Genomic DNA, 72,089 nt, shown 5'->3' with positions numbered 1-72,089 from the left:
TGGGAAGGGAACAGAGGGAACGGACCCTGCAAAAACTGGAAATGGTGTCCACTACAGTGCAGAGCTGGGGCCTGACAAGATGTTATAGAAAAGGCTGGAAGTGTAGACAGGTGACCTCTAGGATCTCTTCCAATTCTAGAATTGTATAGTCCTCTAAGAACATTAAGTTTGGTTCTTTCTGGAATTCATCATTCATTATTGTTGCTGTTGTTGTTTTTCAACTCCATAAACGATGTCATCACTATTTTCCATTCCACAAACGAGAAGTTGGGGTGCCTATCTTTAAGTTCTACCAAAATGTTCTCCCAAAATGTGTGTGTGTGTCTACGCACATGTGTGTGTGGTAAAGGGTCTTGTTTCTGCATGTTGGTTTTTAATATGTGGTATAACAAATTCAGTGATAGGAAAGGACAATTTTTTTTTTAATAATTTTATTTATTTATTTTTCCCCCAAAGCCCCAGTAGATAGTTGTATGTCATAGTTGCACATCCTTCTAGTTGCTGTATGTGGGACGCGGCCTCAGCATGGCCGGAGAAGCAGTGCGTCCGTGCGCGCCGGGGATCTGAACCCAGGCCGCCAGCAGCGGAGCGCGCGCACTTAACCTCTAAGCCATGGGGCCGCCCCGGAAAGGACAATTTTGAAGAGAGGAGATCCTATAATATCATTCCTTCATCCCTATCTTTAACGTTTTGAGTAACTTGAAACCTCACCTAAAAATATAAGCGCTGTTACTGTTTTCCTTATAGGGTGTGTAAAACATTTTGAAATCATCTGTCAATAATACTACTCCGATCGTTCTGTGCAACACAACTATATCTGGTGAGAAATGTTGTATAAAGAATCTTGGCTAGAGCTTCTGTAGCGGCAAATGTTTATCTTTTGGTATCTTAACTATATAGGTGCCCAATCAATAATCTCTCTCAAACTTACTTGATGCCTTTCACAGCGTCCTTTCAAATCACGGGTGAGAACTCAGGCCTCGCACTTCAGGATTTGGAGAAAATTTTGATTCAGCACTCCAAACCTACCTTCTAGACCTAGTTGCTCGCTTGAATTCTTCATCTCTTCCCAGTTACTACATTGAGTAGTTGGATCATGTGCTTGCCTTATTTCCAATTTCTTCTCTGGGCAGTGTATTATGAATTTCCCTTATCTTTGTCCTCTGTGCTTGGAGAATTCCAGACTCATCCGGTTGCGCAGTCCAGCTCCTGGAACCTCACCTAAGTCCAGCACTTTGAGCTTTAGCTCCTTTGTGACGAAGCTGTTCGAAGAGACAACGGAGCTACAGGGCAAAACAGCAAGGGAAAGAATTAACCTAGTATATTCACCCACCGAAGCAGAGCATTTACCGGGAGACCTGATCTTGCCACAGACCCTGGTAGAATAACATAGTTGACAAATACCCTTGTGAATGCTGCTTTAGTTGGAAGTATTCCAGACGGTGATTAATGTTTCATGCTGTATCAGGGAGGTACAGCAAAGTGACAGTAAATACAGCTTTGGCCATATTTGGAAAAATGACAACAACAGAAATCTTTGTCTATGATAATGAACATTCCGGGTGACTATTTATGGGTAGGCTGCTGCACTCATTCTAGAAGGACACCAGACAATGGAGAGATTACCAGAATTAAACCTCCAAATTGGAGAACAGTGTACAAATATGGCCACATTGGGGCAGGAAGAAGGGGAGCAGCTAGGTTTTTTGAATGAGATGGATCGCAGTTACTGAATATATGTCAGTTTAGCAAAAATAGACTTCATATTAACTCTAGAATGTGAAACTGGATCTGAAAGTTATTAAATGTCGACTATTCCCCACTACTACCTTAACCATGCAGAACCCTCTACCTTCTGTTGTAGAGACTTGATATAAACCAGAAGCAGTGGGTCACTTGTTTCCTGAATTAATCCTTATTTTCCCTTCTTTCTCTCTTGCCTTCAGTGATGGCTCCCATGACAACCTTGCTTTGTGTCCAGTTTCCCATCTGGCCTTGGCTTTGCTTTCAGTTAAAATTCTTCAGATCCAGAGCCTTGGCTTCTAGACTTGGTTCTTGGACATGTTGCTTGCTTGGCTCTGATGTTATTTTTGTCTTTGGGGTTTGGTCAGGAATGATGCACTGCTATCCTCAGTCCACCCTGAATTATAGCTAGGTTAGGCAAGTCTCTCCGTATTGTCCTTCATATTAGGAAGTGAAATGAGCCCTGTATCTAAGGCTGGAGGTGAGTCTACAGAGAAAGATCCAATGATCATCCCCCCTGCCCTGCTCCCACACCCTCTGTGCATGAAGAAAAGTAGAATGAACTGCAGGAGTGATAATAATAAACAACATTTATTGAGAGTTCACTTCATGCCAAATATCATCTTATTTAATCTTCACAATAATAAGGAGGAATATTATTCCACATTTTTGGAATTCTGGTTCTGCCAGATCTTTGGCGACGTATCCTCTGGAATTAAGGAGTTCATAGAATATGAAATGGAATAGGGAAGAAAGTTGCCTGGGAGATGGAATAGTAGTCTTAACATACATAGATATCCAAAATATGCTGGGAATTTTATACAGAGCAAGTCCTTGTTTCCCTATACATATACGTTTGCCTTCATAGCATCATTCATCCTTCTTATGTATTTGATATATAGATGAAATCATTTAAAAATGTTTAACCACTCATGTCACTCTCAGGAAGTTTTGAGTAGTAATAAGTGGATCATCTTTTGTTTGCTTAGAGCAAACAAAATCTTCATGTGTGTTATGATCAATAACATTCTCCAAGACTGTAGAACAAAGTGGATTTAGGGTATATAAATTTGGAATCAGAAGGTGAAAAGACCTAAATTATTTTGAAAAGGAAAGACAAAGACTTGAAATGTTGGGGCATGCACCATAGGTAGAGGTGGTCTGGTAGCTCACTGTGCAGCTGAGAAAAGAGCTTTGGAATGACTGTGCGTTAGGGAATTTTTGCCAAGTAAAATGTGTGCTGTATACACTCCTCCTCTCTCTTCTCTTTTAAGTCTTGACTAAATGATGCATTGTTCACAATTGCTTTAGTATGAGTGGATTCTCCACAATAAATAAAAATCCCTGTTTGGTTTTGCTTCAAGCGCTTCAAGATTCTACTAGCGGTGAATTCAAGATAGGGGTTTTGGTCCTCAAATGTTAGATTTCAGCAAGAGAGTAATAGTTGATGTCAGTGATAAACTTCCTTGATGAAAGGTGGTACAGAGAGGGCAGGAAAGAGGAGAGGTGAAGAAAAGTTTCCTAAATGGATACTGGTGCACACTTTGCAATAAAGAGTAAGAGAATCCTTTCTCATTATATTTTAACTATAACTATTTTGGTGTCAATATACAAATTAAACAGTGCCCAGAGCCTTCCTTTACTCTATTTTTAGCTCCATATATACCAAAATTATCTACATAATAAAATTTATTGCCCACTGTGATATTGTGATATAATGAGAAATATGTGTTTGGTCGTTGTCCCTGTTTTTTGGCACACAACTTCTAAGACCCTTGAAATCTTTGGAGTGATAAGAGTGTCTTTTTGAATGCTAATGAGATGACTCATGGCTGGGGTCCCTAGACAGCTTCAAGATTGAGGATGGTCGCCAGAAAGACAAAGGCATGATTTAGGGGTTGGAAGTTTCAGCCCCACCCACCAACCTCTGGGGAGGGGAGAAGGGCTGGAGATTGATGTCTTCACCAATTGCCAATGATTTAATCATGCTTGTGTAATGAAGCCTCCATAAAAACCCTAAACAGTGAGGTTTTGAGAGCTTCCGTGTTGGTGAATGCATCCATATGCTGGGGAGGTGATACACTTCAATTCCATGGGGACAGAAGCTCCTGTGCAAAGGACCTTTCCAGACCTCACCCACTGTACTCTTCATCTGGCTGTTCATTTGTATCCCTTGTAATATCATTTATAATAAATGGTATATGTCAGTAAATGTGTCCTTGATTTCTGAGAGCCATTAGAGCAAATTATCAAAACTGAGGAGGGGTGGCCAGCCCAATGGCTTAGCGGTTAAGTTCACGAGTTCTGCTTCAGCATCCTGGGGTTCGCCGGATAGGATCCTGGGTGCGGACCTACTCACCACTCATCAAGCCATGCTGAGGCGGCATCCCACATAGAAGAGCTACAAATCTACAACTATGACACACAACTATGTACTGGGGCTTTAAGGGGAAAAAAGAAAAAAAGAGGAAGATTGGCAACAGATGTTAGTGCAGAGCCAATCTTCCCTCCTCCCACAAAAACACAGAAAACTGAGGAGGGTGTTGTGGGGACCCTCAATTTATAGCAAGTTGGTCAGAAGTACAAGTGGCAACCTGGGACTTGTTATTGGCATGTAAAAGGAGGGGGCAGTCTTGTGGGACTGAAGCATAATCTGTCAGTCTGCAATAACTCTGGGAAGTGAGTGTCAGAATTGAATTATAGGACATCCGGTTGGTGTCCGGAGAGTTGGCGAATTTGTTGGTGTGAGAAAAAATCCCCACACGTATGATGACAGCAGTGTTGTGAGTAGATTAGTGAGTTTTCGTTTACCCTCCAATAGGCTTTCAATTATTTCCAACAAGGTGGGGAAAAGTTTTTCTACTCTAAATTCTTTAATAACATTCTTTCTAGTACGCTGTGAGACTCCCGGAAGGAATAAGTGCCTATCTTCTTGGTGTTTGGCCAGGCAAGAGGAATAATGTAAAGCAGCAATGAGGAGAGTGTTAAATATTCTACCAGTTTACTTTGAAAGTCTTTAAATGCACAGCAAGGGGATATGCGTGTATGTTTGTGTGTATCTGTGTGTGTGTGTGCGAAAGAGCGAGAAAGAACATGTGTGGATGAATGTGTAGGTGAGTGTGTCTTTGGAATTAAGCCTGTCAATAATATGTAAAATGTATACAATACGTGTGAGATACATATATAATAATATATATAGCAATATAATGTAAATACTGTCTGCCAAGCTATTGCTAAGTTCATAGAGTAATACACTATGAGGATGTGTCAGCCAACACTGTGTAGTTTAAAAACGGAGCTGTGGAACAAGGGTCCACATTTGTAATACCTTTGAGCTCTTCTGTTTACAGTATGGATGCTATTTCACAACAACAACAAAAACAACTCTGTGTGTATTGTCTAGACAAGACAAGCTTGGTAAAATCTGATCAAGATGCAGAGTTGTTTAAGGATTAACAGAATAATTTGTTGGCCTCACTATACTGGAACACGGAAGTGTCATCGTTAGGAGCAAGGTTCTAGAGCTGGACTGTGGATTTGAACCCTGGCTCTTCTACCTACTAGCTGAGTGAAGAGTTGCCTTGGGAAAGTTACTTGACTTGCTCTTCTTTAGTTTCTGAGCAGGTAGAATGAAGGTAATGTCTCACGCTCTACCTCACAGAGTTTGCAGAGAAGCTTATATGAGTTAACGTATGTAAAGCACTGAGCATGGTACCAGGTAACACTGTAAGTGTACAGTAAATGTTGTCTGCTATTATCTTCTCTCCTGGGTAATGAGATCTGGAAGCACCAGCTGTTGCTCTGAGGCTCTGCTTTGGAACTCTCTCAGCTCTATCTTCTTCAGTGCCAGAGATGGCAGAAATAAGCCTCATATCTGAAGCTATAAGATGCATCCTCCAACCTAACCTTGAGGCCACTGTAATCCTGCCCTGTTGAACAGTATGGCATTACGTAGCTAAGGAATGTGAGTGTGGTGCCGGGCATACATATATGTAGGGCTGGAGACGTAGATTGTTTCACTTTAGACAATTACTTAAATCCATGAGCCTACATTGGGTTATCTCTAGGTTTCTTTCTATCGCAAAAAACTATTTACTTCTATTTCTATACCAGAAAAATGGAATGGATGACCATTATGTTCAAAGACTTTATCTGGCTAAGTGCATCATGAACTATAATGAATATTCCAAACCGACAGGATCATAATGATCATAGAGTTGGATCCCTCCCCTGCACATGTGTGAAGACTAAGGTAATAAGAGACCTGACCCTTTGCCCCTATAGCTAGTCAGTGGCAGAACAGTGTGAGAGCTAGATCTCCTGACTACTGGTTCAGTGGGTTTCTGATAGCCCAGGGAGCAGACATAGTTACTATTCTCAGGTGTTTACAATCTAATTGAATAAATAAGTGTTAAGGATATATTTTTATAAGGTAAAATCATGACTGATACAAATATAAAACAAACATGTCAAAGACTGTATTTAACTCATTAATTAATGAGGGACCCATTAAGATGTAAAAGAGAATTAGGGACTATCACATACAGACAATCAAGAATGCTGAAAGATCTTCCCATTTGATACAAAACAGGCCTCTTTACATGGGGGATGTAATCAGTTATAGCTTCAAAAGACAAAATTGCATTTCTATGAATAGGAACCAATCGCTTCATCACCAGTCCTCTATAAGTTAACCTCTATCTGGGGTCATCAAAGACAAAGAAAGAGGCAGGCCCCCATAGAATCAGATAACCCCAGAAGGTTTCTCTAGAAAATGTTCAGCTGCCAGTGAAAGGACACTGTTATGGGTTGAATTATGTCACCCCTAAAACTCATATGTTGAATTCCTAACCCCCAGTACCTCACAATGTGACCTTATTTGGAAATAGGGTCTTTGCAGAGGTGATTAAGTTAAAATGAGGTCATGAGGGTGGCCCCTAATCCAATAAGACTGGTGTCCTTATAAGAAGAGAAAATTTGGACACAAACACAGAAGAAAGACAATGTGAAGACACAGGGAGAGGACAGCTATCTACAAGCCAAGGAGAGAGGTCTGGAACAGATCCTTCCCCCACAGCCCTCAGAAGGAATCAATCCTGCCAACACCTTCCTCTCTCAGACGTTAGCCTCCAGATCTGTGAGACACTAAGTTTGTTTGTTTAAGCCATCCAAGTTTCGGTATTTGTTATGACAGCCCTAGCAAACGAATACAGACACTCAGTAATCTTTCTTGTCCCTGTCAAAGTCTTAAATAAGAAATAATTAGAAATAACAATAATATAAGGCAGAGAGTGGTAAATGCTGTAAGACATATGCAAAGGGCTTGGGAGTCAAAAGAGAGATAGTAAAAAAATTAGCACTGTGCCAAATTTGCTTGTGTATGGAGCTATAATAGATAGTACATATAGTGTTACTAAGAATATTGCTGAAAATGATTCAAAACTGTTATTACTATTGTCTATTTCTAGTTTACTTTGATAATATTTATTTATCTAATAATTGTTAAGCATTTTTCTAGAGACTTTCACATATTTTACTTCATCATATCCTCATCCCTGAGAGGTAGAAAAGATTATCGAGAGTTTCCAAAAGGGTGTCTGAAGCTTAGGAAAGTTAAATAGCTTTTGCCAAGTAAAAAACCTAGTACTTGGTAAAGGCAAATTGTAACTTTAACATGTCAACTTTAAGTTCTACCACTTGGCCTTATGTTGAAATCAGCACAAGCAAGATGGACAATATTTGCTTAAATGTATACGGGGTCTGTGTTCTTAATCCAGCTTTTTACTGCATCACATCTAAATTAGAAGCATCTGAGTATCTCACAAATTTCTTTCACTGAGTCTTAGAGTTTTGTTCTTGGTACTAGTCACAGGTGAAGATAATCTCACATTTTCAGGGTAATAATGCTTTAAAATTGTTCTGAATTTTCGGTTTGTTACCTCCGGGTTTTAGATACCAATTTGCCCATTCTTTCAGGTAATAATGTGGAGATCTTCATCATGAATAATCCTTAAATGTTAGAGGAGAGTTGCATGCATGGTGGGGGCAGGCTCTGGAACAAGTCCAGAGAGGAACCAGGTTGTGATACTTTGCATCAACTATCTATTGTGCTATATATTGAGAAATATTTTGAACACCATCAAAGGCAGCGACTGCAATCCAAGAAAACATTGAGATTCAGAATGGCTCTGCAGGGTCTAGTCCTACAGATCATAATTGGAAAACTCGGCTGTCCTGAACAGGAAGTGTGGCGAAAGGACCATTCCAGACTGGTTCTTTTCAAGCTTCGTTGTTATTACCACTGGTAGATCCCAAATTGAGAATTTAGCTTTGTAAACACCCTTTGTAAATCTTAAACCTGCTCCCGTGGCTTGTTAGAAAATTCAATTCTTGTTATATATCCTCTCACTTTCTTAATGGTAAGAACTGAGTGAAATATATGGAGGTATGAAATTTTACCTTGTGAATATCAGTCTCGTTTTGCTTAATTCTATTTTTTGCTGCTTTGCTTTCTTTCTAGGCCCTGTAAATCGTTCCATCCACTCTTGCCTAGCTGCTTGTGGTAGTGAATACCAATTTTGGTCACTTACATCAACAAGAATGCATTATATAATTTTTGAAGTCTAGGAGAAGCCGGTTCTAGGGAAATCAGAACAAGTCGAAAGCGTCAGGGCAGGTCTTTGGAGATCAAGCAGAAATGATAAGGCCAAGTGAAATTATGGGAACAACTTGTTAAATTATGATAAAAATGCAAAGAAAGTGTTCTTAAGTGACCTCGAGGCAAGAGGCTTGGATGGTTTGTAAGCTGGTGGAATGGAGGACATGGCACCGGGGATGTGGCAAAGCTGAACTGGATTCCTTGAACAGGGCTCAATGATTCCCTCCATGCCTCAAGTTGAGTCCTGGTGGTATAAAAATAGAAATAGTGTGGGGAAAACAGACAAATAGCCTCCGCAGATGCGAGGGGCTTGAAAAGTATCCAACACAACTCAAATGACATGTTGGAGTAGAAAGAAAATGAGATTTAGAGTCAAAACACTCAGCTTAACATTCCAGCTCTGCCTCTTACTAGCTGTATTCCTAAAAGCCAGTTTCCATCTCTGAGATACAGTTTTGTCATTTTGATAAAATGGAGATTTTATGCCAAGTAGTTTATCTAATAAGCTCATAGGCTATTTTAAGAATAGAATGAGTTAATTTAAAGAAAAATAATTTGTAAAGTGGCTTGCACGTTTAGTTTTTATTATGAATCATAATAATTTAGATATATGACATCAAAATACTTGGCAATGTATCTTTTTAGGTGCTAAATAAATTTTAAGTTGGTTAGTAGTAATAATAAAATCATTAATAAAACTAGCTCCCATCTCCTTTCTTATTCCAAATCTAAAACACAGAAACTGAACGTTAAAAACAGAATAGTGTGACCTGATTCACTGAGTTTTCTGATTATCTCAGAATTTACTTTTATCAAGAAAATGCATATACTCATTTATGCCTTGTATTGAGTTTAGTGATTGAAAATGAAGCTAATATATATTGAAAGCCAACTATGTTTGGCTCTGTTCTAGCACCTTACTGTCTATATATCTAATCCTACCATTGACCCTATAACATACTTCTCGTCCTTTTATTTCCAGTGCAGTTGCTAAGACTGGGAATGCTTAAATAACTGGCCCAAAAGGACCCAGCCTCAAGACACAATGAACGTGATCTAAATAGAATAAGAATGGAGAGGTTGAGAAAAAGGAAGATTAACAAAAATCGAAGAGGCAATATCACATTTCCAAAAACTGCATCAGTGGTCTTGAGATCAAACTTGAATAACTGCCAGAAGTGCATAATAATAACAAAAATATGCAAAGAATGTAAGAGAAGATGACAGAATATAGATGACTATATTATTGAATCAATCAACAATTTATTATTGAATCACATATTGTTAAAGGAAAATGTTGTGTCTAACCAATGTATTGTTGCTAGAAATCAAGGGAAAATCTATATATCCTCCAAAAGATAAACAATAAAAAGAGTGATTTCTCCCAGGTACATTAGTTTGAAAGAATATTGGACTAAGACATTGATTCTCACGGTGGTAATGATGAAGCAGCAGACTCACAGAGGGGCAATATCCTGTATCAGAATATCCTAAGGAAACTTTTTCAATATAGGCATCTTTTATTTCTTAGTCGCTTATCTCCCTCATCCTTGTCTTCCGCCCTCACACTTTAGAGGCTACACTGGAAACAGTCCACTCCTATAGCACTGACTTACTATGTCCAGGAACTGTGTCAGGCTCTTTCATATTATACAAACCAATGCCTTTGTGGTCAGAGCCCCTCTAAGCAAAGACATTGATATCGGATATGACATAGATTACCTCCTAGAAGCCAAGGTCAAAGGCCGAACTTCTTGTTGGGTGAGGCCAAATTCTTTGTTACTGATCGTCCTGATCAACGTTCATTTTAAATGTTCTGATTGCTGGTCTCTCTGTATAAAAAGCTCTTCCCCTACCTCTTCACACAGCTCTCGCCTCATCCTTCAGGTTTTAGCTCAAATCTCACCTCTCAGGAAGGCCTTCTTTGACTACCATTATGTAAAGAAGATTCTCCCCACCCTACCTCCTGTTAGTTGCTCATTATTGCATCATCAGTTTATTTCCTTCATACCAGTTATTTGTTTGTCTTCTTATTTATTATCAGAATTGTGACTAAAATCTGAGCACAACAAGGCAGGGACTTGTCTTTTGGGTTCTATTTAGTCTCTGATTATTAGAACAGTATTAGGGACCTATTGCACTTAACACATTGTAATTAGGTAGACACTTATTATAATACAATAGTGAAAAGCAGTGACTAAGGAGTTTCTTGAGTTGGAATCTTAGTTTCATTACTTTCTAGCTATTGAGTTTCTATTTCTAGCTCCTTGAGTTCTCTGTTCCTGTTTCTTCATCCATAGAATGGGAATAACAATGGTGACTAGCTTACAGAGTAGTGGTAAGATTGAAGTGAATTAATATGTATAAAGTATTTTTTTTTTTTTTTTGTGAGGAGATCAGCCCTGTGCTAACATCTGCCAATCCTCCTGTTTTTTTTGGCCGAGGAAGACGGCCCTGGGCTAACATCCGTGCCCATCCTCCTCCACTTTATATGGGTTGCCGCCACAGCATGGCTCGCCAAAGCAGTGCGTCGGTGCGCGCCCGGGATCCGAACCAGCGAACCCCGGGCCGCTGCAGCGGAGCGCGCGCACCCAACCACTTGCGCCACTGGGCCGGCCCCTGTATAAAGTATTTTAAAGAGCTGCTGGTACATAATTAACATTCTAACATGAATAAAAAAAAAAACAAAGGAAAGAAATGGTGTTGGGGAAATTGGATATCCACATGCAAAAGAATAAAGTTGGACCCTTATCTGATACCATATATAGAAATTAACTCAAAATGGATTAAAGACCTAAAAATAAGACCCCAAAGCAAGAAAAAGGGAAAAGGCTTCATAACATTGGATTGGCAATGATTTCTTGAATAAGACACCAAAAGCACAGACAACAGAAGCAAAAATAGACTAAATGGGACTGCATCAAACATAAAAAATTTGTGCATCAAAGGATACAATCAACAGAGTGAAAAGGCAGTCTATGGAATGGGAGAAAATATTTGCAAATTATTTATCTGAGAAGAGATTAATATCCGAAATGTATAAAGAACTCCTATAACAACATCAAAAAATCAATAACCCAATTGAAAAATGGACAAAGGACTTGAATAGACATTTCTCCAAAGATGATATACAAATGGCCAGCAAGCATATGAAACATAACCAATCATCAGAGAAATGCAAATCAAAACCACAATGAGATATCGCCTCATACTGATTAGGATGGCTACTATTTAAAAAACAGAAAATAACAAGTGTTGGCAAGAATGTTGAAAAATTGGAATGCTGTGCACTGTTTGTGGATTGCAAAATGATGTAATTGCTATGTAAAACATGATAGAAGTTCTTTAAAAATATATAAATAGAACTACCATATGATTCAGAATCTTACTTTTGTATATATATACCCAAAAGAACTGAAAGCAGGTTTTCAAATAGATATTTGTACACCCATGTTCATAGCAGCACTATTCACAATAGCCAAGAAGTGGAAGTAACTCAAATGTTCAACAGTGGATGAATGGATAAACAAAATGTGGTATATACATACAATGGAATATTATTGATCCTTAAAATGGAAGGAAATCCTGTTACATGCTACAACATGGATGAACCTTCAGGACATTAAGGTAAATGAAATAAGCCAGTCACAAAAAGACAAATACTGCATGATTCCACTTTATGAGGTATCTAAAGTAGTCAAATTCATAGAAACAGAGAGTAGAATGGTGGTTACCAGGGGCTGGGGGGATGGGGAAAAGGGAAGCTGTTGTTTAATGCATGTAGAGTTTCAGATTTGCAAGATGAAAAAGTTCTGGAGATCTGTTTAATAACAATGTGTATATAGTTAATACTACTGAACTGTACACCAGGCATTTGTGACAACATGGATGGACATTGAGGGTATAATGCAAAGTGAAATAAGTCAGAGGGAGAAGGTCAAATACCGTATGATTTCCTTCATTAAGTAGTAGATAATAACAACAATAAACAAACACATAGGGACAGAGATTGGATTGGTGGTTACCAGAGGGGAAGGGGGGAGGGAGGAGGGTGAAAGGGATAATTTGGTACATGTGTGTGGTGATGGGTTGTAATTAGTATTTTGGTGGTGAACATGATGTAGTCCATGCAGAAATAGAAGTACAATGATGTACACCTGAAATTTTTACAATGGTATAAACCAATAAAAAAAAAATGGGTAAGACGGTAAATTTTACATTCTGTGGTTTTTCTTATCACTATAAAGAAAGGTAAAATATGTGCATAAAGAAATTAAAAAATGATGAAAAACATCAACATTTCTATAGAAAAATGGGCCAAAGACATGAACAATAGGTTCACAAAAAAGAAATATAAATGTCCTTTAATTAATTCTCAACCTTACTAATGAAAGAAAAATACAAAATACAACTATAATAATTTACCATTTGTTACCAATAAGATTGTCAAAAAACAAAAACATTAATAGTGTACAATGTTGGCAGGACTGCATAAAGCAGGCACTCTCACCCATTTCTGGTGAGCATGTAAAATGATAAAATCCTTTGTAGGGGAGTTTGACAATATATAGCAAAATTATGAATTCTTTTACTCTTTGACCCAACAATCTGCTTCTAAGGATTTATTTCAAGGATTACAGTGGATGGAAAGATATTTTCTACGCTTGATTCGTTGTAGCACTATCTCTAAAAGCAAAAACTTGATAAAAATTCAAATGTTTACTAATAGAGGGCTAGTTGAATAAGCCATGATATGTACCTGCAATGGAATAATATGCCACTATAAAAGGGAGTGAGGAATATCTCAAAATACCACTGAGAATATATTACTAACTGAACAAAACAAGTTGGAGAAGTGTGTGTACACTATGCTACTGTTTAAGAAAGACAAGCGGTGTCTACATCATTCTATATATGATCTGTCATCTTACATTATATACTTGTAATTTTAAAAATATAAAAATAACCATAAACTTTAAAAAATGCTTAGCTAATAGAGGATATTAGCTAGACTTCACTAAATACACTTTGTTTTATAGATTTGACCTTGGAACCAATAAGTATTTTACATAATCGTAAAGCAAAAATAAATAATGAAAAAGCAATTGCTAAAATCAAAAATCAAAATGAACATATAAGCCTAAATGGTTACTGGGTTGGTGGCATAGCCACACAGAAATGATTATTCCAATTGATTTTATTTATTTTTTTTATTGGTTTATACCCTTGTAAAAATTTCAGGTGTACATCATTGTACTTCTATTTCTGCATGGACTACATCATGTTCACCACCAAAATACTAATTACAACCCATCACCACACACATGTACCAAATTATCCCTTTCACCCTCCTCCCTCCCCCCTTCCCCTCTGGTAACCACCAATCCAATCTCTGTCCCTATGTGTTTGTTTATTGTTGTTATTATCTACTACTTAATGAAGGAAATCATACGGTATTTGACCTTCTCCCTCTGGCTTATTTCACTTTGCATTATACCCTCAATGTCCATCCATGTTGTCACAAATGCCTGGATTTCATCGTTTCTTATGGCTGAGTAGTATTCCATTGTGTATATATACCACATCTTCTTTATCCATTCATCCCTTGATGGGCACTTAGGTTGCTTCCAAGTCTTGGCTATTGTGAATAATGCTGCAATGAACACAGGGGTGCATGTACCTTTGCAAATTGGTGTTTTCAAGTTCTTTGGATAAATACCCAACAGTGGAATAGCTGGATCATATGGTAGTTCTATCCTTGATTTTTTGAGGAATCTCCATACTGTTTTCCATAGTGGCTGCACCAGTTTGCACTCCCACCAGCAGTGTATGAGAGTTCCCTTCTCTCCACGTCCTCTCCAACACATATTGTTTCCTGTCTTGTTAATTATAGCCATTCTGACGGGCGTGAGGTGATATCTCATTGTAGTTTTAATTTGCATTTCCCTGATAGTTAGTGATTTTGAACATCTTTTCATGTGTCTGTTGGCCATCTGTATATCTTCTTTGGAGAAATGTCTGTTCAGGTCTTTTGCCCATTTTTTAATTGGGTTGGTAGTTTTTTTGTTGGTGAGATGCATGAGTTCTTTATATATTTTGGAGATTAAGCCCTTATCAGATGTATGGTTTGCAAATATCTTCTCCCAATTGTTAGGTTGTCTTTTCGTTTTGTTGATGGTTTCCTTTGCTGTGCAGAAGCTTTTTAGTTTGATGTAGTCCCATTTGTTTATTTTTTCTATTGTTTCTCTTGCCCGGTCAGATGTGGTGTTTGAAAATATGTTGCTAAGACGGATGTTGAAGAGCATACTGCCTATGTTTTCTTCTAGAAGTTTCATAGTTTCAGGTCTTACATTCAAGTCTTTAATCCATTTGGAGTTAATTTTTGTGCATGGTGTAAGGTAAGGGTCTACTTTCATTTTTTTGCATGTGGCTATCCAGTTTTCCCAACACCATTTGTTGAAGAGACTTTCTTTTCCCCATTGTATGTTCTTGGCTCCTTTGTCAAAGATTAGCTGTCCACAGATGTGTGGGTTTATTTCTGGGCTTTCGATTCTATTCCATTGATCTGTGTGTCTGTTTTTGTGCCAGTACCATGCTGTTTTGGTTACTATAGCTTTGTAGTATATTTTGAAATCAGGGAGTGTGATACCTCCAGTTTTGTTCTTTTTTCTCAGGATTCCTTTAGCTATTCGGGGTCTTTTGTTGTTCCAATTGATTTTAAAACGTAATGTTTATCTACATTCTTCTGGTCTGTGCCCAAGAGAAAAAAACGATCAAAAGAAAAATAAAACACCTTAACATGTTTTCAGTAATTACATTGTGCTGCTATTATTATCTGGAAATGTTCCTGTGAGTATTATATGATTTAACAAATGAATAAATTATGATGTTATTATTAAGAACAGGTATTTTCAGCATTGAAGAAAAGACAGATAGAAGGAAGAGATTAAGTTAATTCCCTGTGGTCCTGAATTTAACTGGAAATATCAGTATAAACTCATGATATTTTATCTTAAAAACAGAAAGCTAACAACAACAAAACAAACACGCAAAATACGTTTCCTAGCTCTGTCCATCATGAAAACGTAGAAACAAGGCCCAATCCAACAGCTCTGTGATGGTTAATTTTACGTGTCAACTTGACTGGGCCAGGGGGTGCCCAGATTAAACACTATTTATGAGTGTGTCTCTGAGGATGTTTCTGGATGAGATTAGCATGTGAATTGGTGGACTTAGTAAAGCAGATTTCCCTCCTCAGTGTAGGTGGGCATCATCCAATTCTTCTAGAGCCTAAATAAAACAAAAGGCAGAGGAAGGACGAATGCACCCCTTTATTTTGTCTCACGTCTTGAGCTGGGACATCTCATCTCACCTTCTGCCCTCAGACTTGGATTTACATCATCAGCCTCCTTGGTTCTCAAGCCTTTGGACTTGGACTGAGTTAAACCATCAGCTTTTCTGGGCCTCCAGCTTGCAGAGAGCAGATCATAGGACCTATCAATCTCCATAACTGCATGAGCCAATTCCTCATAATAAATCTCTCTCTCTCTGATATATATTTATCCTATTGGACTAATACAAGCAGTGAACACTCATAGTGCCCATTTGGGATACCTGAGCATCAGCAGTAAGGATAATAATGACAATTAATTTAGGGACACAAATGAAATTTAAATTCATGTGTTCATATTGATACTTAAAAAACAAGAAAAGGAGCAAAAGTAAGAAAATATCTCATTAGTCACCTTGGGAAGATGCAAAAGAATCAACTCATTATTTTGAGAATTGGTAAACAAAGGAAAAGAGTTTCTGAAATTTCTCTAGTAAGGTTAGCCTGTAAAATTATAGAATTAAAGGAGAAATAATGTTTGATCTAATTTTAAATGTGTATCTAATAGGGATGTGATAAAAAAAAGTGAGGTGCTCCTGTAACCAGCGTGGAACCCTGCCTAGTGCAACAAACACTAGCTAGCTCGTCCTTGTCCCCTTTTTTCAAATTATTGTTTTGCTATAAAACACAATTAATAAATTAATTCAGATTAAATTTTGCGTAGGGGAACTATTCCTGAAGCAGCAGCCAAAGGATATGTGTTCTGAGCCTATTTTCACTTGTTTGCGGGTTGCGTGACTTCAAGCAAGTCAAGTCACCATTTTTCTGAGGTTCAATGATCTAGTGATAACATAGAGCTAATGATCTTTTCCTTATTTGCCTCTTGGTTTGGTTGTGAGAAATAATACCATATTTGTGAAATCTCATCGTGAACTGTATAGATGACTTTCAAATGGCAGTCAGTTTTTGTTTTTTAGCATTTATCAAAGTGTTTACTTAGATCCGTCATAATTCTTATTATTCCTCGCCTTTGCAAGAGAGTAATACCACAGAATAAGGCATTTAAAGTCCACCAGAGGACATTAATCTTTACCTTTTAGGAAAAAACTCATTAGAAAGTTGCTCTTGATCAATTAGGTTGTGGAGTTCACCAAAAGAGGGAAAATTATAATGAAACAACATGAGCCACCCACTTGAAGACTTTATCATCATGGATACTTAAGTTTATGTAGAATAGATGAGGGCTAATCTCCATTTATCTGTCCACTTGAGCAGAAAACAATATTTTCCAAAATATTACTTAGCATTTATTTTCAATTGGTCATCTCCACCCAATATGTCATTTGCAGGAGGTAAACAACTTATGAAATAGGATAAAAAGGAAAAACTTGTTAAATGCTATAGATGAAAACATTCATATGGAAATGTGAAAATTAATTGAATTGCGCTTGGCAATTGCAGTGCTAAAATGAGCAAAAGCATCATGACCCGTCTGTCATCATCCATAACGACTAATACCATGTTTCAGGTACTGAATATAAAGCAATTACTGTGCAATTAGCTGTGTTCTCTTTCATTTAGTAGGTACTCTCCTGAGTGAAAGCAACTTTGTTCCTAACGTTATTGTCAAAAATCCATTAGAGTTTCTGATTAAAAAGTACTTCCAGGTTGAAACATGGTAGTTAAGCTTTCAGCTTGAGATAATTTTCTTTCTCTGATTCTTTTAAACCTCAGCAATACAAATTATGTGGCTTTAAAATTATGTATATGAGTTCAAACACCTTTCAGAAGTCATTAATCAGTTCCAAAATGAAAATAGCTTGTTTCTCAGCATAAAATTGGCAAACATAGTGGACAATTTTATACAGTCTTAACTCTTAGCTCAGCAAGAGCAGATTTTGTCCTAACACAACAAGGGCACGGATCTTTAAAATCTTGAGTTTAAAGATAAATAAAAGTGTTAAGTTCCCTCTTTTCCTCTGACATACCTTCTCTTTGCCTTTCTAACCAACATCAGTGGTAAGCTTATCCCTGGCATTGGGATCAAGACCCTTGGCATCAGACAGAGATGGATGCTGCCTGAGAGCAAGTTGAAGAACAAAAGGCTTTCCAGCTTGTGCTCGGAGTAAGGATGCATGGGGGCGTTGCATGAAGAGTAGGACCACCCCTTTCCTCTCTCATCCTTTCCTGTATCTTCTCTCTTCTCAGGTGTTCAGGTCTTTTTTGAGTAGGAGTTTTTTTTACTCCTTCCACTAGGGGTGGAAAAAATAGCTTGCTATGTAAGATGCTTCTCATACCTGGAATTTTTTGAACATAGATAAACTCACCTAAACCAATGCCCAACTGTTCGCATCATGTGAAAGGCAATTGTTTTTACATTTTACATATTTGAATCATTACATTAAGTAATATTAAAAAGCATTATTTTTAATTTTAAGCAGAGAGTTTTTTAAGTTGGTTTTTCCTCAATGATCAACTGTTACTTGACTCACTGGCAAACTTGTGTTTACAGTGGTGATTATACATGTTCAAACATGTTCACTTGCATTTTTAACATCTTCAAAGTATCTGCATCACTAAGAGCTTGCAGAACCCCCAAATTTAAACTTCATAGGCTTTCTGGTTAGAAGATTCAGAGAAAATGATGTAAGAAATATAGTTCTAGGGCCGGCCCCGTGGCTTAGCGGTTAGGTGCACGCGCTCCGCTACTGGCGGCCCGGGTTCAGATCCTGGGCGCGCACCAACGCACCTCTTCTCCGGCCATGCTGAGGCCGCGGCACATACAGCAACTAGAAGGATGTGCAACTATGACATACAACTATCTACTGGGGCTTTGGGGGAAAAAAGGGAGGAGGGTTGGCAATAGATGTTAGCTCAGAGCCGGTCTTCCTCAGCAAAAAGAGGAGGATTAGCACAGATGTTAGCTCCGGGCTGATCTTCCTCACACACAAAAAAATAAAAACAAATAAAAATAAAAATAAAGAAATATAGTTCTAGTGGCAGGCTTGTTTTAAAAATATATTATTCTCTAGCTACAAAAGGTCTGAAATTTTAATTTGAAGTGAGCCACTACACTGGTAAAAATCCTAAAATTGTGTGCATATATTTATATTCAAAATTTTTATTTTCAGTATGTTTCTAAATTATTCTACATACATCTTTTATTTAATTCACACTATCATTGACATCAGTTTTTTGAGCTCAGTTCAGTTCTGCATATTTTTTGAGGACGTTGTATATGTCAGATACTCTGTTAAAGGTGTAATGATCAATAAGATAGGAGCTCACAGTCAAGTGAGAACAAAGTTTAGTGTTTTTAAACATTTCCTTAAAGAGATAGAAATCAATACATCAATATGTTAAGTGACCAAGGTAACAAAATCATGTTGAAAGTTGGAAATAAGTCTTTATTCTTCATTTGAAAATTTTAAGCAATACTTATGATTAACAAAATTGCAAATAACTCAGGATAGCTTTAACCTGTTATCATTTGCTTTTGGTGCCATATCCAAAAACTCATTGCCAAGACCAATGTCAAAGAGCTTTTTCCCTGTTTTCTTCTAGGGGTTTTATAATTTCAGGTCTTACATTTAAGTCTTTAATCCATTTTGAGCTCAATTTTGTGAGTCATGTTAGATAGGGGTCCAGTTTCATTCTTCTGCATGTGGATGTCCAATTTCCCAAGCACCATTTAAGGAAGAAACTATCCTTTCCCCATTGTGTATTCTTGGTGCCCTCATCAAAGATTAGTTGACCGTATATGCATATGTTTATTTCTGGGCTCTCTATTTATGCTCTATTGGTCTGTGTGTCGGTTCTATGCCAATATCATACTGTTCAGCTTACTATAGCTTTCTAATATAGTTTAAAATCTAGAAGTGTGATGTCTCCAGCTTTGTTCTTCTTTGTCAAGATAGCTTTGACTATTCAGAATCTTTTGTGGTTCCATATGAATTTTAGTATTGTTTTTTTCTGTTTCTGTGAAAAGTGCCATTGGAATATTTGATAGAGAATGCTTCAAATCTGTAGATTGACTTGGGTAGTATGGACATTTTAACAATATTAATTTTTCTAATCCATGAACACAGAATATCTTTCCATTTATTTGTCCTCTTCAATTTCTTTCATCAATGTCTTATAGTTTTAGTGTACTTATAGTTTTCACTTCCTTGGTTGAATTTATTTCTAAGTATTTTATTCTTTTTGATGCTATGGAAATGGGATTGTTTTCTTAATTTATTTTTCAGATATTTAATTGTTAGTGTATAGAAACATAACTGATTTTTGTATATTGATTTTGTATCTTGCAATTTTACTGAATGTGTTTATTAGTATTTTGGTGGAATCTTTAGGGTTTTCTGTGTATAATATGATATCCACATCAAACAGAGAGAATTTAACTTCTTTCTTTCCAGTTTTGATGACTTTTATTTCTTTTTCTTGCCTAATGCTCTGGCTAGGAATTCCAGTACTATGGTGAATAGGAGTGGTAAGAGTGGGCCTCTTTGTCTTGTTCCTGATATTAGAGGAAGAGCTTTCAGCTTTTCGTCATTGAATATGATGTTAGCTGTGGACTTGTCATATATGGCAAGTAATAAAATCCTCTATTATGTTGAGGTACATTTTTTCTATACTTGTTGAGAGTTTTTATCAAGAAAAGATGTTATATTTTGTCAACTGTTTTTCTGTATCTATTGAGATGGTTTTTATCCTTCATTATGTTAATATGGTATATTACTTTTATTGATTTGTGTATGTTGATAAATCCCACTTGATCATGGTGTATGATCCTTTTAATGTGCTGTTGAATTGAGCTTGCTAGTATTTTGTTGAGAATTTTTGCATCTATGTTCATCAGAGATGTTAGCCTTTAATTTTCTTTTCTTATAGTGTCCTTATCTGGCTTTGTTGTGAGGATAATGCTGGCTTCATAAAATGAGTTTGGAAATGTTTCCTTCTCTTCTCTTTTTTGGAAGAGTTTAAGAAGGATTATCACTATTTTTTCTTTAAATGTTTGGTAGCATTCACCTGGAAAGCCATCTGGTCCTGGCCTTTTTATTGTTGGGAGGTTTCGATTACTTCTTCAATCTCCTTAATTGTTAATTGGTTTGTTCAGGTTTTCTATTTATTCATGATTCTGTCTTGGTGGGCTGCAGGTTTTTAGGAATTTATCCATTTCTTTTACTTTATCCAATTTGTTGTTATACAATTGTTGATACTAATCTCTTATGATCTTTTGTATTTCTTGTATTTTTTGTATATCTCCTCTTTCATTTTAATTTTATTTATTTGAGTCCTCTCTCTTTTTTCTTGGTTAGTCTAGCTAAACATTTGTCAATTTTGTTTATCTTTTCAAAAACCAGCTCTTAGTTTTATTGATCTTTTCTAATGTTTTTCTAGTTTCTATTTCATTTATTTCTTCTCTAATCTTTGTTATGTCCTTCCTTCTGCTAACTTTGGGCTTAGTTCATTCTTCTTTTTCTAGCTCCTTGAGGTGTAAAATTAGGTTGTTTATTTGAGATCTTTCTTTTTTCTTAATGTAGGCATTTATTGCTATAAATTTCCTTCTTAGACCTGCTTTTGCTGCATCCTATAGGTTTTGGTATGTTGTGTTTTCATTTCTGTTTGTCTTAAGATGCTTTTTAATTTTCCTTTTGATTTCTTCTTTGACTCATTGGTTTTTCCAGATTGTTTAATTTCCAAATATTTGTGAATTTTCCACATTTATCCAATTTTCTAATTTTGAGGTTGGTTACTAGATATTTATTAGTTTCCTTTGGTGATGTCATGTTTGTCTGATTCTTTATAATCCATGTAGCCTTGTTTTGGTGCCTGTACATCTGAAGGAGCAAGTGCCTCTTCTTGTGTTTACAGACGGGTTTTAGCAGGTAAAGATTTCCTCTACCGGGTCTCAGGCTGATGATATAGTCTCCAATTGCAGTAGACTAGGATTGGAGCCAGTCATGTAGCTACTACTGGATCCACAGAGGGGTCTGTGTTTGTCAGGCCCATTACCAGGGGTTTGAGTGGGTATGGATTTTGTTTGGTTCCTGGGTAGATAAGACTCCCTCCAAAACCTTGCTCAGTAGGGCTGGCGCTGGGACAATGGTATGCTTTAGAGGCCACAGATGGTGAGCCTGTTACCAGGTGCATGGATGTGTAGGCTCCCTCTAGGTCCCTGGGAGGGGTTCTGATAAGTCAGTAGGCAGGTCCCTGGTTGGGCAGAATTTTTTATATCTAACTTTATTTTCTTATTTTGTCATGTGCTTGAAATTTACTCCAAACACCAATCTTCTTTTTGCTTGCATTGAAGTTCCCTGTACTGCAGCTGTGAAGGACTAGAATGAAGTCACAAGGCTGTTTCACCATCCACAGCTGAGGCCAAAATCTGAAAGCTTATCTCCCAGGGCATGGACAGGTGTGCCTCCTGCTGGGTTTCTGGGTGGGGAAGATTGCCTCCAGACCACAGCTGAGTACGGTTGGAGTTGGGCCAAAAGGCTACTTCAGGATCCACACTTGGACTAATGTTGACGAGCCTGTCTCCAGGGACATATTAGGACATGTCTCTCTCTGGGTCCCCAGGCAGGCAGGACCACTCCTGAAGGAGTGTGGCTGAGAGGAGCTGGAGCTGGGTTACTGGACTGCTTCAAGACGAGTCAGACTGAGATCTGTGGTCTTGTCTCCAGGGGCACGGTCAGGCTGGTAGGGCTTCTGCCCTTAGCTCCTAAACATTTTTCTAATCCTGAAGGATTCTGTCTGGATATTATTAGACACCTTTGGATCCTCAATCTCTTTGGAAAAAATAAATGTTATGATTTATTTTGTAAGCACATGGAAATCAATAGAAAGTATAGACTTAACTTTTGGTTCTATGAAGTTATTCTGAAAAACTGGCTGAAGTCCTGACATGGTGTTTAAAATGTCCAAGAATATGTATTCTCACTTTTATAGGAATTTCCAATGCCAAGATAGAATCTGTGGGAAAACATATGTCGGCAACTGTGTCTGATATAGATCCTTAATGCCCAATATCTGAAAATAAAAACAACTTTAAAGGTCTCATCCTTTTCTTGACCAATCTGAAGAAAATCAATTTCAGAGAAGGATGGCTTATATTGGTCTGTAAAATCTTAGCGAGAACTGGCAGCTATTTCATAGTTTCTCATAAGTTTTCTTCAAATTGGAATAGTGAATTCGGCATATTTCTTTGCTGAAAGCCGGATGACAAAAACCTGTGTGAGTTTGGTCTGAAAGAGGATGGATACACACACCTTCCCCCAGTGAGGGTAGAATGGCTTATTGTAGGTATCATTTCTGTCCACTGTCAGTAAGAAAACAACTAATAAAAGATACAAAGGGGTTGATGATACCAGGAAAGTCTGCATCTAACTTACACATATTTTTTTTCTTTTTGCTGAGGAAGATTGGCCCTGGGCTAACATCCGTGCCCATCTTCCTCTACTTTATATGTGGGATGCCTGCCACAGCATGGCTTGATAAGCGGTGCATACATCCGCTCCCAGGATCTGAACCTGTGAACCCCGGGCTGCCGAAGTGGAGCGTGCAAACTTAACCACTACGCGACCAGGCCAGCCCCCGTAACTTACACATATTTTTGCTTCTACCACCTATTTAATAAACAATAGCAGACTTTGAAAATCAATATGCAATTATTAAGATTAAAGGAAAGCATATTGAGAATAATTGTTTGCAATAAGAAAGGTTTTCCACTTATTTTAAAAAACAAAACTAAAATAGGTACTCTTCTTAGGGACCTAGGAATTGGTTAGGACCACTGATCAGGTAACTGCACGTCCCAATTGTCTGGCATAGTTTGCATTTATACCTGTGGTCCTGGCATAAATATTACTAATGCCACAATTTGGACAGTAAATTATATGTTCATCTTGTCATCAACTTAGAATAAGGAGAATCATCATATGAAAATTTTAAATGCAAGTGCAGTAGACCACTAACAAAAAAGATCCATCCTAAATGAGAATAAAGGGATAAAGCATATTTGAAATGACATTAAAAATCAATAAAAAAGCCTGATTTAAATTGTAATAAAATTAATTTACAACTTGTTTAAAAAGTAGTGCAACTATTGCATAAAAAAACATACATATAAAATTGAATATAATTTAAAGTTAAAGTCTTAGAGTTCATTTTTTCATCTTTGTATGTTTTGCAATTAGTAGATCAGTAAGGTTACATAAAGTATCTAGCATCCAGACTTTGTGGGTATATCATATCCAAGCTAATTCTAGGCAGATGTTGAAAGTCAATCAATTGTACAAAAGTTTAGTGAAGTCAGATTCTGTTTTTCCTGGAATTTCTCTGAGATACCTACCGTCATATCAGGTTCATGGAAGTCTTCTCTAGAAACTCCCTTGGGGAGTTCATGGGGGAACGTCACTTCGTGAAAATGCGTATTCTCTGTCATAAGCTAGACCAGTCATCCTCGTTCTGGCTGTGCATCTGAATCATCTGCAGAGTTTTAAAAAATCTAGTTAGCTGAGGCCAATTCTCAGAGGACCTAATTCACTAGGTCAAACTCAAGATTCTGAGTTTTTAAAAAACTCTACAGGCATTTCTGATACATGGCTTTTTTAGAACCATTGCCCTATGGCTTTGCCTTTGACTCCCAAATTTCCGTGTGATCTTCTGCTTTGGTGAGCTAGGCTGGACTACTCTCACGGCTTTCGCTTAAAGCCAGGGTTAGACTCAGGCTGAGTAGTCTGATACCTGCTTGCCTATTTCTTAAACCCATGCCCTAGTCTTGACCTTTAGGATATTATATAATACTGTAACTATAAGTGAAGGGTGATAATAAATAATACAAAAAAAGAAAGTCTTCTCTTTAATGAGAAAAAAAAATCCCTCTTCATATTTTTCTTTCTTGAAACACTACACTGGTCAACTTGCCTTCCTAGGATGGAGGGTGTCATCTTCATATCCTACTAAATGCCTGAGAAAAGAGGAGGCCCAAGAGAACAGCCGTCAAATAAGAGTAGTTCACATGAAAAATAGATGGTCTGATATAAGAGAAAACCAGAAGATTCTCTTTACTTCAGTTCCGTTCTCTTTATAATGTCCACTGACTTTCCAGCTTCTCATATTTCAGTATTCTTTTATTAGGAGTTACACAGAAAATATTGTCACCAATGATAAAAGCTTTCTGAGTGTAGGGTGACATTTTATTGGTCACATTTTTGAGGAGGCTATCACACTAAATACTCAACAGGTATAGTGATTCAAATGAAGAAAAAATAAAGATAATCTCTGCTGAAGCTTCAAAATAATTTGCCCAAATTTTAGTGAAATGTTACAGTCTATGAAACTTTAAATTTTACTAATATGGAAGATTATTTTCTGTTCTCGTGAAACAATTAGTCCAGTGACTCTAATTTTTTTACAGTTATACTTTTGCTGTTCCTTTACCTAATGACCAATTTAAGTAGAAATTTTTCAAAGTAGATGATCATTTAAGAGAAAATATAGAGCCTTTAAGTTTACTCTGTGATACTTTTGAATGCTAAGGAGAAATTCCAACACCTGGGTTTGAAGAACGTTGTAAACTTTAGAAAGAGTAGTTTACCATTCATAAATGTAGAGGCAAATTTAATTCTAAGAAACGGTAGGTGTATTGAGTTCTGCCAGAGAGTGGAAGCATTTATAATGGTGAGAAGTCTATTGTTGGTGCATTGTCAATATTAATTGCCTGGGTAAAAGCAAAAAATTTCAATGATATGAAAAATTCAAGAAAGAATCTTCAAGATCACAAAGTTAGAAATGTTTGTTATGAGTTCTATTGAAAAATAAATCGACCAGTATTTTTTGACACCATTCAGAAATGTATGTTTTAATCAAATGCAAAATTTAGCATTATAGATTTATAATACTTTGGATGAAATTCTTCTTAGACTATAGATTATCTGTAAAAATTCATCATTAAATATGGCAAGATGCCTCAAAGGAAGCTTCGACTTAGAGTCTTTGAACTTTTTGTGTAAATATACGTACATACACAAAGGTATATATAGGAATGTGAGGACTTGAGACTTTTTCTTCTTCACTGATGTAAGCCGAATATAGTTCCTTAAAGTGCTGTAGTCAATGTGTGGGTGGAAAGTTGGTTAACAGAGTGTACTGTTCTAGCTTTAGTTTTCTGTGTTCAATGGATTTAATATAACACATTCCAATTAGGCTTATAAAAACTAAACATTTTATTCAAAGACGTCTTCGAGGTGACAGTACTACAAAACTAATTAAGAGGGAGAATGGAGGAGAGATCTCTTTGGCTTATATCTTGTTCTTCCACTGTTTCCTCTACTTTTTTAAAATTTAATGTTCTTTTTTATATTATTTGGACTCGATTTTCATATAAATGTGGAACAAGATAGTATCACACGGAGGAAAAAGAATTGAAGGAGGCAAAGGCTTTTAGAGGACTAATGAGGCAAGATGAATCCATAGAACTCATTGGAACATGATAGAGACAAAGGCAGAAAGTGTAACCTCCTGCAAAATGAACTAAGTTCCCCTTAATTCCTTATGCAAACTTTAGTTTGAATCCCCCCTAAAGCAGACCTGAGTCAAGGACTTTGGAGCAGGTTGTTTACTCAGGGGATAATCCCAGGAAGCCCATGTGAAAGAGCGGGGAGCTGAGAAAGAAGGGAGAAAAGCCATTAAAGTGCAGTGAGATGCAGGTGAATGCTGAGGGATCATGTGGAACACGCTTTAGAATCGTCCCTTAGGGGGCAGAGGAGGCCTGGAACATTGGTTTAGATTTGCCCTCAGGCTCATCAATTATGGGCCCTTCAGTGCACCTGCAACAAGCACCCCTGGTGTCAGAGAAACCCTTCAGGTAGAGAAGCAGAGAGGTACGAGGTGGGATGTTCTCAGCAGGTAAAATGCTGTGTGCCACAGCTTCAGGTGAACTCAGATGTGGGTCTGGGATGATGGCATCACATTCTTAGAAGTCAGCAACTATAGAATATTAAATGTAAGCACTGAGAGAAAATTAGAAGTTTTGTGAAGAGAAATAAAATTAAAGGACCTGATGAATTCCAGTACAGGGGAAACTGAGGCATGAATTGGTACACATGTTCGGGCTTTATCTTTATACATAGGTTAGATGACTGCATTTTGAATCCCATGATCACTCAAAGATTCTCTTCGTAAGAAATCTACACATTTAATATTGAATAGATGTATTTAAAAGTATTTTCTTTCAATTATACATAATGTAATTTTTTTTGTATTTTAAATATTTCCAGAAATAATTGAAATGGGAAACTCTGCCTACCAACAAAAATCCAGAAAGCTTTTTTATGGATTTAGGTGCTGAATATTTAATCAGCAAAAATTATTAAATATCTATACTTTATATTCCAGGTTCATTTAATGACCTTTGTTAACAGAGAGTAATAGGCATGCAAAATGGTTGACAACAAGCAAATAACAACAGCACATTAAGATGTCTGGAGAAAGAGCCGTGGAAGCCAGAGGACAGGATAACTGAGAATTTAATGAAAAGTTTGGGAATGAGAGAAATTTGTGCTTGGTTTTGAAATAGATGTTTCCTACAAAAGAACTAAAAAACAATGTTTAAAGGAGGGACAATGTTAGAGATTAGAATGCAAAACATGATAAACAACGAAAATTCCAGGAAGAATAATTAATTTGGAAAATATTCAGCATTGTAATATTCTTCTTTTCTTCATTTCTTTATGTTTCTAAGTGAAGTTTTTCAGTTTTCTTCATATAGGTCGCAGATACATTTTGTTAAATTTATTCTTAGATCACTCATATTTCAGACCTTTAACATTTATTTTTTTACTGATAAGTAATAGTTAGCACCAAGAATAACTAATGATATATATATTTTTTTTAATTTATCATATATGCAGACATTTGTAATGAACTACTCTGTATTTGGGATATTTATCAGATGATTATCTCAGGCTTTCTAAGCATAAAATTATATCATTGAAAGTAGTGGTTATAAGTAATGTTTAATTTCTAATTTACTAAAAGCTTTTAAAAATCAAAATGGATGTTGAATATTATCATTTGCTTTTTTGAAATCCCTAAGATGATCATAACTTTTTTCCTTCTTTAAATTATTAATGCCAAGAAAAGCATATTAATGGATTTTCCAATGTTGAAGTGTCCTTGTATTCCTGGAATAAAGTTTCATTCATCGTGCTGTATTATTTTAATATACTGTTGGAATTGACTTACTAATAATTTATTTAGAATAAATAAATTCATATTTTTAAGTCAACATATACTGTAGTTTACTCTTTTGCAAGCTATCTTAACTGAGTTTTAGTATCAGAGTCACACCAGTTTAGTAAAATAAGTTAGGAAATTTCTACCATTTTATACTCTCTACAAGTTTATATAGCATGATAATATTCTGTTCTTTGGAGGTTTTAAAGAGTATGCCCATCTATTTGGGCCTGTCATAAATTTTATATCATTGTTTTCCTACTATTCTACCATTTTAAAATTAAATTGTATTCTTCCTTTTGCCATGTGGACTTTATTTTTATTTATTTATTTATTCATTTATTTTTTTGGTGAGGAAGATTGGCCCTGAACTAACATCTGTCGCCAATCTTCCTCCTTTTGCTTGAGGAAGATTGTCCCTGAGCTAACATCAGTGCCTATCTTCCTCTATTTTGTATGTGGAATGCCATCGCGGCTTGGCTTGATGGGTGTTGTGTAGGTTTGCGCCAGGGATCTGAACCCGTGAACCGTGGGCGGCGGAAGCAGAGCACGCAAACTTAACCACTATGCCACTGGGCCGGCCCCTGGACTTTATTTTATTTGCTTTCATTTTTCTAGTAATTTTTCAAACTACAATTTCTTGAGGCTGTATTATTTTCTAAGACTATTGGTTTACATACTTGACCAACTTTTATCCTTAGAGAATCATTGTGGAATATGTATTAATATCTCTAGTTTGCATTTGTGGAAACTGCACCTTAGTAAGGTTAAATTACTTGCTGAATGTCCTAGTGTCCTAGCTTTTCATTAGACTCTAAGCTTCCGAGGACACAGTGTCATGTGAATCATTATGTCCTGTATTTCCTGCATGGTTCCAGGCAGATTGCAGACACCAAATAATTACTTATAGAATTGAACAGAGCCCACTTCTGCCTGACCCAAAGATATTTCCATGAACTACTAGGTAATAAGTATTGCTGCTTCTGTTTCTTACAGCGATAATTGTGTCAAGGTAAAACAAACCAAGTTATTGTGTTTGAGTTTAGAAAATTGCAAGAGGCGCAAGTTTTAGATTTCTTTTTGTTAGTTAACTTTAGGTATAATTTGCTTACAATATAAGGTACACATTTTTAGTATAGAGCTAGATTAGTTTTGACACATGTATCACTCCATGTAATCACTACCTGAATTCAGATTACATTTCCATCACACAAGAAAATTCCCACTGTCACTTTGCAATCAATCTCCCCCTCATCCTTGTCACTTGGCAACTATTGAACTACTTTCTGTCACTATGGGTTAGCTTTAACTGTTTCAGAATATCATCTAAAGGAAATCATACAAAAATGTACTTTTTTTGTTATCTGGCTTCTTTCACTTAGCATAATGTTTTTGAGATCCATCCATGTTGTTATCAGTTGTTAATTGCTTTTTATTGATGGGTAGTACGCCGCTTTATGAGTATACCACAATTTCTTTATCCATTTTCCTATCAATGGGCATTTGTGTTGTTTCCAGTTTGGGGCTAATACAGAAAAAGCAGTCATAAACATTAATGCTCATGGATTTTTGTGGACCTGACTTTTTATTTTCCTTGAGAAAATACTGAGGAGTAAGGTTGCCTTGTTTCCTAGCTTAGAGGGAAAGCATTCAAAAGTTCACCGTTAGGTATAAGTTTAGCTGTAGGTTTTTATTACAAGCCTGTTAACAATCTGCAGAAATTCTCTTTTATTTCTAGTTTCCTGAGAGGTTTTTCTTTTTTTTCCCCCATGAATAGATGGTAATGTTTTATCAAAAATATTTTTCTGCACCTACTGAGATGATAAGTTATTTTTATCTTTTATTCTGTTAATACAATAATTTCTGCTAAAGTTAGAATGGTAAACCAACCTTGCATTCCTGGGTAAACTCCATTTTATCACCAGTACCAAACTCCAGCATATGCCTCCTCAGGTCACTAACGTATTGTCCTTTGCTTGGTCTCTAGCTTCCTGTGCAATAATTAAAAAATTGTCCCTATGTCAAGATCCAGGGTGATTACCAAGCTAATCACCTACAGTTTCCTTTCTCTCAGGTAATTCAGTCTTTCACTGCCCGTTGTTCAACAGCTGATAATAGTTACCTCATATTTCATACAGGCTTATAGCTGTGTATGGAAGGAAGGCAAATAGTCCATCAGCAGTTACCCTGTCATGGCCAGTAAGAGAGCCAGAGGCACATGTAAATTTAATTAACTCAGCTTAGAGGGAGAGAATCAGCAGAATAAAATGCTTCATCAACTTTAGAAATTATATTTGACTAATATTTGGTTAGGGAACAAATACCCAGAGGAAGTCAGAAAGAGGGAAAAACCTATAATTTTCTACGAATTTATTATAAATTAAAAGAATACACAGGAGTAATTTATGAACTTTCACTTTATCTTATATTACCCACATTTTGTGTTTTCGTGTATTATCAAAAACATATTTCACAAAACTTGAAATTAAAATAAAGCCTATCCATATTTTTATATTTCAAAATGATAAAGATAATTTTAGTAAACATGAGAATGCTCTTATTTTTCTGTTTCTTGTATTTCAGGAAACATAGAGAAGATATAATCCACAAAGAAAAAAGCATAACAAAAAGGTTCTGAATTTAGCCCTTAATGTTTACCTTAATCTTCTGGGAGATGAGGCCTTGTAATTAATTTCACATGAGAAAAATAAAGGTCCATGGATTGCTTTATAATTTCTTTTTAATCAAAAGCATTCTTTGTAAAGAGAAAAATTTCTCATATTTTTTCTGCTCAAAAAGGGAAATTTTATTTTTCTGAATATACTTATTGAATTTTCACATCCAAGTATGTTAGAGCACTCCTCTTTAAGTTGATCAAGTTGATGTTCCTTAACTTTCTCATATTTTGAAATACACCTTTCTCTTTCCCCCTACCTGTAACACACACCCACATATGCATGCACACAATGAAAGTGTGCACACACACTTGCACACAAAGTCTATTTTTATTATACTGTAGCATTTACTAATTAAATATTTATTTAAAATTATGATTTTACCCTAAAGCTCTTGTACTTAAAGATTATTTTAGATAAACTTGGACTTTGTAACGATACTCATAAATATTTTGTTAGACTTAACTCTCTATTTACCTAGCTTATTAAATTGGTAGACTACCAATCCTTCTTAGTAAAACCTTCCTCTTCTTGAATTCCTAATATGACACATATATTAATCTGTTAGTGTGTCTCACATAATAAGCTTTTTAAGATAAACTTGTGAATCTCATAATTTATGAAGATTTAAGTTTTTTAGATTATATTTTTATTGTCATTCCATATAAGTTCCAGTTGGTCTGCAATTAACATTTAGATTATAGAATTTCACTTCTAAAATTTCCATTAATAGTGGAAAAAGTCTGAGACCAATGGATTATTTGTTCCTTTACAAGTATCTAGTATCTTTGTTAGGAATAATCCTTGGATTTTTTTAGCCAAAGGATTAAGTGTTAGGGGAGAAAATAGTAATTTTTTATGTAGTTATAACTACCTTATTTCAGGGTATGAAGCTTTGAAAAACCACAGACTGATTTCATCTATCCAGTATCATTGGCTTAGAGCCGATGAAAATTTCCTCCAGCTCTTGTAATTCATTGTCTAATAACCTTAACTGTTGGCATTGCAAATTTCCATCATTTTTCTGTGTATTCTTAGATCTTTAAAAGAGTACTTAAGTTTTGAGGCTTTTAGCTATATGACATCTAAGTTGGAACCATGATAGCTATTATAAAAATCTTCCCAGTACCTGAGAAATGTGACCCGTTCCCTTTCAGTAATCAACTACAAAGGTTGCCATTATATTTCTATAACCTCAGTGAGTTTTCCAGGTATTTGAACTAGATATAAATGGAATCGTTAAGTATTTTCTCTTTTATATGCTTTTTTGTGCTTAGGTATCTGCGAGATTCATCCAAGTCATAGTATTAGCAGTAGCTTATTTACATATTTATTTTGATTCGTAGAACTCCATGGATAAATGTATGACCATTTGTTTATGCATTCTCACATTGGTAGATATTTGACTTTTTTCTAGTCAACGATGAATCCAATTCATCGTTTCTCTTGTATAGATCATGCTTTTGATATCATATCCTGTTTTCTTCTAATATATAATTTTAGTTTCCACATTTAGGTCAATTATCCATTTTAAGTTAATTTGCATACAAAATGCATGGCATGAATCAAAGTTCAATTTTTTTTCATACTGATAACCAATTGTTCCACACTGTGTTGAAAAGACAATACTTTTTCCAGTAAATTTCATTTACACCCTTTTCAAAAATAAAATGGCTATATATGAGTGAGTCTATTTCTGGACTCTATTCCATCTAGAAATGTTTTTCTATCTTTATGTGAATATGACCTTGTTTTAATTACCGTAGCTTTATAACAAGTCTTGAAGTCAGGTCATGTTACTTCTCCAATTTTATTCTTCTTTTTCAAATTTGCTTGGATCTTCCAGTTTCTCTGCATTTCCCCATGAATTTTAGAATGAGCTTGCCAATTTCTACCAAAACAAACAAACAAAAACTTCCTCAGGTTTTACTTGGGATCTCATTGAATCTGTAGATCAATTAGCAGAGAATGTCTAACATGTTAGCAATATTCGGTCTTCCAATCCATGGACATAGTGTATTGTTCCATTTGTTTAGAACTTCTTTTATTCTTTCAGTAATATTTTATAGTACTAACTATTCAAGTCTTCCACATTTTTTCTAATTTCATATTTTTAAAAGCTTTATTGGGATATAATGTGCATATCATCCAATTCACTCCCTTAAAGTATACAATTCTGTGAGTTGACTTTCGCTGTCTTGATGATGTTTTTTGAATCGTGAAAGTTTTTACTAGCGATGAAGTCCAATTTATCTATTTTTTTCTTTAATTGCTTGTGTTTTGGGTGTTACATCGAAGAAGCCATTGCCTACCAAGATCAAAGATGTATACCTATGGTTTCTTCTAGGGGCTTTAGAGTTTTAGCTCTAACTTTCTGGTCTTTGAATACGTTTTGATTTAATTTGTGTACTTGTTGTGAAGTCAGGGTCCAACTTCCTTCTTTTGCTGTGCATATCCAGTTGTCTAAGCCACATTTGTTAAAAAGAATATGAATGTTAAGAATAAAGTCTATATTGTTACAGATAAAAATAGCCCATGGTTTTCATAGTAGTGATAAAGTCAATGAGTTCCTACAATGGGACAAGCACTGTGCCAAAGCCCTAGAATGGACTGATGAATACGACAGACATGTCACCTTCCTCATGGAGCTTATGTTCTAATTCTAGAAAAGGGTGCTGTCTGTTATTACTGAATATTTTAAAAATATATATTGAAAGTTAGAAATCAAATGTTAGAATTGTTGCATATGCATGCTTAATATTCATTTCAGAATCTTTTTATTAGTTTTTGAGATGGTATAAATTTTGCATAAGTTTTGTAAAGTCTCATAAAGTTCATGTTGTTGGACACAAATTTAATATTTATTTTTATGATTTTGATTCCCTTAATTCATCAAAATGTTTCATCAGAGCTAAAGAAAGTCCCCAAAAGCCTTATGAGATTATTTTAGAACAGTGCAAAGCTTGTTTTTCCCCCTGGAGAAACAGGAAGTCACGTTGCCCAAGAGTAAACAAACTCCACAAGGCAATTTAAATATGGTCTGAAATCCCCAAGATTTGGGTTGGTTCTAAACACAGAGAAACGTTATTTCTTCCTTCCTCATTATTATCCTGACTAGCCCCCTGCCGCTACATGATTACTAACCACAATCAAATGCTTTGTTCAACCTAATTTTAAATTATTCAACTTCTAAAGGATTGTTATTCATTTAAAAAAGAATAAATTGTATTATTTCCTAGTCTGTATCAATCAAGTTATATTAACTCAATCACAATTCTCTATACAAAGACTAGATGGTACATAGAAGGAAAAGGAGGTTTTTTTTTTAATTTAATTGATAATCCTGTTCAAAAAACAAAAAAATAAACAAAGAAAACTCTCTCTAATTGAAAAGCAATATAAGGCTAAGTGAAACATGGAAGACTTGGAGAAGATTCAGAGGCCAGCCATTAAAAAAGCATCTGTCTGGAATGGTTTAGCTATCCAAGAGCCCACAGAGCGGGTCTGGGCCAAAGATTTTCATGCAGTCTTTTGCAGCTCAGATGGGCAATGATTCTCTAAATCCATGTTGGAACATGAGATTGAGCTAAACTGTACAATAACCAGAATCCCATTATACAGCCATGTGTTGCTTAACGACAGGGATATGTTCTGAAAAACGCATCATTAGGCCATTTCGTTATTGTGCAAACATCATAGAGTGTACTTACACAAACCTAGACGGTATAGCCTACTATACACCCAAGCTGTATGATACTAATCTTAGGGGACCACAGCCATATATGTGGTATGTCGTAGACTGAAACAGCATTATGCAGCGAATGACTGTAATTCTATTTGAGATTGGCACTTGTCCCCACAGCAGGCTCACTGTGGTCATTTCTTTAATCTTGCAATAAACTAACCCCACGTTTTACATATTTGATCTTTCGCACTCCACTACAAAATGTTGGGGAGATTTTTACTATGCAGTAATATAATTACATGTGGCAACTAGGGCTGGTGGATAAACTTCCCAGAAACTGAATTTACTCTTGTGCAATAACATAAAAGTGAAACACGGCTCAGTAACAACAGCCAGATAATCTACATACTCACTGAGATGCAGAGGGCTGGGCTAACTAACACTCTTCCCCAGAGACTCTCTATCTTGCTTAGTGGAACTATCAACTCGAGATCCTGAGCCAGAAACCTCTTCTTTGCTTCCCTAGTTAAATGACCAAGTTGTAATGATTTGATCTTCTAGGTATTCCTCACAAGAGGAATTCTCGCTTGTTGCTCCTAGGTCTATACCACAGTACAGGCCCTTGGCATCTTTCACTTGTACTAGTGCAGTAGACTCATAGGAATTATAAAACTTTAAATACAACAGAGAATATAAGGAATAATATAATATGCATCTGGCAAATAGTACCTAGCTTAAGAAATAAAACAATATCCATACAGTTGAAGTACCCATGTAGTACTACTTCCTGACTACATCCCACCACGGCCCCCAGCCCTGCAGAGGTAGATTCCGTCTTGGAGGTCTATCATTTCCACGCTTGTTTTCATACTTTTCATGTGTGTGTGTGTGTATATGTGTGTGTATGCATGCTCATATATATAACACATGCATGTACTTGCTATTTTACTTGCTGTTTCTTTCTGTAACTTATGTTCATCACTTAGCACTTTTTGGGGAGTTGTCCATGTTTTCTGTGAAGTTTTAATATGTGAAGTTTAATATATATATGGATATATAAATATAGATATAGATATAGATAAAGATATATATATATAGAGAGAGAGAGAAAATAGCAACCAGAGAGTGGGGGCATTAGTCCTACAACGTATTAGAATATCATATAAAGCCAAGTTCAACTAATTTACACCAATTGGTCTCCCTAAGTCTGTAATTTCGTAAACATTTTGACACTGTATGAGCCATTTATTCCCAATGTAGGTCATAATGAGTTTGTGGACTAGTGTCCTTGGTATATGTGTGTCTGTGTGTGTGTATAAAACTAAAAGAAGTACAGAAAAATGTTAATAGTATTTTTTTTCTGGACTTTGAAATTACAAATTACTTTTTTATACTTTTTACACTTTTCTTAGCTTTATATACTTTCTGTCGCAATCAGGTATTACTTTTCTTATTAAAAATACATATTTTAAAATTGTGAAACTAGCAGCTATGAGAAACTGAAAGTTGTTTTGGTACTTTTAGATGTAAGCATAATCTAGAAATGCAGGCCTTTGTAATCCTTTCAATGAATATAACCAAAAAAAAAAAAAAAACCAAATTATGCAGGGAATTTGTGGTGATATAAACTCTTCAATATGCAAACTGAGAAATAGACCAATTCAAAATTATCAGAGTTCAGTACTCATTATTCATGAATAGTTAACCACCCTATGGTCATCAGAGACTGAAAAATGTAAATATGTATATATTAAAAAATAGTAACTCTATAGTTCACATAATTAGAGAGCCTATACCCAAATAATATGGAACAATAAGCAATACATACTATTAACATATTTTTGTAAGCTATCTGCATATTTACATAGGACTGTCATTATTTGTGCTCAATCTTAATTACTGAAAATTTACCTCTGTTTCATATACAGTTCAACTATCTTAATGTTGGCTTTTTGAAACTAAATCAAAAATTTATAATCTACTTAGAAATCCTTAAAAGGGGCATATATACACATAATGAAAACTAGTCAATAGATTTTGTTCTTTACCCTATAGGCTCTGAAATATTATTTTTCACAATTAATGACATACTGTTTTCTCCTGCTTAGAGAAATCTATCATTATTTCTATTCTTCTATAGGCTAGAAGAATCAAGCACATTATGTAACAAAATCATAACAGCATAATTTGAAGCACTGAGGCATAACACATGATTTTACAAATGTGACTTTGACAGTTGAAGACTCAGGGTTATGGAAGGTTTCCCGACAACTCTGTGGACTGGAAATTGGAGTTTATCATTGTTTGACATCAGTTTTACGTTCTCCACTTGCATCCTTTACATTATATCATGTTGCCCTGCAGCAAAGGAAAGTGGATAATTTTGAACTCTTGTTTGTAGATAGATACCATGTCCATTATTTAAAGAGGTAAAGTAAATTCTCTTGTATAACGTATCAGTTACTAACATCCAGCTCTTTGCTACATCTACTTAAAAGAAATATACAGTACTTGGTGGCATTAGCAGTAAATACAGTGAAATTTCTGCTTTCAAATTATGGATTATCATTATCTCAAGGCAATAGGTGATTAGGGAAGAAAATAGTTCCTTGTGGGGTGGATTGGATTGTGATGTTACCAAATGCAGTTTAGCAAAGAGAGAGAACAGAACAGTATAAAATGTCAGTGCAGGAGACTTAGATGATGCTGTCAGAACAGAGCTACCCTGAGGGGTCAACATGCTTAGCATTTAAGTTTGGTATAGGCACCTGGCAGGAAGGAAAGACAGCAAATGAAAACGAGAGGAAAATGGAAGAGGAGTCACATAAAGTAATGTTTATTTTCCTTTGAGGAGGTTATTATATTCTAGAAAGATATGTTGCTTTGGGACTAGTATATATCCATCACAGCCAGTGTGACTACCACAGCTAACTGTATCATTAATAACTTCTTTTTTTTACCAAACTTATTGAGGAATAATTGACAAATAAAATTGTATAAAGTGATGATTTGGTATATATATACATTGTGAAATGATTACCATGGTCAAGTTAATTAACACATCCATCACCTCACATAGTTAACATTCTCTCTGTTTTTCGTTTTTTTTGTAGTAAGAATGCTTAAGGTCTACTCTCAATAAATTTCAAGTATGTAATACCGTATTATAACTGCAGGTGCCATGCTGTACATTAGACCCTCAGAATTTATTCATCTTATAACCGGAAGTTTGTATCTTTTGACCTATATCTCGCCATTTGCCCCACTCCCCAGCCCCTGGCAACCATCATTCTACTCTCTGTTTCTCTGAGATTGGCTTTTTTTTCTTTTTATTTTAAGATTTCACATGTAAGAGATACCATACAGTATTTGTCTTTCTCTATCTGGCTTATTTCACTTAACATAATGCCCTCTAAATTCATCTATGTTGTGGCGAATGGCAGGATTATCTTCTTTTTTATGTCTGAATAGTATTCCATTATAATATTCCACACACACCATATTTTCATTATCCATTTATCTGTTAATGGACACTTAGGTTGTTTCTGACCAATGGAAGAGAATAGAAAGCCCATAAATAGACCCACACATCTATAGTGAACCAACCTTTGACAAGGGTGCCAAGAACACACAATGGGGAAAGGACAGTCTCTTCAATAAACGGTATTGGGAAAATTGGACAGCCACGTGCCAAAGAATGAAACTGAACCCCTATCTCATACCACTAACAAAAATTAACTCAGAATGGATTAGAGACTTAAATGTAAGACCTGAAACAGTAAAATTGCTAGAGTAAAACATAGGGAAAAAAGCCCATAGATATTGGACTACATTAAACTAAAAAGCTCCTTCACAGCAAAAGAACTATCAGCAAAACGAGAAGTCAACCTACAGAATGGGAGAAAATATTTGTAAATCATATATCTGATAAGGGGTTAATGTCCAAAATATATAAGGAACTCATGTAACTCAATAGAAAAGAAGACAAAATAATCCATTAAAAAAATGATAATCTTTTGCCCTTCAGTGAAAAGTACCTGAATAGACCTTCTTCCAAAGAAGACATATAGATGGCCAACAGGTACATGAAAAGATGCTCACCATCACTAATCATCAGAGAAATGCAAATCAAAACTACAATGAGATATCACCTCACAACTGTTAGAATGACTATTATCAAAAAGACAAGAAATAAGTGTTGGCGAGGGTGTGGAGAAAAAGAGAACCCTTGTGCACTGCTGGTGGGAATGTACATTGGTACAGCCATTATGGAGAAGAGTTTGGAGGTTCCCCCCAAAATTAAAAATTGAACTATCATTAATAACGTGTACTTCAAGAAATCCAGTCTTCCAACACTTTCTTGCAAATTGACCTAGTAATGCACAGTTTACAGTTTCTTAGGATGGATCCTGGGCAGAATTTAGTTTAGGGCCACACTGCTAAGTTCTGAGGACTCTACCTAATGTCCCGTGTATTATGAGACATTTCTACTCTGCGTCTTGGGAATACAAATTCTTCCCAGCCCTCTGAGAGTCCTGGAAATACTTCAACTACTCCTTCCAGTTGGTTCTTATTCTGGCCTTAGATATTTCCCTCTGAAATGTGCGAAGATGAGTACTCCACCAATGAAGTGTTGGGACTCCTCTGCCTATTTCCGTAACTCTCCCTCTGAAGCGTCATCCTTTTAGACATATTGGCTTCGTTGAATTGTGATTTCTCTTATCAACAAACTCTGTCCTTCTTCCCATGCTGCATCCTGAAAAGTTCATACAAGCAATAAGCTGGTGCAATCATATGGATCACCTTGTGTGTTTCCGTTCTCTCAGGGATCACAGTCCTGAGCTGCCTGTTGTCAATATGAAAAACAGTGTTTTATAGATTTAGCCTATTTTTCAAATTGTTTAATTTATTTTTCAAATTGTTAAATGGGTAAGTGTTGCTCCTTCTTGGCTGGAAACAAAAATTCTCTATTTGGAATATTTTACAATTTTCATTTTCAATTGAAGAATTATGTTTCTGAAGCTTGATATAACGCAATTCCACATGATTTTTAATCTGAAGCCTATGTGTTTGTCTGATTAAAGAGGAAAAAACATCTGAGGAGTAGAATTTGGAAGAATAAAATTTTAAAAGTTTTTTTTCAAGTTTGCACACTTTTTGGTCTTTTGTGTACTTCTCAAACCAATAAAAATAAACTATTTTTATAAACTGAATGTTTGTGTCTCTCCGAAATTCATATGTTGAAGCCCTAACTCCAAATGTGATGGTATTTGGAGATGCGGCCTTTGGGAGCTAATTAGGGTGAGATGAGGTCATGAGGGTGGTGCTCTCATGATGAGATGAGTGGCCTTATGAGAAGGGACACCAGAGAGCTTGGTTGCTCTCTCTCCAGGTGTGCACACAAAGAAGAGATCATACGAACACACGTGATATGGTGGCTGCTTATAAGCCAAGAGAAGAGTCCTCAGAATAAAATCTATGTTGCCTCACTTTGATCTTGGACTTCCCAGCCTCTAGAACTGCGAGAAACACATTTCTGTTGTTTCAGCCACCCAGTCTATGATATTTTGTTATGGCAGCCTGAGCTAACTAAGGCAACTATTAAAACCAAAATTTATGTAAGGAAGATTAAAATTATTTTTTTATCGTGAGCATGTTAGAAATGAGATCAGCAGATCTAAAGCACACAAATTATTCCCACCAAATGTGTTCAAGCTTGTATTTAAAAGAGATACGTGTGTGTGCATATTTAGATGGGAATTAACCCTTCCCTGAGAAAGAGGAAGCTGAATTCTGAATCTGCCATTTTTCAGCAGAAAATATTGATCTAGTGAGTGGGCTTTAGAGTTTATCTGAATTGAATCCTAGCATTATCACACATGGATTTAAAGTCTTTCATCTGATAAACTGTAATAATAATAATAGTTTTTATCACAGAATATTTTTTTGAGTACTTAAATGAAAAAAATCATCTAAAACACTTATAACAGTGACATGTGTTAATTTATCTGTAATTTTAGTGATTAATTTTTATCACTACTACTGTGATACTTTGGGCAAGTAAGTTACTTAACCTCCCTAAATTTGTTTTCTTATCTCTGAAATAGAGATAAGGATTCTCAATTGTTAAGAACTCATGCAGAAAAGAGATCATGTGTGTGAACTACTGAACACAACTTGATTCAGAATATATGTTAATAAATATTTAATTTTATAAAATACTTATAACTAGTTCTATTTTTGATATTTTAGAATTAACCTTGTTTTTCCAAAAATATTCTCATTGTGAGGCCAGACCTGTGGCGTAGCAGTTAAGTGCATGTGCTCTGCTGAAGCAGCCCGGGGTTCGGATCCCAGGCACGCACCAATGCTCTGCTTGTCAAGCCATGCTGTGGCAGCGTCCCATATAAAGTGGAGGAAGATGGGCACGGATGTTAGCCCAGGGCCAGTCTTCCTCAGCAAAAAGAGGAAGATTGGCAGATGTTAGCTTAGGGCTGATCTTCCTCACACACGAAAAAAATATTCTCATTGAAACTTCTTTAATATATGCATGTGTATGTGTTTGTATATGAATGTGTGTGTGTGTGTGTGTGTGTTTGTGTGGTTATGTAATATTTTCCCCTAGGAACATACCATTTCTTGTTTTCTCAGAGATTCAATAGAAAAATCAACTTTATTTCAATGCATTGATTTTTTTAGCCTGGTGAGAACACAGATAACAAATAGCAACTTATCTAAAGATCACAGGAGTAGGTCAGTTGGAGTTGTTCTGTAGTTTCAATGTATCAGAAGTCTTTGTTGAACCACTGCATGAGTCCACACTAGACCAAAAAGCATAAAGATTGCATCAAAGTTGTGTTCTTTCTAGAAGCAGAATCATTGGGATAAAATGTGAAAAAAAAGGACTTTTTCAAATGGCAATGATTTCTGTTTAAATTAAAACAAGTGGAAATTTTCTCAGTATTAATCTTAGTTAATGGCAGACTGTTCTGCAAAAATGATGGACTACCGTTATATCTAATGACAAAAATAATCACAATTTCAAGTTCATGCAACAGGACCAAGAACAGCAACCATATATTGGTTTTCTAAATTTTAACAGTCTATTAAATTTATAGTTTGAAGTTGTTTAGAGTAGCTCTCTTCAAATAGTGCACTAGTAAGCCAGGACATGTGTCAGATACGGCAATTCTTCTAGGAGTATCATTTACTTTATATTAAACTTTTTATTTTGAGATACTTGTAGTGAAATAATACAGAAAAATCCCACGTACTCTTTATCCAGTTTCTCTCAGTGCTAATATCTTGCAAAGTGATAGTGCAATATTGACCCAGCATATTGACAGTGATACAGAACATTTTCATTAGCATCAGGATCCTTCATGTTGTTCTTTTAGAGCTATACTTACTTTTCTCCCACCTCTACCCCTCCTTAACCCCTGGCAACCAGTAATCTGTTCTCTATTCCTATAATTTTGTCATTTTGAGAATTTTATATAAATGGAATTATACAGTATGTAATTTTTAGGGATTGGCTTTGTGTGTGTGTGTGTGCATGTGTGAGGAAGATTAGCCCTGAGCTAACATCCGATGCCAATCTTCCTCTTTTTGCTGAGGAAGACTGGTCCTGGGCTAACATCCGTGCCCATCTTCCTCTGCTTTATATGGGACGCCGCCACAGCATGGCTTGACTAGCGGTGCATCGGTGCGCACCTGGGATTGGAACCTGCGAACCCTGGGCAGCCAAAGCTGAACGCTCGCACTTAACCACTACGCCACTGGCCAGCCCAGGATTGGCATTTTTAACTCAGCATAATTATCTGGAGATTTGTCCAGGTTGTGGTGTGTATCAATAGTTCATTCTTTTTTGTTGTTGAAAGGTACTTCATGATATGGAGGTACCACTGTTCATTTAACCATTCCCTCATTGAAGGACATCTGGATTGTTTTCAGGTTTGAGCTTTATGAATGAAGCTGCCATAAACATTTGTGTACACGTTTTTGTGTGAACACAGTTTTTGTTTCTCTGGGAGAGGTGCCCAGAAGTCTGGTTTCAGGGTTATATGACAGTTGCATGTTTTGTTTTTCTAAGAAACTAAGAAACAGTTTTCCAGAGTAGCTTTACTATTTTACACTCCCACCAGCAATGAATAAATGATCTGGTTTCTCTGCATTCTGGCCAGCATTTGGTGTTTTCATTATTTTTTGTTTTAGTCATTGTGATACTTGAGTAGCGATTACTCATTGCACTTTTAATTTGCATTTCCCTGATGACTAATGATGTTGAACACCTTTTCATGTGCTTCATTACCATCTGAACATTTCTTTTGGTGAAATATCTCTTTACGTCTTTTGTCTATTTTCCAGTTGGATTGTTTGATTTTTTTTACTGCTCAGTTTTTAGCGTTTTTATATATTCTAGATACAATTCCTTTGTCAGATATTTGTTTCGGAAATACTTTCTCCTCCTCTGTAGCTTATCTTTTCATTCCTGTAACAGGGCCTTTCACATATCAAATGTTTTTAATTTTGATGAAGTCCAATTTATAAAATTTTAATTTTTATGTCTTATGCTTTGATGTCAAGTCTAAGAATTTTTTCACCAGACCTTGATTCCAAACTTTTCTCTTATGTTTTTTCTAAGTTTTACAGTTTACCACTTTACATTTAAGTCTGTCATCCATTTTGAATTTACTGAAGCATAAGATTTATTGCTGGTAGATGCTGATTTATTCCAGTATCATTTGTTGAAAAGGCTATCTTTCCTTGATTGAATTTATTTTTTGTCTTTGTCATAAATTAGTTGGGTGTATCTGGGTGGATCTGTTCTGTTCCAGTGATCTATGTGTCTATCCCTCCATCCAATACTAAACAGTCTTGATTACTGAAGCTATGGAATCAGTCTTTAAATCAAGTAGGCTGATTACTCGCACTTTACTCTTCTTTATCAAAATTGTTTTGTTTATTCTAGTTCTTTTGCCTTTCCATATAAATTTTAAGATAATCTTGTATATGAATTTAGATAACTGATATCTTTACTATGTTGAATCTTCCAATCCTCGAACATGGTATGTCTCTTCATTTATATAGATAGTTTTTATTTCTTTCATCAGTGCTGTGTAGTTTTTCAGGATAAAAGTACTGTACATGGTTTGTTAGATTTGTTTGTAACTATTATCGTGTGTGTGTGAGTATTTGTAAGTGGTATTATAATTTTAATTTCATTACCCACATGTTCATTTTTTGTAATGGAAATAAAACTGATTTTCTATGTTTATCTTATATCTTATGACTTTGCTGAATTCACTTATTAATTCTAAGAGTATTTTCTAGATTCCTTGGGATTTTCTATGTAGAAAATCAGGCCATCTGCAAATAGAGACAATTTCATTTTTTTTCTTTCCATCTGTATGCTTTTTATTTCCTTTTCTTGTCTTATTGCCCTGGCTAGATCTTCTAGCACTATGTGGAATAAAAGTGGTAAGAGCCTTGTTCTTGACCTTAGAAAGAAAGCATTCAGTTTTTGACTAAGTATAAAGCTAGTTGTAAGCTTTTTTTATCAAATTGAGAAATTTCCTTTCTATTCCTCTTTTTCTGTCAGTTCTTACCTTGAATGGGTATTGAATTTTTTCAAATGCTTTTTCTGCATCAATTCATATGAACATGTAAAATATTAGCTCTTTTAGCTAATTAATATTAATATTTTAGCTTATTAATATAGTGGGTTACATTGATTGATTGAGCCAGACTTGGATTCCTGGAAAAACTCTTCTTGGTGATAGCATATAGTTCTTTTTCTTTTTTTTTTTTTTTTTTTTTTTTTGTTTTTTTTTGTGAGGAGATCAGCCCTGAGCTAACATCCGCCAATCCTCCTCCTTTTTTTTGCTGAGGAAGACGGCCCTGGGCTAACATCGGTGCCTATCTTCCTCCACTTTACATGGGACGCCGCCACAGCATGGCTTACCAAGCAGTGCGTCGGTGCGCGCCCGGGATCCGAACCAGCGAACCCCGGGCCGCCGCAGCGGAGCGCGCGCACCCAACCGCCTGCGCCACCGGGCCGGCCCCTCTTTTTCTTTTTCTTTTCTTTTTCCTGAGGAAGATTCACCCTGAGCTAACATCTGTGCCAATCTTCCTCTATTTTGTATGTGGGTTGTCACCATAGCATGGCCACCGACAAGTGGTGTAGGTCCACGCCCAGGAACTGAACTCGGGCTGCTGAAACGGAGCGCACCAAACTTAACCACTAGGCCTTGGGGCCGGCCCCATATAATTCTTTTATATGTGGTTGAATTCTGTTTGCTAATATTTTCTTATTTTGCATCTATATTCATGGGGGATATTGGTCTGTAGTTTTCTTTCATTGTATTATCCTTGTCTGCTTTTGGTATCAGGATAATACTAGTTTCATATAACGAATAGGGAAGTATTTCCTCCTTTTCTATTTTCTGGAAGAAATTGAGTAGAATTGGTGTTAATTCTTCCTTAAAGATTTGGTAGAATTCTTCAGTGAAACCCTCTGGGTCTGAAGATTTCTTTTTTGGGAGGGTTCAAAATTACAGACTCAATTTCCTTAAGAGTTATATGCCAATTAAAATTAAATATTTCATATGGGGTGAGTTGTGGTAGTTTGTGTTTTTTGAGGAATTGGTCCATTTCATCTAAGCTATCAAATTTTCACGTGTAGAATTATTCATAATAGTCTCCTTTTATCCCTTTGATGTCTGCACGGTCTGTGGTAATATCCCTTGTTTCATTCTTGATATTGGAGATCTGTGTCTTCCCTTGTCTTCTTGTCAGTCTTGCCAGAGAGTTTTAATTTTATTGATCTTTTCAGAGAATCAGCTCTTTCTTTCATTAGTTTTTCTCTATTTTTTTGTATGTGTTCAATTTCATTGATTTCTGCTCTTATGTTTATTATTTCCTCCTTCTGCTTGCTTTGTGTTTATTTTGTACTTGTTTTTGTAGTTTCCTGAGGTAGGAGCTTAAATAACTGATGTGAGACTTTCTTTCTTTTATAACGTATGCATTTAGTGCCATAAATTTCCCTCTCAGCACTGCTTTAGCTATGACCCACATATTTTGATACGTTATATTTTCATTTTCATTCAGTTAAAGGTAACTTTAATTTTATTTGAGACTTCCTCTTTGACCTATGGGTTGGTTATTTAGAAGTATGTTGTTTAGTTTCCAGCTGTTCAGAGATTTCCTATTATCTTTCTGTTATTAATTTCCAGTTATATTTCATTATGATTGAAGAATACACTTTGTGTGTTTTCAATTCTTTTAAGTTTATTAGGGTTTATTTTATAGTCCATGATATGGTGTATTTTGGTGTATATTCCATGGACAATTGAAAAGAATGTATATTATTCTGTTATTATGTGGAGAGTTCTATAGATATCATTTAGATCTGTTGGTTGTTAGTGTTGGGGAGTTCTTCTCTATCCTTGCTAATTTCCTGTCTGAGTGTTATATCAGTTCTTGAGAGAGTGGTGTTGAAGTCTCCAACTATAGTTGTGGATTTTAGAAACATCATTTATAATCTTTAAAAAAGGTCTACAGGTATTTGGTTTTAACATGGTTTTCCTTATATACATACAAAGAGTGACTATCTTATTTAATTTACTTCAAATTAACAAAGAAAATTAGGTAAAATAATCAATCATTGGGTGAAAGTGTGGGTTCAGCCTATAACCATTTGTGGAGTACAAGAAATATAAGACTTGATTGAAAGAAATCAAAGAAGACATAAAGAAATGGAAAGATATTCCATGCTCATGGATTGGAAAAATAAAAATAGTTAAAATGTCCATGTTATCTAAAGCAATATACAGATTCAGTGCAATCCCAGTCAGAATCTCAACGACTTTCTTCACAGAAATAGAACAAAGAAGCTCAAAATTTATATGAAACAACAAAATACCTCAAATAGCCACAGCAATCTTGAGAGAAAAGTACAAAGCTGGAGGTATCACAATACCTGATTTCAAAATATACTACAAAGCTATAGTAATCAAAACAGCATGGTGCTGACACAAAAACAGACACACAGATCAATGAAACAGAATTGAAAGCCCAGAAATAAAACCACACATCTGTGGACAGTTAATCTTCAACAAAGGAGCCAAGAACATAAAATGGAGAAAGTCTCTTCAATAAATAGTGTTGGGAAAACTGGACAGCCACATGCAAAAGAATGAAAATAGACCATTATTTTGTACCATACACAAAAATTAACTTAAAATGGATTAAAGATTTGAATGTAAGACCTGAAACCATAAAACTCCTAGAAAAAAATATAGGCAGTACACTCTGACATCGGTCATAGCAGCATCTTTTCAAATACCATGTTTACTAAGGCAAGGAAAATGAAAGAAAAATTAACAAATGGGACTACATCAGACTAAAACGCTTCTGCAAGGCAAAGGAAACCATGAACAAAATGAAAAAACAACCTAGCAACTGGGAGAAAATATTTTCAAATCATATATCTGACAAGGAGTTAATATCCAAAATATATAAAGAATTCATACAACTCAACAACAAAAAAACAAACAATCTGATCAAAAAATAGGCAGAGGATATGAACAGACATTTTTCCAAAGAAGGTATATAAATGGCCAACAGGCGCATGAAAAGATGTTCAACATCACTAGTTATTAGGGAAATGCAAATCAAAACTACAATGAGATAGCACCTTACACCAGTCAGAATGGCTGTAATTACCAAGACAAAAAATAACAAATGTTGGAAAGGATGTGGAAAAAAGAGAACCCTCATACATTGCTGGTGGGAATGCAAACTTGTGCAGCCACTATGGAAAACATTATGGAGATTCCTCAAAAAATTAAAAATAGAAATACCATATGACCCAGCTATCCCACCACTGGGTAGTTATCCAAAGAACTTGAAATCAACAATACAGAGAGATTTATGCACCCCTATGTTCACTGCAGCATTATTCACAATAGCCAAGACGTGGCAGCAACCCAAGTGCCCATCAACTGAAGAATGGATAAAGAAGATGTGGTATATATATACAATGGAATAATACTTAGCCATAAAAAAGACAAAATCATCCCATTTGCATCAACATGGATGGACCTTGAGGGTATTGTGTTAAGCAAAATAAGCCAGACAGAGAAAGACAAACACTGCATGATCTCACTCATATGTGGAAGATAAACACATGGACAAAGAGAACAGATTAGTGGTTACCAGAGGGGAAAGGGATTGGGGGGTTGGGCTAAAGGAGTAAAGGGGCACACGTATACAGTGATGGATAAAAATTAGACTATTGGTGGTAAGCATGATGCAGTATACACAGAAACTGATAAATAGTAGTGTTCACCTGAAATTTCACAATGTTATAAACCATTATGACTTCAATTAAAAAAACCTGGGAAAAAAAAGAAATAAAATTCCATCCTTTTCACATAGCCTACTCTTTTGGCTTGACCTAGGGAAAGCATTGGCACCCCCTCTCCTCCTCCCAGCTCTGTCTACTTTTTCTATGTAATAAGTGAGGTATGTGCCATTTCAATACAGAGAGCAATAAATACAGTAATTAGTTCCAAAAATGCTTCCCAAGAGAGAACTTTAGATGATGCGCAAATGTTTTTGAATATGAACTAGGTATTGAATAAATATGCACTTTGGAAAAATTTCTAAGCCATTATGAGGCCTTTTATAGCTATTGACAATAAGCATCAACACAGTTCTAACAGAGACTTTGAGGTAGATAGTCAAACGTATTTATATTCTCATCAGTTCCCTTTCTGTTATGAATGCTGAATCCAAACCTGGTGGCCAATAAATAGAGAATGGAAGAAAAGAGACATAAACTCATGATAATTGCAGAATTATTTTAGGATAGTGATTGATAATTAAGATTGGAGGTATATTTAGGAGAGGAAAATTTAATAGTACCGAGACCACAAGATAGTTTTAATGTATATACATGTTTTCTACAAATTTCATAGCATTTCATAATTTAAAAAGTACTTTCAAAATCATTTATCAATCATGCTTGTTAGAGTTAGGTATTTCTTTCAAGTTCATTTTAATTTTATTAAAGAAGAAACTGGGGCTCAGAGATGATAGATGAATTGGCCCAACTTTTCAACCAGTAGGGAAGTAGACTTTTGATTCAAGGTCTAGAACTCATTCCATCGGGTCAGAATGAGTCCCAATGGGTCGCAGCTGCATCTATATTAGAGGAAGACTTCTGGAACTCTACCAAAACCTACCAAAATTAACAAGTAAAAGTGTAGCTTTTTGTCTTTATTCCATCCAAATTCTCACATTCTGCAGATGCTCCGTTCTCTGTATATATTTTATCTATTTTTTTGTTTTTGATTCCTCAGTTACTCCAATTTTAAGATAAGGATGATAGTAGTAAAACACATACTGTGACTGTGGATCATTAAATACATAATTGACAAGGCTTATGTAAATATAATTGCTTTTCACAGAAATTTTTAATATTTGGGATCATCTGCTCTCATAAAGGGGCCATTTAATTTTTGTGATATAACTGGTTCTTCGTGGTTTAACTGTGCAGTTGAATAAAAAAGCTTCTAGGTTAAATGTTTTTGAAACATGACTGGTAGAATTTTTTTCTGAATAAACTCTGTGTTGTCCATTTTGCTACAGTCAATTAAATTTTAAGATATTAAGAAACAGTTCAATAGACAGTGAATGCTAAATCCACCAGTTTCAAGAAAGTTGTTTTATTTTTTTATACTCTTTCCCCATAAGGTGGTCAATTATACATGTTACAAGTCAAACCAAATTAATGGAACACATTCAAATGCAAAGAACAAAGCTAAGTAATCTAAACCTTGATAATAATTTTAAAAAGAGGCCCGAGATTTGTTTTTTTTCTTTTTTAATGTTTTTGAATTTCAATAGGAGAACAATAAGCTCTGAGAATAATTAATTTTAGAAAAAGAAGCACTGTGCTTTTTTCTCCCAAAAATAATCTTAAATTTCAATAGAAAATTAATAAAAATAGGGTTAACTTGAAGATTATAATTATCTGCTTCCTCTTCTGGTTTCCCACCATAATAGTTGGAGACCAGCCATTATTATTTCATAAGTTACTTCTCCGCCAGGAAACTCTGTGTTAGTATCAATTCCTTTCTTATCTGAGATCAAATTACTCATTCATTTGTTCACATTTTATACAGACTCTAGTTAAATTTGATAATAAATATTTGAGAAAAATTGAACAAATGAAAATATGCTCATTAATTTATACTGAGGAAATAAGCCTTTAATAGCAAATAAATCGGCACTACTGAACACTTAGACATTCCAAGGCACCCAACAAATTGGAACCATTTAATTGAGAGTGCAAAAGCAGTATTAAAAACAGACAAGTGCTTTAAAAAATAACTCTCCATAATCATAACGTGAATTTTTTAAATTGAAGTTTCAAACTCAATTGAACTTCAAAGTTTCTTCCTTTCATCTCCCATTTTGTTGGCAAAAGTTAAATATTTGTCTTTCAATAGTGGATTGGTTAAATTAATTATGGAACATCCATATAATAGACTACTATGCCGACTTTGGAATAATTGGAAAGAGAATGTCTACATCAATATTATTAAGGTGAAAATAGCAAAACAGAATATAGAAGGTGATACAATTTTAGTTTACAAACATCTGTCTATTTTTCTATCAATATACTGACCTATTTATCGTCCATCTATATATAATCGGTGCAAAGGAAAAAAAACCCTACATCCCTAAGGGAGAAACACCAAGGTGTTAACAGTGGTTATCTAGATGTGAGGGGTGAGGTTGCAGGAGTCTGTGCAGAGAAAGAAGCCTAAGGGGATTTTCATTTTCTACTTCATACAGTTAAGTGCAATTCAAATACTCTGTGATTAGCAAGCATTACTTTTATAATCAGAAATTTTCATTTTAGAAAAAAAAACAGAATAGAGAATATTTATCATAACTTTGTGGGAATTAGCTTCATTTCTAGCGTCAGTAATCCCAGTATCTGAATCAACTCTGTTTTTAAATGTTACTAACATCTGACAACCACCACGATGCTCTTTTTTATTGTTATAAATAATTAAACAACAAGTTATCCTGAATGCAGTATGAGGTAGTAAGAGGAATCAGAGGCACGTGGAACTGATATATTGATTGCCTGCTTTCAAATGTGTTTCAGGGCAACACTAAGACAATGGAGACAGGGAATGCTTCAGGAGGAGGGTAAACTACTCTCAACAGAATAGAATCCAACATAGTTTTCTCTGAGGGAATTATGGAGGAGAGAGAGGATGAGGTAAGCTTCAGGATTTATTCTCTCCGCAGAGGCATCGTGCTGCCAGGCCTACTTAATTTAATCGTCAAAGTACCCAGGGCAACAATACATTTTCATAAACGTGTCTTAGGTTGAGATAGAGAACCCCAATCAATGCAATTAATTGATGCCTTTCTTTATTTAGCAGTTCTGCCTCACATTATTTTACTTACAGACTGGAAGACCTTTCTAAGCTCTGGGTTTGTAGAGAATTGTGGAAGTTTAATATTGAAGATGATTAACGTTCTTCACTTTGTTTTGTCCTAAGTATCATGACATCGTTTTCACTCATGGTTTTTGCAGGCTTTCTCCCCAAGCACCTGACCCTACATCGCTACATCTACTCTAGGCTCTACTATTGACTCCTTCACTCTTCTCTTCTCCTGGCAATATGGACATGATCCACCTCCAAGTCTCAGGAGGCTGCAAACCCTAATCCAAAGTCTGAGATAAGCAGAATTTCTCTTCAGTGCCCAGGCCCCAACTCCACATCTCAGAAGTGTCATCTTTCCTTCACTTTCCCAAAACTCATTAACTGTATAATTTTGCCCACAAGTTCTATACCATCTGTCACTAAATGGCAGAAGAAGGCCCTTACTTGGCTGGCAGGTGTGTTTTTTTCTGGCATGGAGCATGTTTTTTCTTTTTTTCTTTCATTCTTTTTTAACTTTTAGTTGAGCCAATATTTAAAGATCAGAATATTTAGCATAAAACGTTCTCTGAATTCTTTGGGATATTGAAGAAAGAACAAATATGCAATAAAACAGAAAATGTCTCATCACTGGGCCCCAGTCTTGGACCTATCAACAATTGTATGATGCTGAGTAGCACAAACTCCCTTCACATAGTCCAGTTCAACACAGTGTCCGTTAGTCCCCCTTAAAATTCATCCATTGTGTTCCCTCATGTACCTATTTGGTACCTAAAAGCACTTAATTTTGCTACCCTCTGCCATATACCAAAATCCTTCTCAAAACACTCATTCTTACGGAGGAGCAAGAGATTTAGAAAAAGGCAATGTTTTAGGTCTGCTATTTGTATTCTTCTTTTAGATCACAGGTTTAAGCTAAAGGAAGAAACAGAAACACTAAGCTCTGGGCATTTCAGATTCAGTGAAGATTACTGAGTTATGAATCTTTACAAAAGTTATTGAGTTCTTAAAGTCAATCACGTAGGAGACAATTTTCTCTGCAAATAAAGTTATCAAAAATCAAGTTTCTGTTTAAAGTGTCAAATTATCTCATAGAAAACCAGAGGCAAATCTTTAGGAGATCATTAGAGGCAAACTTTCAGAAGGGTTTCTTGGCTCTCAAGTTCTGTTCCTTTTACTCAACTTTCCACACTGAAAGATCTATCCCATACATTTGAGACCTTAATTATATGTTCATATCCTTCTCTGCCAAATTCACAGGAGTAGCTATACTTTCAAGTCATGTTAAAAACCCTAATATCCATCTCTTTGTCCTATTTGATAAATTCTACTTTTATTTGCTTTAATTGGATTAGGCACTCTGGGAGACCATAGTTTCTCTTTGAAATAGGCTTTTAGCAGATAGATATTCAATGCATAAGTAGTAGCTTTTCATGATGCATAAGTCAGCCACTTCTTCAATTTGAACTTTTATAATCTGTTCAGAGTTTTGGAAATTTCTATTGCCTTTAATTGCTTTCCCTGAAGTGTGGCAGGCAATTTCTGTGAACCCAGTAAATTCTCATTTCAGAGCTGCATCTTAATGTATTCTATTAAAAGACATTTTAATTGGTAGTTAAATTACAATTGTAAGTTAAATTGTTATAAATAACAATAAATCTTATGTGATTCCATAGTGCAAATAATTCAATTGAATTGATAGACAGGTGACACATGGCCAATTTCACGTACAACAGTGACCTGAAATCTTAAGTTATGCCTAAACTTGTGTCTGCTAAATTTCTTTTGAAATTGATAATAAAATGCATCTTTATTTTAAAACTACTCAGCAGTTTCAAACAAAGTGTAGAAAGACATCCATCTTAGAAATGAATGCATGTGGGAATGCATTTGACTCTGTCATCTTATAGCATATTGGTTACAGGTAATATTTGGTAGGCAGGGGGGCCTGCCTTGGTTTTGATTTCTGGCTCCATCTCTCTCTACCTGTGCACTAGATATTTGGCTTTTCTTGAGCTGTAATTGTTTCATTTTTAAAATTGAGGGGTAACAATATATTCTGAGGATTAACTGTAACAATAAATTTAAATCACTGTTATGTTTAAAAAGCATTTGGCATTTAGTAGGTTATAAACCAAGAGCTATTATTATATTTTTCAAAATAAATTTCAAGACGCTTTTTAAAAATTTGGTTTGATGATTAAAAAGTTGTCAGTGGGGCCGGCCCGGTGGCGCAAGCGGTTAAGTGCGCGCGCTCCGCTGCGGCGGCCCGGGGTTCGCTGGTTCGGATCCCGGGCGCGCACCGACGCACTGCTTGGTAAGCCATGCTGTGGCGGCGTCCCATATAAAGTGGAGGAAGATGGGCACCGATGTTAGCCCAGGGCCGTCTTCCTCAGCAAAAAAAAAAAAAAAAAAAAAGAGGAGGATTGGCGGATGTTAGCGCAGGGCTGATCTCCTCACAAAAAAAAAAAAAAAGTTGTCAGAATTTCCTGCTGAAACTTCAAATTTGCATTGGAAAAATATCAGATAAATGGTTAATTTTTCATTCACAAAGATAAGTTCATATCTCTGTATCACCGTCCTTAGTCACATTTTACCTCTTTGTCCAATACAGGTTTTTCTCCTGGAATCAGAGCATTTATTTTTGGCAATGATAAAAACAGGACATTGCCACTTCCAGGAAGACAAATGTGTGGTTATGCTGAAAGTTTCTTTTTTCTTTTTTTATACTAAAGCTTATAAATATCAAAGAAGAAGAGGGAAGAAGAGGAGGAGATTGGGGGAGGGAGAAGGAGAAGAGAAAGAGAATCCTCCAAAATAGTTTTATAATTTGAATCCTAAATTAAGGTGTCAGATGCTGTTTTTTCCTAGCCTAGATTTTAAAGGTTTTGTTTCTAGTTCTCTATAGAGAGTTTATCAAAGAGCAAATCAACAAGGACTCCCTTGCCTGTTGATTGTGAACGGGCGGATAAGTCACCAATTGGTGTGTACTAACAAGACTTAAGATACACACAGAGCAGAACCTAGGATATTGTCTGATGCTCAGCAAACACAATTTGAAACTGTAACTATGACATGAGGCTGTCATTGAAGATTTGAGCTCATTGTAATTTAGAATTTTTTTTAACATGTCAAGGGAGCTAGGAGATCCAAAGTGACTTGAATTGAATTGCTCAATGTAGACTAATGACAACAATAAATTCAATATGTAAGAAGTTTATCTATACTATGAAATATGTGGCTATTTGCTCTGGCAGGTTCATCAGGCCTAAAATAGAGCATGATAAATCCACTTTTTACATTGACATCAATACAGTCTTTTAGAATAGGAGACCCTGTTTATTGGAAGAACCACGTGCATCTATATCTGTAGTTGATATCAAGAATTGACAATGGAAATAAATTATTCTGAAAATGAGGTTACTGTACAAAGGCAGTGTTTGTAGTGGTTCAGAGAACTGAGTCTGGAGCTGACTGCCTGATTGCAAACTCCAGCTCCCTCTCATATTAACTACGTGTCCTTCAGCAAGTTATTGAAATTTCTGTGCCTCAGTTTCCTCATTTGTAAAGTGGGGATAGTAGTACCAGTTCATAGAGTTGTTGGTAGGACTAAAGGACTAAAGTCTTTGGGTCAGTGCTTGCACACAGTAAGCCCCATATGAACATTAGCTACTATTATGGTTTGTCCAGCCAGGTTGCTTCCTCTCACGAATACATATATGCAGCTGATGAGTTGTATTCATCTAACCACTTCTATCTACCATCTACTGGGCAGCAAAAAACCTCAGACTCACTGTTGGCATCTCCTTATTTCTCACTTGCATATCTAAGGTAGCACCAAGTCCTATCAACAGTAATTTTTAAAAATTAGCAAAGTCTAAAATATGTCCACTTCTCTTTACTGCCATCAGACCCATCCCTGTCCTAGCCTCTATCATATCTCACCTAGATACCTAGACAAGCCTGTTAAATGATCTCCCAGAATCCATGCTTGGTCTTGTCATATTTATTTTCTACAATCCAGCCAGAGTCATCTTTTTAAAAGGCAATTCATGTCATGTCTCCATTGGTCCCCTTTAACTGCTCCATAACAGCTTTCTATTACCCTAAGGATAAAGATTTAAGTCTTTGACACTGCCAGCAAGGCCCTGCATGGGTCATCTCAAACCTTTCGTGGTCTTTTTTCTGTACTCCAGCCCTCTTTGACTTTCAGTTTCTCAAATCACCCATGTTCTTTTCTGCCCCAGGCCATATGCACATGCTGTTTTCTCTCTGGAATAAATTTCTTCTGCCTACCATCCATCACATTCGTTTAGATGATCAGGATGCAGATGTTGTATCAGATATCAGGATAGGCCATCCTCAAAGCTTCCTGCCTCAGTCAAGGTCAGAGCCTTCTTTACATTTCTCAAAGAATCTTATTCCTTTCCTTCTTAACACTTGAATCAGTTTGCAAATTGGCATTTGTTAATGCAATTATTTAATTAACATCTGTCTCTTTTAGTGTAAATTCTCTGAAAATAAGGATATTGTCTGTTTTCCTCATTTTATCTCGACTTCAGCATACATTGTGAACTATAGTGACAGGTGAGGTAAATGTTGATCTGTAATCTATTGTCTTAGATCATGCATTATACCTGGAGCCAGGAGACCTGCATTCTCATTTGATATCTCTTCTTATTTGATGCATGATCTTTTCAGGAGACTTAGGTTCCAAGTATTCATTTATTGTATAACTTTGGGCAAGTTACTTTACTTTCCTTGAGGCCATTTTTTTATCTACTAAAAGGACTAACACTGCCATCCTATTTGCAGTTGCCATGGATATAAAATCAGATGATGTATATGAAAATGCTAAATAAAAATTTTGTGATTTAAGAGAGTATAAGTTATTAGCACAATTAAGGCCTGACTATGCCCTAGATTGTTCCAACCAGAGATAGCTCAATACTGATTAAAACTTGATGACATTCTTTTCCCTAAAAGTTTTAAAAAAATCTTTCTAACGTTTCTCTAAAATAGATTTTTGAAAATAGGCTTATGCCTCTAGTAGTTGTAACTTGAGTAATAACTCTGTTATACTACAAAATTTGAGAGTTCAGAAGATTTTGTAGACATAAAATAATCAAGTATCTTTAATAATATACCAACTGGGCATTTTCCTTAGTGAATAGTGCTAGAATTAGAAGTTCATAGCCAATACTAGATTAAGTGAAATGATCTCTATAGAACTAACAATATCTTTATAAGCCTGTAGCTGTGCAGTTCATTGGGCTCACCACATGTATGTAATCACAGTCCATCAGGAATTGGCAAATGAGTGAGCTGTTCTAATATCATCATTTGTGTGTGTGTGTGTGTGTGTGAGGAAGATTAGCCCTGAGCTAACATCCGTTGCCAATCCTCCTCTTTTTGCTGAGGAAGATTGGCCCTGGGCTAACATCCATGCCCATCTTCCTCTACTTTATATGGGATGTGGCAACAGCATGGCTTGACAAAGGGTGCTTCGGTCCGCGCCTGGGATCTGAACCTGTGAACCTTGGGCCGCCGAAGTGGAGTGTGCAAATTTAACAGCTACGCCACCGGGCTGGCCCCCTAATACCATCATTTTTGTTCTGAACCTAATTCTCTGTTTATTTAGCTGATGTCTAGGATTTGCTAGAATTTTATCGTTTGTTAGAATTTTACCCTCAAATCTAATTATTTTTAGCAACATGTTGATGTTCTAAAGGCATCTAAAGATAATAGTTATATACAACAAAACCACCATTATTAGGTAATAGGAAAGTATCGATATGTGAGTATAATGTATTATTTCATAATTGTTGATGGATGTCAGCACATTTAATAACATTAAATACAATGTTCATTGCTCAAGATTTCTTAATTGGGAAGGGATTTGTAATTTATGTATTAAAAATTGGTAAAAATGACATTGGTCCAGACAGATGATTTTCCTGGCGTATTGTTCACGTAGTGATTGCCAAATTCTGAATCATATAGATTAAAAGGCAGGAAAGAAATTGGAAATCCAAAGGAAAAACAAACAAACAGAGTAGCATTATCCAAGAGATAAACCCCAGATTGACGGCATTAAGAATGCTCACCCAGGGGGAGGAGAGGAAGATTAAAAGGAACCTCAGGCATTTTCTTGTAATATCTTCAGAATGACAAAATCATTAGAGTTCTCACAAACTGAGTTTATTTGGCACTTGGAAAAAGCTCTCTTTCACATAAAAAGGCAAGAAAGAAAAGTCTCATTAAATCAGAAGAGCAAATAAAATAGTTTTTTTTGGTTTTGCTAATTCAATGGAGGATAATTATAGAAAGTTACTTGGAAAAAGCACAAAACAATATTTGCAGCAAAACTGAACTCCAAATAAAGGAGCTTCAGAGAAAAGCAATCATTTCTTTGATTAGATACTTGCTAAAAGAAGTTATAGTAGACATTGGAAAACATATTTTTATGATAGAACAACATCTTATTCTAATTTCCCTTCTCCCTTTTGTGAGTGTCACATATATTATATACTTTAATAGAGTTGCTGTTCTTGAAGATGAGGATTTGGATGATGATGACAGGTATGAAGCAACCCTCTTACATTTGGGATTCAAAGAGATGATTTTATCTAAGCAAATTTTAAGAAAAAAATGGATGGGTTCTTCTCAACACATTAAAATATTATTTCAGTTGCAACAACAGACTGTTTCTGGGTTGTGGGTTACATTAGGTAAAGGTTGAAAAGCAAAGTGGTGTGATATAGTCTCTACTTCCCCTTCATTGGTTTTTATTAATTTATATTACTGGTTATTTATTTTTACCATTAACTTTCATACCTCATTTTTTCTATACATTTATAATAATCAAATTCAGCTGGCACTTCAATTCTTTTATCTAACTTTGGCATCTACCTCCCTCATCAAAAGGCTGCATCACTCTTATCAAGCCCCCTGCTTAACACTCACTTACTCAATTGCAGAAGAATATCCATCTCCTATTCCAACAGGAGATGGTTCAATCCCTTTAAATTTCATACTTCCCTCCATATACATTAATTTACAATTACACACATACTTACATTTTGTTGTCCAAGTTCATGGAATAAAGGATTCTATTCAAGGCCAAATCCTGTACTCCTATACTCCTCTCCCTAAAATGCCTTTCCCACATTTGTGGATAATTCCTACTTACAGTTGACACTTTGTTCATTTGACATCTCCTCCAGAAGGTCTTCCTTATGTTCCTCTTTTATTTGACAACCTGTGTTGTCTCTTCTTGGGTTTTATATTATCTAGTGTTTATTTATATTGATTACCAAAATTACTTCACACTTAAGATATCCGTAATTATACTTTAAGTCTTTTTGCCAATACCTGCTTCTCCCAAAGCTTTACTTATCTCAGTAAATGGCATCTCCATTCTTCCTTATGTGCAGACCAAAACCACAGAAGCGATCCTTGAATCTGCTCTCTTTCCTAAACTCTATGTCTAATTCATCAGTAAATCCCAACAGCTCTACCTTAAATGTGTATCAAGGATATGACCTCATCTCTCTTGTCATGGCTAGCATCTTGGTTCAAGTCACTGACACAGTCTTCTAATATTGATTCATTTTCATCCTAACCAGTTTCCCTGTTTCTGCACTTGCCGTGTATAATGCATTCTCACTGTGGCCAGAGAGAGCCGTTAAAACCTAAGCCAAATCATGCCACAATTTTACTCAAGATCTTCCAAGTTTTTTCACGTACCACTCAGAGCAAAACTCAAAATCTCTTCATTGGCCTACAAGGCCTTGTGTGTTGTGGTCCTGAGGTCATCTAGCTCCCCTTACTGTCTCCACTCCAGCCACAATGGCCTCCTTGCTGCTCCTTCAACATACCCATAATCCTCCTGCCTCTGCAGCTTTGAATTTCCTGTTCTCTTTGCCTGAAAGTCTCTCCCTCCACATATCTACATGGCCCTCTCCTAAAATCTTTCAGATCTCTACTCAAAGGTCCCCTTATTGGTGAAGTCTGCCCTAACTACTGTAGTTAAAATGGCTCCCACCTCCCCTTGCTTGCACTTCCTATTCTGCTTAATTAGCTTTGGTTTTTTTCTTCATAGCACTTACAACTATTTCACACAGTGCGTATTTACTTATGTATTTGTTTAATGACTGCACTTTCAATCGGAAAACCTCTAACAGGGAAGAAACTCTTTCATTCACGGCCGTATGACTAGAACAGTACCTGAAAAATGGCAGAAACAAAAAATATGTGTTGACTGAAAACGTTTCAGTGTAATTATGTTCTTATATATTAATTTCTCCTCTATTGGGAGCTCCTTGAAGATAATCATTATTGATCATCTTTTTTCCCCCAGCACCAAGCATGGTAGATGCTTAATAAATATTTATTAAATGAATGAATTAGAAAATGTTTCTCAAACTCCTATGTGCTCTGTGTCTACCAATGAGGACCACGTTCCAAGAGATCAGAAGCTTCTGCTGGCATTGATTATAGGGATAGACTTTGGGTGCATTCTTAAAAATCACATATGGAAAGTAGAAACGTTCAAAACAATGAGCTTCTGATATGCAACATTTTGCCCCAAAATGATATACATTTATTTAACAAATATTTATTGAGCATCCGTACTGTTCTGGAACTTTGGAATTCATCAGGAAATAAAATAGACTAAAGTTTCTGACCTTGTAGAGCTATATTCTAATGGGAAGGGACAGATAAAACAATCAATGTAACAAATAAGTAAATTTTATATTATTCTAAAAGTCATAGATACTATGGAAAATAAGCAAATTGGAAAAGTAAGGATTAGGAATGCCGGTGAAGGGGCTGGTGGTCTTGGTGGTGCTGTGCTTAACTCCAACAATACTGGATATCATGAGTTTGATTTTTAAGCTAAGAGTCAAAGGAAATTATCACATACAAAAGTGACCGTGAAGCAACACTCAGTCTAGAAGATCATCTTTTTCTTTCTAAATTTGGGAAAGCTTATGAAAGCTCTTCACATTGCGACCACTTGAGGCTTGCCCCAAAAGCCTTAGCAGATCGCACTCAAACATGGGAAAAGCAACCCCTCTGGCTCATGCTGCATTTCATGCATTTCTGGAACAGCACATAGGGAGTTTTAGATTATGGCGTTTACATCATTGCCAATAGAAAGTTTCTATATTTGGATGCTTAATGTAGAACTGTTTCAAAACAGAAACACTGAAAACTTTCTATAACAAATATTTGTTAACATACAAAGGAGACCAACAGAGTATGGACTAGCTTGAGTTGTGGGACAATTTGGGAAGAAACTCTAATTGGAGACCCAATTAAGCAACTAAGACAATCTGATCAGACAGAAAATCCCACATGCTCTTTAGGCTATAAGTTTGTTTTTAATAATAACAGAGATTAAGTTATTAGTTAAACATTAGTATTTGTTAATGACAGTTTAAATAATCCATTTTCTTTAAAACGGAAATTGGTCTTTGCCTTAATTTACCATATTAGACACGTATAAATTGGTTTTACATAGTTTTGTTTAAGTTAAGATAGTAAATTACATGTAATTCATTTTGAAGTGTGGTTTAGTTTCTCACAACTAATTATTTTGTTTCTTGAGTTAAGAGAATTCCTTCCGTTACTTTTAAGGAGAAGCACTCTGAACCAGGAAAGTCCTAATCTCTATTTCTAGTCACCCTGTGTTACTCTTAGGAAAACATCTAACGAGCAAATCCACAGGTTGAATTATGCCTGAACAGGGCCCATACCTTTATAGGTGTGCCTTCCACACCAGGGTAAAATCCTACCCATGGTCCGTGTCCACCACACAGGAAGTTCAGAACAGCAGGCCCACCTAATTTCTGAGTCTCTTTTATTCCTCTAACTCTCTAGTAATTATTTTATTTTCTCTTCTTTCTCTTTTAAAGACAAACTATCCAGGTTGAATAAATGCCATTACATCCAAAGTTTTTAGAAATAATTAAAGGTAATAAATTGTCTACTTCTCCTATTAAACACTGGTCATAAAAATTAATTAGAACTAAAATAAGACTTTGGCAGAAGCCACTAAACTCTTGGATGACAGAAGGCTATAAACAGAAATAGTGTGTATATAGTCAACATGGGGACTTTATTTACGGAGTATGATATTACTTGTCACAAACAAATGTATGCTTAGTAGCATCACATGATGAAGATTATGAAGTCTAAGCTTAATTAGAGACTTCTTCAGACATTTAAGTACACTATCTTAATAATCTTACTTATTACTATTTCTGCTATTGCTACTACTACTATTACTATTATTGATGTTAATACCACCACTTCTTCTTCTATTCCCATTCATTACTTCTACTACTGCATCTAATCCTCTATTATTGCTACTACTGCCTTTATTGCTACCTCTGCAACCATTACTACTGCTGCTGCTGCTATTACTGCTACTACTTCTACTACCACTACCATGGCTGCTAGTACTACTATTGCTAGTAGTATTATTGCTACCATGATTATTATTGCTACTATTACTGGTGGTCAGTGAGCTCTTAATATGCTGCTAGGTGCATGGCACTCCATTCTGTATACAAGATATTATTAACCCTTGTAACAAGCATATGATCTACCTTTTGCTATCCCCACCTTTCCAGATGAGAAAGTAAAGCTCAAAGGGCATAGTAGCATGTCAAGCTCACAGAAGACAATGGGTTAGGGAGTAAGGGCTCAAATCCAGGTCCATGAGATTGTCAATCCTGTGTGCTTGTCACTGCATCCTGCTGCATCTGATGATGAGTTTCATGGTCAGAGAGCTTCAACTTTATCATCACCAAATCTCGCTTATACAGGCGAGCTTCAATAGACAAACCAGAAGATGTAACTGCTGCAAAATACATTTCATCTTCAAAGGGACAACTAAATTTGCACGAATGTAAACTGTTTTGTTATCAATCACACATTTTTTATTGTGGTAAAAAACACATAACATGAGATCTACGCTCTTGACAAACTTTTAAGTGTTTATGGTTAACCATAAGCAAATGTTGTATAGCAGATCTCTAGAACTTTTCATGTTGTATAACTGAAACTTTATTGCCACTGAACAGCAACTCCACATTTCCCCCAGCCTTGAACCCCTGCAACCACCATTCTACTTTCTGCTTCTATGAGTCTGACTACCCTGGATACCTCATGTCAGTGGAATCATGCAGTATTTGTCCTTCTGTGACTGGCTCATTTCACTTGGCATAATGTGCTAAAAGTTCATCCATATTTTAGCATATGACAGGATTTTCTTCTTTTTAATGGCTGAATAATATTCCATTGTATGTATATATCACATTTCTTTATCCATTTACCTGTCAATAGACGTTTGAGTTGCTTTCACTTCTTGGCTATTATGAATAATGCTACCTCATATCTTTTTAAGATCTGAGGGAGTGTAAATATCTCTTTAAGATCCTGATTTCAATTCTTTTGGATAAATACCCAGAAATGGGATTGCTAGATCATATGGTAGTTCTTATTTTAATCTTTTGAGGAAACTGTATATTGTTTTCCATAGTGGCTGCACCATTTAACATTCCCACCAACAGTGCATAAACATTCCAATTTCTCCACATACTCACCGACACTTGTTATTTTCACTTTTTTTAAGAATGGCCATCCTAACAGATAAGAAGTGATATCTTCATATCGTTTTGATTTGCACTTCACTGATGATTAACAATGTTGAGCATCTTTTCATGTACCTGTTGGCCATTTCATGTACCATTTGTGTCTCTTCTTTTATGAATCACATATTAGATAGTGTATAATACTACAGGAAAATGTTTTAATAAATGAATATTTAGTATACATTCACATATGTGTGCATATCATGATTATGATACAAATATCAGTGACTTCTGCAAATTGAGTGTCATAATATTACTCCCATTCTTACTTACTTAAAATTTTTCATTATTTCTTATCAGGGCTTGAAAATGCTAGCTAATGGTATCACTATATATAAAATAAAGAGTTTAAATTTTGCACATCAGTTAGTTATTTGAGAAAGCATATAAAAACATCATGCAATCATACAAGTCTTAGATTTTTGGAAATAGTTGAGGACGAATAAAATTATTGCATTGAAATTGACAAAATCTATCTTTGGATCTTTGGACAACACAAATTAAGTTGGTCTTTTATTTTAACAAACAATATTTATTAGTGATACTTTAAAGAATCCAATTTTTTAACCCAGGAATTGATCTTTGCCTTAACTCACTAATTAAAAAAAATAGTGGAGTGAACTTCAAGTAGAAAACCATTAATATTTCAATAGAATGCATATTTATAAACATAAGTCTGAATATACAAATTAAATTTAACAAATAGCTGAAAAAAAGCTCTTAGTTGACACATCAGAATTTCTGTTGGAAATTGGAAAAGTATTAAAAAATATAATTAAATGAGAGCTGGGTACATGTGTCAGCTCAAGTATCCTATAATATAGAAAATTAAGAGAAAAAGGACAGAGAATAGTTTGAAAATCCTTAGTAGTTCAAGACTACAAAATGTCAAAATATAGCTTTAAAACTCAGCCAGACAATCTAAGAAATTTCTAAGTTGTTTTGGATGGTTAGACAGTGTATGGCATTAATATACATTTGTAACTGACTCATTTATGCCTGAGACATATACTATTGACACTTTCATATTCCTTCTCATCTGTAACATGCTTTACTCTTCTAGGCATCTGCGGGCCAGGGGCATGTGTCCCAGCCAAACTAATTTAACATTGTATTATTGTTTTTGTACATACATCTCCATAGTTTCTATTTGAGTGTGTGTGCCTGTGCAGATAGTTGTGCATATTTGTGCATCAAAAAACAGGTCATTGAAGCAGTGATGTTGAGTGGAATGAGCACGGGTTTTGGATCAGACAGATCTCAATTTTAATTTCAGTTATACCACTTACCAGCTTTGACAAGTTAACTTACCCCTCTGAGTCTCAGTTAACTCATACATGTAATGGAATTAATAACCTTGCTTTTAGGCTTGTTATAAATAGTGAATGGGATAGCATAAAAAACATTTTGCATTTTCTTTGTACACATAGGGCTTAATACTCATCATTGTTGTAAATATGAAATGATAACACCACTAAGTATTAACTAAATTAGTCTAATGTATTACGTTAGAAAAAAGTAAATACTTATTGCCTAAATCTATTTTGTATTTTACTATTTAAATTAAACCATTGAAATGTATTGGAGAAGCACTAACAAATTTATTAAATTTAACCTTTATTGTTTTTTATAAATTACAAAAATAGTACTGTAATACATGATCATGGTAACTAAAAATATAGAGTTCTGTAAAGAAAAACTTAAATTTCTCTTCTCTATCCCCTCAATACTCCTGAACTAACTAGAGTAAATTTATATTCCTTTTTGTTTCGGCAAATATAAATAAAAACATACACTTGTTTGGTTTTTTAAAATAATGAGGCCATGTGATATATGTTACTCTAATTTCTTTTCACTCCAGGTCAATATAAGGATTTAGCTCATTCTTTTTTTTTTTTTGGAGGAAGATCAGCCCTGAGCTAACATCCATGCCAATCCTCCTCTTTTTGCTGAGGAAGACTGGCCCTGGGCTAACATCTGTGCCCATCTTCCACCACTTTATATGGGACACTGCCACAGCATGGCCTGACAAGCAGTGCATAGGTGCGTGCCCGGGATCTGAATCCAGGCCGCCAGCAGTGAGTGCGCTCACTTAACCGCTATGCCACGGGGCCAGCCCCAAGCTAGTTCTTTTTAATTGCTACACAATATTCCATTTTATGTACATTTCATAATTTAGTTAAACATATCTCTATTCATGGACATTCCATTTAAGTATTTATCTTTAAAGAAATATGGATTACATATCAAAAATAATATAAAAAGTAAGTGTGAGAGTCAAACACACAGTTTAGTCATAAATGTGAAATGAATAAAGTATAGTTCATTTATTTGTTACAGACTCGTACCTTGAAGGTTATAAGAAGTAAAGCATTTAGTACAATTTTATGAAATGAGAAAAATCACCAGTTTATATATTCTGTGTACTGTATCTCCCAAAGATAAAATATCTTGAAAGAGTCTGATGAAATAAATCATTGGCAAGAAGTTGATGACATAGAATAAGCTGTAATTTCCTAAATGGTATCAATAATAAATTTGAGACAAGTTGATTGGAAAAAAAAGTATTGATTAGATCTCCAGAACATAAGTTTAGATCTCCCATTACTAATTACACGATGAATTTGAGTTGGGGTGTCAATGAGTATATAAGCAATCTAATTAGAAAATGACTCATCCTAAGGTGTCTCAATCATTGTGTTAGCATATAAGCATGTGTTAGCTGTGGTCAAATACTGCTGAAATTGCTCCCCAATTTGTGTGTCTGTCTTTGAGAAAAACAAAAAGGAATATTTACCTGTTTGTGTAAGTGGAGTGGGATAGGGGATTGTACAAGAACCAGACACACCAATTAATCAAGGTCAATTAATTAACCAAGGTTAACTAAAAGGGATTTTGTCACCATGAGTGGAAAAAAAAAATTCAGGCAATTTGAGGTATTATTTTTTCCTTACCTCTCCTCTTTATCACTTTTTGTTTTTTTTGTCACCTTGCCTTACCCATTCTCTTCCTCTCCCACAGCCTTTTTCTTCCCCTATCTTCCTGATTTTGCTTTGTCCTGCTTACTTCCATCCAGAACTTACATGTATCTCACTATTTCCGTCTTTAAATAGTGTCAGAAAATGGCTGCCTCCAGAGGTGAGGTAACTTAATTTAGCTAGCAAGTGAATTGTCTGCTCCTGAGGCAGGATGCACTTCTTGGAAGGTCCTCTAGGTGTCTGACCTGTGTACATATTCCCCAGTCGTGCCATTTACACGCTCAGCCTGGGAGTCCTCAATTTCAAGCTGACATTACCCTTTTGAACGAATACATTTCCATTCACAACACTCATCCGCCAAAGTTATTTTCCTTCTAAGATGCTCGACAGGCTGAAAACTGTTTTGTCATGAGTCTGCCACTGCTCTTAAAATGCCATTGGATATACAGGAGGAAAGCATTTCACATCAAACCACGGAATAGCTCACATAAAATAGCAGATGTTTTTGAATCACTTCACAATACTATGTAAATAAAACAGATCTAGCAGCTGGAAGAACAAAACAGTCTTTGATAACATTCTAATTATTTATTATGACTGCTTTGATGTAGCATTTATATGAACACAAGTTATATTTTTAAAAGCCAAAAGAAAATTAAGACTAAACAAAAAAATTGCGTTCCTGATCAACTTCTCTGCCTAGCGGTTCTTATAATCAGGCAGCTGATAGATATTTTTTCATATTCTCTCAATTCCTTGGTTCTGGCTTCTCTATCAGATGTGCACAAAACTACTAGAATGTTTAAAATAACAAGACCTAGAGAAAATGTCATTGCTTTTCTTTCAGTAAAAATAAAATCATATAGACAAAACAAACCAAATGCTAAAGCATATCAATTATGAAATTACCCTCCTATCCTCATTTCTTGAGTTTAATAAATTCATAAGGATTTTTTTCCCCAAGCACTGTTCTTGTTAAGTGTCTTTAAGGTAAATGTTTTTTAATATTGAGACATGAGTGGGAAAATAAAATAACACCCTAGTAAGGGAAAAAATGTGCTCAACCATTTATTTTCCTTTGAATGAAATCATTACAAATGAGAACTCAAAATACGGGAACGAGGTCTCACAATTTTTATCATTTGCGTAGAGAAAACATGTATAATTGAAGAAATGGTTAATCAAAGAAGGAATGTGTCATTCTTAATGGCTTGGGATGATATGTGCTTAATATATTCTGGTTTATACTGGTATATATGGGCGAATATGGAAGTTTCTTAAGATCCGGTAATCATCCTCATTCCACACTTAGTGGCAGGTAATTTATTGAAATGGGCTTAATGGACAGTTTTGAACATCTCAGAGAAATGTAAACTTGCCCCCACCTTCTCTAGTGAAATAGGTATTTAAAAAGAAAGGGAATTCTTCATTTGTCTACATTAAGCAATGCATCAGGACGGGAGAATGGAATTGTCTCTAAGAACTCTAGAGCTGCAGTGTTTGCACAGACAGGCAAACCAAAGGGAGAAATTGTGGTTTCCCCAAAGCTAAATGGAGCTGAGAGTGGGAGTGGATTCCCAGATCAGAGTGACATGACTAGATGCTCTAGTAAATGACACAGGGCATGAGAGGAATGGGGAGAAGAAATACAGACAAGGTAGTTGCAGAGGTGGGAAGAAAAACACCTCAAGTGTTCTCCTCACTGTCCCCTGAGTACCCCTCCGGGGCTTTTCATTCCTTTATTATTATTCTTTGTATTAGCATTTTCCCTGCCCCTATTTTTCTCGTATTTTCTCTTTTGTCTGAAATACATGTCTCCCATTGTTGAAATGCACAGCCTTCACCACTCCCTGGGCACTATTGACGTTTCGGCCCTGATGATTTTTTCTTGTGGGAGCTGTCCCTGCTTTGTTGCGGAATGTTTAGCAGCAACCCTGGCCTCCACCTCCTAGAGAGCAGTAGTAACTGCCTCTGCCCAAGTTGTGGCAACCAAAAACGTCTCCAAATACTGCCAAACGTCCCTTGTGGTTTGGGGGCAAAATCATCCTGATTGAAAACTACTGTTCTATGTAATTTACTGCCTCTGGTGTTGATTTGTAATTTAATATATGCTGACTTCAACTGAATTCTATAGATATTTATTGATTGCCTGTTGAGTCAGTTGCTGGGGATGCCAAAAGGAATTTAAAATATGCAAAACCTGCTCCCAGTATTGGAGTAGATTATTAGGTATCTTTGCATGTGTATATTCTAGGTTCCTTAGAGGAAAATAATTAACGAAGACAACAGACATTTATTGAGCTGTTTCTACGTATCCAGCTCTAAGTGCTTGTACATGTATTTACTCATTTAATTTTTTTGTGTGTGTGTGTGAGGAACATCAGCCCTGAGCTAGCATTCATGCTAATCCTCCTCTTTTTTTGCTGAGGAAGACCGGCCCTGAGCTAACATCTATTCCCAATCCTCCTCCTTTTTTACCCTTTTTCTCCCCAAAGCCCCAGTAGATAGTTGTATGTCATAGTTGCACATCCTTCTAGTTGCTGTATGTGGGACACGGCCTCAGCATGGCCGGAGAAGCAGGGCGTTGGTGCGTGCCTGGGATCCGAACCCCGGCCGCCAGTAGCTGAGCGCCCGCACTTAACCGCTAAGCCACGGGGCCCGCCCCAACTCATTTAATTCTTATAACAACCTGTGGGGTGAAACCGTTCTATCCTATATTTCTTATCCTTCATTCTTTCTTTCAGCAGCTAGTACAGTGTTTTGATCGTTACTCAACAGATATTTGCTACTGGATCGATGGGAAAAGAAAGGCCTGGAAATCCACTATGCTTTGACTTGTGCATGTGTGTGTGTGTGCGTGTGCGTGCATGTCTGTTTCTCTAAAAAAAATTTCGTCTCTAGCCACCCTTTCCCCTTTCCTGAAGGAGTGGTAGCATTTAACAGCACCCTTATACACGTATGATAGGCTATTTGTAAACTATTTTTAGGTTTTTGGAAAGAAAAGCACTCATCAAGAACTCCTTACGCTTGTGTTTTGTCCAAACTGAGAAAGTTCTTCATTGGTAATAAAAAGGTTCCTGCAAACTTGAGTTGTTATAATATCCTCTCCAATTGCTTTCTTCTGTCACATCAAATAAGATTCACTGCTTTTTCAATTATTTGTATTTTCCAAAATAGGCGTCTCATAACTTTGCAATGAAGAAGAAGGCACAAGTTTACAGATGTGCAGAGAATGTAGCCAAGATGTTAGAACTGGAAAAGCTGCATAGACTGAGATCCACGTGGAAGCAAGAGGGGTGGACCCAGCCCTGACTATTGCCAGGAGACCTGGTAGAGGCCAGAGCTGCTGCCTCCTTGAAGCCTCCCTTATCTGCCGTCTGCTCAGAGGGCACGCAGAGATAAGAGAAGCAGCAGCTGTGCTGGGAGTGTGGGTGGCTGGTAAACGAAGTCAGTACTTTGACTCTCCCCTTTATTGGTGTTTTGAGACTGGGCGGTAGCTGTGCAATGTTTAAATGAGTCCTAATTGTAATTCACCTGACATTTGCCTAGTAGATACCCGCCTTGGGGTGTGGGAGGATATTTCCTCCCTGAGCAAGACTGACCAAAATGTTTTTTTCCAAAATGTACGCCTCATTACGCTGATGCTACCACATGTTTTGAATTCAGCTGGGTCAATATTCAGGTGAGAGGGAGCAGATATATCCATTACTTATAAAGTGGACACTTTTTCCCCTAAATATGCTTATAAAATGATCCTCACTTATGTGTCTGTAAAAATATAGATATCTGCAGATATCTAGGTTCCAACCCAGAACTACAGAATCAGAATTTCCAGGGGAGAGGCATAGTAGAACAATTATAAGTGAATAAACAATCTTATTTATTTATCAGGTGTCACAGATGATTTCTATAACAATTTTTAACAATAAAAGTAGAGCTGTAAAGCAAATCTTATGAATAGCTTTAGAACTATTTCCTCTCTTCTCTTACCTACTCATTACTGAAGATTGTATCTCAGAGGTTAGCCTTGCTATACACTGATGCTACAAAAAGATTATACTATTATATATGTTATATACAAATATAACTCTATACACTCTCTATATTATATAATATATTAATAATACACTCTCTATATTATACCTATCGTCTTATTATACATGTATATAATATATATATTATATACTATTATATATTAATATTTTATATGTTAAAGAGAGAGAAGAAACAATGGTGGCTTTCAGCTTTAACGTAAAATTAATATTTTAATCACAAGAAACAATTGGAGATTGAAAGATCCTTTGAGCATAGGCCTTGAAATCAGGCAGGCCTGAGTTCAAATTCTGTTCTGTTCATTTATGGATCGGTATTGTTGTTGTGATTGTTATTATTTTATCTTGGTCTGAGGAGACAATAATAAAGTGCTTAGGTAAAGACTGTTCACATCTAATATCCTGACAACTGGAATATCTGTATAACCTCCACACCCTGCAACCTCTTCTAGCAAATAGAGATAGAAGGAAGGATGAAGACAGAGAAATGGGAAAATAAAGATAAAAAGACCTCTTCAGGATGCTTTGAATTGAAATGAAGGAACAAAATGCAAAACAAAGAAATCAACAGAAAATTTGGCGTAGGATATGACCAGGGAAATCACAGAAGGCACCAATGGGAATTGGATTTATGACGAGATGTTCAATCTCATTAGAAATGAGGAAAATGCAAATCAAAGCAATAACGACGTAACATTTCACGTACAGCTGACTGGCAAGAATTGAAAAGTCTAGCTTCTTGTTGGGATTGCATGTCAATATAACCACGTTGGAGAGCAATTTGGCAATATCTAATAAAGTTGAAGAAGTGTGTGTCCTCAGCAATTCCACTCCTTTTTATGTGCCCTAAAAAAGTGCTTCTCAAACTCTAGTGTGTTTCTGAATCACTTGGGGATGTTGTTCCAAAGCAGAAACGCAGCGTCTATTTCTAAGGTCTGTAGTGGGACCAGAGATTCTGCATGTCTAACAAGCTCCCAGTCGATGCCAATGTTGCTAGTGCATGGACTAGCAAGGTTTGGAGAATCTCTTGCTGTGTACCCAGTGGGACTTGTACAAGAAAATTTATTGCAATATTAATTATTAACAGCAGGAAATTGGAATTATACATGTACATATTTAGTAAAGGTTTGAAAATATTTATGGAAATGATATCTCCCAACTTCAGGATGGCGATTATCTCTGGAGAGTGAGAGAAAGGAATTAGATCAGGAAGCACATGCAGGAGGCTATATTATATGCATGTGTGCCTATGTGTTTGTGTGGATGAAATATTAGCTAGGTAGTAAGTACATGGATTTTTGACATAGGGGTTTTTCTTCACCATTTGTATGACTTACAACACTATATAATTTTTTAACAAACAGCAGAAAAAGCCTAACCCATCCAAAACAGAGGCAGAGTGGTATTTTATTTAATAACACTAATTCTTTAAATTTATAGGCCATTTTTTTCAGCTTTCAAAGCTTTTTATACCTATTTTATTTAATCCCCACTATAACTATGTAATATAAGCAGATGATAACATCTTTTTAGAGTCCTTTACAAATGAAGCATCTGGAGGCCTTGGCCAAATTCAAGAGCTGGTAAGTAGAGTCAGGACCTTAATCCAAGCCCACTGTATCACTCTACATTTTCTTCCTTACAAATAGTTGTCTTCTTTTTTTTTTTTTTTTTGGTTTATTGCAGTAACATTGGTTTATAACATTGTGTAAATTTCAGGTGTACATCATTATGTTTCTATTTCTGCATAGATTACATTATGTTCACCACCCAAATACTAGTTACAACCCATCACCACACACATGTGCCGAATTATCCCTTTCGTCCTCCTCCCTCTCCTCTTCCCCTCTGGTAACCACCAATCCAATCTCTGTCTCTATGTGTTTGTTTATTGTTGTTATTATCTACTACTTAATGAAGGAAATCATACGGTATTTGACCTTCTCCCTCTGATTTATTTCACTTTGCATAATACTCTCAATGTCCATCCATGTGACAACGAATGGCTGGATTTCATCATTTCTTATGGCTGAGTAGTATTCCATTGTGTATATATACCACATCTTCTTTATCCATTCGTCCCTTGATGGGCACTTAGGTTGCTTCCAAGTCTTGGCTATCGGGAATAACGCTGCAATGAACACAGGGGTGCATGTATCTTTACGCATTGGTGTTTTCAAGTTCTTTGGATAAATACCCAGCAGTGGAATAGCTGGATCATATGATAGTTCTATCCTTGATTTTTTGAGGAATCTCCATACTGTTTTCCATAGTGGCTGCACCAGTTTGCACTCCCACCAGCAGTGTATGAGAGTTCCCTTCTCTCCACATACTCTCCAACATATGTTGTTTCCTGTCTTGTTAATTATAGCCATTCTGACGGGCGTGAGGTGATATCTCATTGTAGTTTTGATTTGCATTTCCCTGATAGTCAATGATTTTGAACATCTTTTCATGTGTCTGTTGGCCATCTGTATATCTTCTTTGGAGAAATGTCTGTTCAGGTCTTTTGTCCATTTTTTAATTGGGTTGTTAGATTTTTTGTTGTTGAGATGCATGTGTTCTTTATATATTTTGGAGATTAAGCCCT

The sequence above is a fragment of the Diceros bicornis genome, chromosome 25 (genome assembly GCF_020826845.1).
Source record: "Diceros bicornis minor isolate mBicDic1 chromosome 25, mDicBic1.mat.cur, whole genome shotgun sequence".
In the NCBI taxonomy this organism is placed as follows: domain Eukaryota; kingdom Metazoa; phylum Chordata; class Mammalia; order Perissodactyla; family Rhinocerotidae; genus Diceros; species Diceros bicornis.
Note: the sequence above shows the minus strand (reverse complement) of the source record.